General features: G+C 51.4%; 3 protein-coding genes and 1 pseudogene across 8 annotated transcripts in view; 2 read left to right on the top strand and 2 right to left on the bottom strand.

Moving 5' to 3' along the window:
- Positions 1-900: 900 nt before the first annotated feature.
- Positions 901-3,138, bottom strand: ISLR2 (immunoglobulin superfamily containing leucine rich repeat 2; the record flags this gene model as incomplete). Its single annotated transcript, XM_080693134.1, has 1 exon — positions 901-3,138. The coding sequence occupies one exon, from the start codon at positions 3,136-3,138 to the stop codon at positions 901-903; it is 2,238 nt and encodes a 745-aa protein (XP_080549260.1).
- A 19,525-nt stretch (positions 3,139-22,663) lies between these two features.
- PML (PML nuclear body scaffold) lies at positions 22,664-66,850 on the bottom strand (the record flags this gene model as incomplete). The annotated part of the gene is made up of 9 exons (XM_080691656.1): positions 22,664-23,448; positions 24,356-24,506; positions 33,166-33,218; positions 35,347-35,605; positions 36,024-36,161; positions 44,435-44,514; positions 46,449-47,029; positions 63,917-64,383; positions 66,716-66,850. The coding sequence occupies 9 exons, from the start codon at positions 66,848-66,850 to the stop codon at positions 22,664-22,666; spliced, it is 2,649 nt and encodes an 882-aa protein (XP_080547782.1).
- Positions 36,421-36,743, top strand: LOC308260766 (mitochondrial import inner membrane translocase subunit TIM14-like; annotated as a pseudogene). The gene has a single exon. The product of its transcript is annotated as a mitochondrial import inner membrane translocase subunit TIM14-like (transcript).
- A 2,573-nt stretch (positions 66,851-69,423) lies between the features above and the next one.
- The window catches only part of STOML1 (stomatin like 1), a gene marked incomplete at both ends in the record, with an annotated part of 6,620 nt that continues 5,524 nt past the window's right edge, over positions 69,424-70,519 (top strand). For all 5 annotated transcript variants that reach the window (XM_080690849.1, XM_080690848.1, XM_080690850.1 and 2 more), the window contains one exon: positions 69,424-69,556. In XM_080690849.1, coding sequence (XP_080546975.1) covers positions 69,424-69,556 — 133 coding nt within the window. The remainder of the gene's footprint in view (positions 69,557-70,519) is intronic.

Genomic DNA, 70,519 nt, shown 5'->3' with positions numbered 1-70,519 from the left:
GGCGCGCGGATCTCGGGAAACCGCGACACATTGACAACGAAATTGGCCCCGGACCGAGCCGGCCCCCTGGGCGGAGAAGGGGCGCTCGGTTCCCCGGGGCGCTTTAAGTTCGGAGAGAGGTGGGAGGACACGGATTCCGCCCCTCAACCCCTGACACACGCACACCCAGAGGTTGGAAAGGGGGTGTTAGCACCAGACCCAGAATGTCGCTGTCTCTGAAAACAACGAAAATGTGGAAATCAGCGCCTGGAGCTGCAGGGCGCCCCAGGCACCCGGTCGGCTCTGCCTGGGTAGAAGTGGGGTGGGGTGAGGGTGGGGGTAGAAGGCTTTGGCTCCCCGTCGGGCTTTGAAACTAAAACCTAGCGGGGCCCCCAAATGTGCGCAGTAGGGGTCGCGGTGAGACCCCCAGCGCTCGGCTCTGGGGACGGTACCGGAGGCCCCCGACAGACCCAGAACCGCAGCCATACCGCACACGTTTCCCGGGTCTGCGCGCACACGTTTCCCTGGGCTCCGGGGCCTACGGGGCGGGCGGGCGGCGGAGCCCAGCTCTCCTGCAATCGCGATGGGAATGGAGAGGGGTGCCTTTCCACTCGAAGTCGGCGGGTGTTGTCTTATATGGGGAGTAAGAAAGAACTCGACTCCGTATTTGTGGAGAAGGGGGACTCAGCTCGCCAGGAGAATGGCAGCCGTGGGTGGGGAGGGGCTGATGATTTCGGCCCACTTCTACCAGAAGTCCCTAGTAGTCCACGGGTTAGGAGGCCAGGGGGCGGAGTAAGTGAAGGCGTGTGTGTGTGTGTGTGTGTGTGTGTGTGTGTCTGCGCGCGCGTCCTGCCAGCCCTAGGTTTGTGCTCCCAGGCACCCGAGGCGGGGTGGGCGTGGGCGGCCACGAGGGCTGGGGTCTCAGCCCGCTGTCTGCCTGTAGTTACCATTGATCTCGTGGGCGATGTCGACCGCCTCGGCGCCCAGCGGCAGCCGGTCGCTGTACTCAGAGCCCGCCTCGAACTCCTCCTGGTTGGCCTTGGACTGGGACTCGGCCAGGGAGCAGGCCGCCAGGCTCTCCTCCCTCTGCAGGTCCCCTCCCGGGTCCCCCTGCTCCGCTTCTTCGTCCAGGCCCTCCCCCGGGGCCTCCTCGGGCTCTTCGCCCCCCGCATCGCCGCCGGCCTGGTAGCTTTTCTCCGACTCCAGGTAGGAGGCGCGCGGGTCGAAGTCCGCGGCGATGCGCTTCTCCATGGGGTCGGGCGCCTGAGGCCGCAGGATCAGCCGGTAGGGCTTGCCCGGGTGTTTGGCCAGCAGATGGCAGCAGGCGGCGCCCAGCAGGGGCACGGTGGCCAGCACCAGGAGGAAAACGCTCACCGCCACAATGACCAGCAGCGAAGGCAGCTCTTTCTTGGTGGCGAACACCACCTGCACGTGGCAGGACTCGCCCGCCAGTGCCAGGCACACGGAGTAGTTGGTGCCGGGCCTCAGGCCGCGAAACCAGTACGCATTGACGCCCTCCTCCACGCGGGACCACTGCACTGCCGCGCCGCCCCCGGCTGGACACAGATAGAGGAGGCGCAGGGGCCGCCCCCCAGGCCTCCCGGCCCCCGCAGCCCCGCCGGCCCCCGCGCCCCGACGCCCCGCCAGCGGCGTCAGCTGCACCCGCGCCTCGCGCTCAGACACGTCCAGCGCGATGACGCCCAGCTCGAAGACGTGAGGCTTGAGGTCCGAGCTCTGGTTGAAGGCGTGGTTAGACACGTACCGAGAGGGGTCCCCGTGGCCACAGCGCTGCTCCTCCGCGGGGTTCTCAGGGAACTGGTCTTCTGACTCTTCTCCCTCACCTGCCTCCTCCTCCAGCTCCGCCTCGTTCTCCCCGAGGATCCTGACCCGGGCCAGACCTTGGCCTTTAGATTTGCCCTCGGGCTTGGCGGGTAGGACGCTGTTGCCCCGGCCTTTGGCTGTGGACTTGCGCTCAGAGGTCGGGACCTGTCCCTTGGGTTCGCCTCCAGCGCCAGGCGCATGCTTTGGAGGCCCGGCTGCAGCTACTGACACTCGTACCGACGTGGAATTGGCGCCCAGTTCATTGTGGGCACGGCATGTGTAGACGCCTGCCTCCTTGGCACTCAGTACAGGCACCAACAGGGAGCCGTTTGCGAGGGCCAAGAAGCGCGGGGTGGCTGGGGGCGCTGGCCAAGCCGGTGCGGGAGTCGGTGCTGGGGCCTCGGTCAGGGTCTCCACGTCTCCATCTCCCTCCTCCTCCCCATCCTCCGCCCCGGCCCGGTCATCCTCCCTGCTCAGAATCGGCGGCTCTAAGACTACGGTGCCACCGGGGATCTGGAGTTGCCACTGCAGGCGGGGCGTGGGGTAGCCCTCAGCGACACAGTGTAACTGGAACACCACGCCGGCGCGCAGAGGGGTGCCGGGCGTCTCCGGCTGGGGCTCTGCACTCAGATGCACGCTGGGGGCTGCGCAGGGCAGGGCGGGCAGGCGATTCACGGGCACCCCCTGCAGCGCCGGAGGCGAGGCGCAGGCGATGGAGTCCGGCTCCGGCAAGGAGACCCGGGTGCTCGCGGCCCAGGCCTGCAGCCACAGGAGGCCGCAGCCGCAGTGGAAGGGGTTGTGGTAGAGTTGCAGGTGCGACAGCGCGCTGAGCGCGTCGAAGGTGCCGGGCTCCAGCGTGCGCAGCCGGTTGTTGTTGATGCGCAGCGAGCGCAGGTCGGGCAGCGCGCCGAGGGCTTCGCGGGGGAGGGAGCCCAGGCGGTTGTGGTTCATTTTGAGCAGCTGTAGCGCGCTCAGATTACGCAGGTCGCTCCACGGGAAGCTGGATATGAGGTTGTGGCTGAGGTCGAGGTTCTTGAGCTGGCTCAGCACCGCCAGGGCCCCTGGCTCCACTGTACGCACCTCATTGTGCGCCAGCCACAAAGACGTGACCTGCGTCACGTTGGCGAAGGCCCCACGCCTTAGCACCGTGATCTTGTTGGCGGACAGACTAAGGGTGGTGACATTGGCTGGCAGTCCTTCGGGCACCTCGCGCAGCTCCTTGTAGGCACAGTCAGCAAACTGGTGAGCGTACTTGTCCACACAGGCACAAGGCTCCGGGCACGCTCCAGCCACTCTTAGCAGCGCCCAGACCAACCACAGCGCTCGAAGGGGCGCCATGGTGGCTCCTGCAAAAGGAAGCCCGGGGAAGAGGTGAAGGTGACTTATGGAGCCCCAGCTTCCCTCCCCTAGCACGCTCTGCCTCGGCAAACCCACCTAAGGTAGGCTGCAACTCCAGTAACCTCCGCCATGCCCAGGAACTTCTCTTGGGCAAGAGTGGAGCTCAAAAAAAAAAAAAGTCTCTGGATTCAATGGATGCTCCCCCTCAGGGCATGGACCAGCTCTTTCCCCTCCTCTATCCCCCCACCCTGGAGCTGGCCCCTCTATAGGATCCCCTGCTGGTCATCATGTAAGTGAGCTCAGCACCGACACCTCTGTGTGTTTCTAAGTCTTTATTTAACCCAGTGAAATGGATGCACCGAAAGGGTGTGTTGTCCGCGACTGGCTGTCCTCACTGGAACCCTTTGTCCCACACACAGGACTCGCACACACGCCTGCACACGCGCGGAACAAAACAAACAGAAGCTGCGCCATCTCCATCCCGCCAACAGCTAGAGGACCTGTGAGCTCTTGTCAGGAGGCTCACAAAGCATTGCAAAGACACAAACACATAGGCACCCAGATGCCTGCGCTGCCGTACACCTTGGAGACCTCATTGTTCTCTCAGTGGAACCCAGCGTTTGCACAGTGCTTCCCACCACAGTGCAGAGCACTCTCCTGTGCATTGTGAGACGTGACAGACACAAAGACACAAGTCCTCATTCAAACCCACCCTTGGGGATGCAGGCCAGTACTTGAGTGTCCACACACCCCTCCCCTGAGACCGAAACACAAGCAGAGGAGAAAATGGAGAACTTGCTGTGGGTGGCTTGAGGCATGGGATTTGGAAAAGACTACACCAACATTCCCTTCTCCAGCCTGAAAGAAGTCGACCTGCCAGGGATGCAGTCCCTCTTCCCCCAAGAGAGCCAGAGCTGCTTGGTCAACAGTACATCTGGGAAGGGAAACCCTCCTCCATGCTTGGACCAAGCGCTTTGTGGGGGTAGTCACTAAAGATTCCCTCTCCCGTCTCAGGCAGCTCCCAGGCCCTGGGAGGGCCCCCGCCCACAGGTGGGGGGGGGCAGCCACTAGCAAATGAAGCTGGAGAAGGTTCATGGCTGCCCCTTTCCCCGGAGCTCCAAGATGCCTGAGGGTTCCCCAAAACCTCATCCTCAGTCACACAAACACATTTACTCCCCACCCCCACTTGGGGCGCCCGTCGGGTTGGCAGAGCCCCTCCCACTCAGTCTCAGGAATCCCATGTCTCCTCCACCTTTACTCCGGGGAGGGCCCCTCCCTTTCCAGTTCCTCCCAGACTGCGCTGCAGGACCAGTGCTCTAGGCTGGACCTCCCGCTACCTGGGTTGAGGTGATGGGGCGTCCCCACTGCTTACCGACTGCTCGCTGACTCCCGGTGCGCAGCCTTCCGGCTGCGACCCCTCCTCGGAACAAGGTGTGGCGGAGCTGGGATGCTAGCCCAAGGGAACCTCGAGCATCTGTTGCTGCGTCTTATGGGCAAAACGGGAGAGGGACAGAGAAAGGGACAGGTGAGTTTGCAAGTTCCCCTGTCCCCGAAGTCCCACTTCAGTTTTTCTTTTGGAGTCTGTGTGCCCCCACTTCTCTCTGACTGCAGGTTGGAGCGTCCTCGCGCGCCCCCGGCTTGGTGGGGACGCGCATAGCCTCTCCCACCTCCGGCTTCAAAGCCACAGAGACCCTCCCCCGGAGACCGTCGATGACAGAAGCGCCACATGCTCACCTTCCTGGGCTCGGCTTTCCCAGCCCATCGCACCCGCATAGCCCACGCATCCCGACATTTACACGCTCGCGGACATTGCACTGTCCCCCATCACACCGCCCCTCCACTCAAATACATTTGCACAACACACTCTTCATACGCTCGACCCTCACGCCTTAGAATTACCCCTCAACGCGCAGTCTTTGCCAACGTGTTGAGCTCTGGCGACGTTCGCACACATTTTCACAAGCACACCTTCACCCGGGACAACTCGCTATTCTCCTTCTTCCGCACATACACACGTTCACGCGCACTCACCCTCACTCGCCCATCCCGCCAGCGCCCGCGAGCTTCGCTGCAAATTGAACGCGAGCCGATTTTTACGCCCCACAACACGTGAGACAAACCATCTTTGAGGAATTTGGGGGAAGGAAAGGCACCCGACTGAAGGAGGGGCGTGTCTTTGCCCTTAAACACTTTTTGCAAATGCAGGCAGTGGTGCAGAAAGACCTCCAGCGGGACTGACTGAGCTGCGCGCAGCCGGGCTGCGGACCCTTCTCTCCCGCACCGCCCCCCCCCCCCCCGCCCCAGCGCCTCCTCCCCGAAGCCACGTTCAACACGATGCATAATTGATAGTGTTAGCAGAGCGCCTCACCCTCCCTGCCATTTTTGCTTGGATCTGGGAAGATTCAAGCCTTGGTTTCTCCCCCCCCCCAGTCTAATCTGACAGATGAGATGGCGGAGCCGTGCAGGGTGCTTGGGGAAGAGACGCCCACCTCCCCAGCCCCTGGCCCCGGCTGCCTGGCCCCTAATGCCGGGGCTCTTGACACCTGCGTTTTAGTGGCAAAACCAGCACTCTTGCCCACCGCCCGGGGCGCTAGCCTGTGCTCACCAGGGTGGTGGGGTGCCGGCCGCTCCCCAGAGCCGGAGCCCAGCTCAGGCGCACCCCAGCGCCTCCAGGTCTGGCCAGCTCTAGGCGAATGGGGCACCGAGGCTGCAGGGACAGGGATGATTACGAAACGTCCGCTCCTCTCGAGCACTGTGGGTTGGGGACTTCAGACACGAGCACTTCCCACCTCCTCCCCACCAGCGTCTTCACAGCCTCTCACGCAAACACACCGCCGTCAACTCCCCCAACACACACACACACACTATCCCCCAAAGCCGGTGGCTCTGGCTCGCCACCGCCCCGCTGTCTCACACCCTCACACAGCAGCTGGCCTCAGCAGACTCGCGGACTCGCTGTTCCCGACTCTCCCTGTCTCCGTCGAAACCCCGACATTTCTTTTAGCGACAAGGAGGCGGAGGCGCAGGGATGTCGAGGCATCTGGCAAGGATCCGTTTCCGCACCCCCCCCCCCCCCCGTGCTGGCTGCCGCCGGCCCGACTCGGAAAAAGGGTGCAGGCTGGGGTAGATGCGCGGAACCCAGCCCCCATCCTTTCTGCAGACACTGGGCTCTTTGGGGCGCACGTGGCCCCCACCCCACACCCCGACAGCGGTCTCTCTTGGCGGGTCGATGGCGCGTGTTTGGGGCCTCTGCGGAGATCAATACCCGGATTTGAGTGTTAAGCATTTTAATGAGCCGAGGAGGGGGCGGGGGAAGGAGGCCGAGAGCGCTGCATCTAAAGAGACCACCCGGCCGGGGTTCTGAGGCTTCTTTGTAAATTAAATATGAACAGACTGGTGCTTGCTCACTCGGAGTCCCTCCCTCCTCCCTCCCTCCTACTCCTGCCATAGCTACAGGCGGCCTAGAGAGCTGAGACCCGCGCAAAGCGTTCAACTGGGTCCGGAACCCAGATCTTCAGGACACCTGCTGAGGACCCCACTGTCGCCCCAAGGGGGGGGGGCGCTGAACAGCCTTCGAGGGCAGATGTCTTGAAGAAGGGCCAAGGGGTGAGAGCACTGTGACCTGTCCCCAGCGGAGACCCTGCCCGAGTCAGCCAGGAGCAATCCCTCACCCAGGAGCGCGCCTCTGAGGTTTGGGCCTGGTTGTGCCCCTGAGTGGACAGAGCTGCTGGCCAGGCACCAACTTCTTTGTCTGCAGCGCAAGGAAGGCGGCCTGGGTGTGTTGTCAGCCTGTTGGGAACCTGGGGGAGGCGGTCCTGGGAAGATAGCTGGGAGAAGAGGGACCAGAGGGGGCGGGGCAGGAGCAGGACTGAGAGGGTCTTGGATGGTGGATCCTGGGGACTTTACGACTGGGTGAGGGACAGAAGCCGGAGGCACAGAGGATCCTGCATAGAGAGACCCACCGCAAGTAACCCTCCCCCCATTTTTCTCATATATATATAATTTGCTTTCGGTAAGGAAGGGAGCAGGCCAAAGAACAACTTGGAAGAAGCCAGACACAGGAAGCCTGTCTGGGGAGAGGATGAGCGAGCTCCCTCGGTGTCCCAGAATCGCTGGGACCCGCTCTGCCAGCATCGGGGAACCTCTCTGGGCCCGCGGGCTAAGAAGGACACCCCCCCCCAAGCCGGGGGACTCAGAGGGGAGGCAGCGCTTCAGGGAGCCGTGGCCCCTAAGGGCGGGTGCTAATTCCCGAAGCCCCCGCCGCTCCCATCAACTCTCCCACGAGCGCTTTTGTTCCTGGGTCCTGCCCCGGGAGAAAAACGACCCTTATCCCCACCTGTGATCTGGAGAGCCCTGTGCCTGGCCTGGAAAGGCTGGACCCCGAGTCGCTCCTGGCAGAGTCCACCAGAGCCCGGAGTCGGAGTCACAACTCCGGATCCAACCTTCTGGCTCCGCTAGAAGCCAGCGCGTGTCTCTCCAGGCGCCGCCCAGTGCGCAGGAGCCGGTTTACTTATAATGTTAATAATGATACTGTTACTGAAGGGCCGGAATCCGGAGCGAAGATACCACCCCCCCCCCCGCCGCCGCCACCGCCTACGTCTTTGATCGTTAAAGAAACAAGCACCTAATTAGGTGCGTGGAGGAACTGGGGGGGATGGGGGGACGGAGTAATACAAAGTTCAAGGCGCAAAAGCAGAGGGACCCAGATTCAGAATCTGTCAATCCAGGCCTAAGCTTTTTACCAGGCTAGGGTCCCAGACATACCCAGGGGCCGAAACCTGGAGCCCCATGCCACTTTTGCTGACTGACCTCTAACTTCAACCTTGCGAACTGGGAACCTCGGGATGCTGGGGAGAGCTGAAATCCGCAGCATCCCGGGACCTGCTGCCTGGGTCCAGCCCTAGTCCGCGCGCGCCCCCTGCTGGACACAGCCTGCCGGGCGCAGAGGCAGAGCAATGGCGGGCTGGGAAGGTGGGGGACTGGGCGTGGAGGGCTGCGATTTAGAGCCTGGTACCAAACCTGGCGCAGCCCTGGGCTCTGCCGTCGCGCTACGTAATGGGGTTCACTTAACCAAAGCCCTGAAGCTCTTCCTTCGTGCTCAGCTAGCCTACATCCCAGGATTCTGCATCCTCTCCACCCTCCCTAACACGTGGTGTAGTTTCAGCCCCCATAGTATTCCCAGAGCCCAGGGCACAGAAGAAGCCCGCTGAATTCTCCCCGAGCTACTAGACCCTGGCAGGAGCCAGCTAATGAGTTTAGTTCTGCTGGAAAGAACGCTTCTTTATGCCGCCTTCACCATCCCCCGTGTGGTCGGAGCACCTTCTCTGGCAATCCTGTCCCCAAGACGTATGACCTTCTCTGGAGGCCTCTAAAATGTCCAAGAGCTAACAAAGAAAATATGTCAGCTATAAGGGAAGGAAAAGAACACTGTAAAAGTGAAAGTAATTGCCGAGAGTGGTGGTGCACGCTTGTAATCCCCGCGCTTGGGAGGCAGAGACAGGAGGATCGCGCAGGTTCGAAGCCAGCCGCTTGCTCTGGCTTAAGAGATCCTGTTTCCAAATAAAAATATATATAAAATAGGTCTGGGAGTGTAGCTCGGAAGTAGAAGTGCTTCCAGGAACCCCAGTACCACCCCCCAATAAAGTGGAAGTAGCTGATGTTTAATTAAATGTTTAGGGCAGGTAACAGTGTGCAAACAATTTGGATGCAACTGGGCTGGGTTGTACATGCTCTTGTGTCTAAATGTGGCACATGGGTGATTTAATGGGCTTGCTTGGGGATGCAGGAAGGGACTTGGAATAAGAAAGCTGTGGCCCAGATGGGCATCAAACACCCAAGTGCAGTAGCCTGCTCTAGAGACCTTCCCCCTGACTGTCCAAAATCTCTGCCACCTCCTGCCTTCCAGCTTCTAAAGATGAAAACACACAGAATACACAGCAGAGCCCGGCAAGGTGGCCCACGCTTGTAATCCCAGCCTTTGGGAGGTTGAGACAGGAGGATCACGGCTCGAAGACAGCCTCAGCTCCTACTTAGTGAGGCCCTTTGCAACTCAGTGAGACCCTGTTTCCAAATAAAGAATAAAAATAGGGCTGGGGGTGTAGCTCAGAGGTAGAATGCCCCTGGGTTCCATCCCATCCCCAGTTCTGCACACACACACACACACACACACACACACACACACACACACACACACGTCTCAGCACCCTCAAGCTGCTTTCCTTTCTTTCTTTCCCTTAGAAACGTCCACTCCTCATGGAGGCCAGGCCCTGTTTCTGCTCCCTCTTCCAGCCCGGCTTCTTTACATATACATTCTATGTCACAGTCAGGAGGACAGAGTCCAGCACCAAAGTCCATCAGGCACTAACTGTGCAATGCTGGTCAAGTCACTTGGCCTCTCTTTCCTTTAAGAAGAAAAAAATAAGAGTAAATAAGAATGCCTATGTCTGGGGGTCCTTGTGTGTATTCGTGGAGTCAAGGCACGTAAAGTACTTATATCTGTCGCTCAGTGCTCAGTAAAAGAGCTGCTATTTTTTCAGCCATCGCTGAATAGCAGCCATTGTGACTGCGGTGCAGAGTTGGGGAGAGGTACAAGGAGTCGGCGCCTCCACACACTCTCCTGCATGCTTGGATCCTGCCTCCGCCACAGAGAGAGGACCTCTGCCCCCCCCATCTCTCTTCACCACCACCACCACCCCCACTACACACATGCCATCAGTAATGGTGGCCATCAGGATGACTATGATTATTTGCAAAGGCTTCTAGTTCCAGATACTAAAACACAGATACTGATGCTTGGAGCCATTACCAGCAAGCCTGCTTGAGAAGAGAGACCTGGAGCTGCAGTCTTGGCGGAAGGTTTTTAATTAAAACCACATTCTGTTTAAGTATTTATTGGGCTCTGTGACTTTAATTATTTTCTGGGGAAAAACAAAAACATCCTCATTGGCCTATGGGAAGTCCGTTGATTTCGGAGGAAAGCGGCAACCTGTGGCAGTTTGCTGGAGGCGACTGGGAGAAATTTCTTGAATGGTTGAAATGAAGCTCGACATTATTAATAATCCAGGATCCAGCCCATGACCTTCCTCCCAGTGCTTTCATGAAATTAGCTTAACACGCTGGCAAGGCCATTTATTGCCATCAAAATTAACGACAGTCCTTCCCGCGGCAGCTCATATAATTATGTGGGTTTGTGCCTGTCTCGCTGAAGCTGAGGAACTCCAGCCTGGGAGAGGCGACATTTCTGCATGTGAGGGCAATCTGATTAGATGTCACTCCTGAGCCCAGGCAGGACTGGTTCCTTGGGAGGAGAGGTCCTGAGGCTGCCAGTCTTCTTGTGGTAAAGAGCTGGGACACAGTGAGACAGGGTGTGTGTGTGGGGGGGGGGTTGGGGGGGTCATGCATGATGCTTCCATCTGCAAATAAAATTCCCACTTCCAAGTGGAGACAAGTATATCAGTCCACCAAGCCAGAAGGAAGCAAGGCCGGCCAGGGCTGGTGGATTCCGGGCTTGGTGACATCGGCGGTCCCAGACTCATTCTTTTTCTTCTCCCACCTTAACAAGACTCCAACCTGAGGCTTCTGTCATTGATACCGTAGGAGAACTTGGGCTGCCGCTGGGGTAACGTCCTCATCAGTAGCAGGCTAGCAGGATGGAAAGATGGGATTCTTTTTTTCTGAAGCCATAGCCTCTTCTTAGGTCTTATTGATACACGTTGACTTAGAACCCCCCTTCCCCATCTCTGAACCAATCACTGGCTTACAGTAATCATTTAGTCCTGAAGTAAAGGTAATGAATCAGTCCCAAGAGTCCCTACAAGCAGGGTCCCCTTTAAGTAGCAGGGTTAGTGTTGCACGTTTATAGTAGACTAATACTCTGTGAAATGAAATAGGAGTGACCATCATTATAATGAGCCTGATTACATCTGATTCCTTATCTGGAAATGAAGCCGTTCTACATCCACCCTCCGTAGCCAGGGTCAGGGCTCGGGTTGGGGTCAGGGTCAGGGCAGCGTGTGCAGCCAGATTCCAGGAACTCTTTCTGCTGGGTGTACAAACCCGAGGATCCTCTGCTTTCACAGAATTCTTGAAAGGATAAAAATCTGTTCTTGGAAATGCCTGTGCTGAGATCTGCAGCTATTTTGGGAGCTGCGGAAGTTTCAGTCGTTAGCCGGATATTTATGAACAGGATGTGTTTATGAACTCAGAGAGGTTCCTGCATGGCTCCCCACCACTCCTGTCACCAGTCCCATGGTTAGAGAAGAGAGGCGCTGCACCGTCCAGTGGAAGACAGGAGGGAGAAGGCTTTGGTCTCCCTCTGCCCCTCCTGGCCCAGGTCTCTGCACTGTCTGTTTCCTCCCATCCAGCCACGCTACATCTGCCTTGTCCCCTGAGGTCAACTTCATCTCACACTTGGGCCTCAGAAGCTGATCTCTTCCCCCAAAATCGCTGCACACTGTGGGCAGGGAGGGTCCTCCTGCTCCCAAGTACGTCCAGAAGTCAGGCCTCCAAGGCAGTGGGGTACCATACCTAGAGATTGCGTCTGATCACTGAAGAGTTTTAGCATCTGGGGCATCGACCAAGGAAGGAAGACCAAAGCTGCCACTCCTCTCTGCTCTGCAGCCACTCTGCTGCCTGGGCGCCAGGGGACATGGAGATTTCTGCACCCAGCAAACACCCCGAAGGCCACTCTGGGCCTTCTCCTTGTCTGTCCCCATCGAAGCCCAGAACAACACAAGGTAGGCATATGCAGGGGTGGAGTAAAACTGAATTTTCAACTGGTGTGGTGGCACACACTTGTAATCCCAATACTTGAGAGGCTGAGACAAGAAGATCACAGGTTTGAGGCCAGCTTCAGCAACTTAGTGAGATCCTCGGCAACTTAGCAAGACCTGGTTTCAAAATAACAATAAAAAAAATTAAGAGGGCTGGGGGGGTGTCAGACGTGGTGGCACATGTTTGTAATTCCAACACAGTGAAACCCGGTTTCAAAATAAAGAATAAAAAATAGGGCTAGGGTGTAGCTTAGAAGTAGAATGCCTCTGAGTTCAATCCCCAGTACATACATACATACATACATACATACATACATACATACAGCAAACTGGGGACATAGTTCCAGGAGAGATGGAACTCTCCTGGGTCCAATACCCAGAATAAAAAATAAAATAACATAGCAGCTGTGTGTGGTGGCGCATGCTTCTAATCCCAGCATTTGGGAGGCCGAGACAGGAGGATCGTGGTTTGCGGACAGCCTCAGCTACTTAGTGAGGCCCTCTGCAACGTAGTGAGACCTTGTTTCAAAATAAAGAATAAAAAAATAGGGCAGGAGATGTAGCTTGGAGGTCAAATGCCCCTGGGTTTCATCCCCAGACCTGCAAAAAATAACATAACATAACATAACATAACATAACTATAATAAAAAAGACATGCTGTATACTTATAACCCCAGTATTTGGGAAGCTGAGACAGGAGGATTACAGATTTTAGGTCAGCCTCAGCAACAGAGACCTTGTTTTAAAATAAATAAATATAGGCAGGTGTGGTAGTGCACGCTTGTAATCCTAGGACTTGGAAGGTTTAGACAGGAGGATCCAGGTTCACAGCCAGCCTCAGCTACTTAGTGAGGCCTTCTGCAACTTAGTGAGATCCTGTTTCAAAATAAAGAATACAAAAATGGGCTGGGGCTGTAATTTAGAGGCAGAATGCTCCTGGGTTCAATCTCCAGTACCATGCATACAAAGAAAGATAAATAAATAGATAAAAAAAATTAGAGCTGCCGTAGCTCAGGGGTAGAATGTAGCTCACAGATAGAATGCCCCTGGTTTCAATCCCCAGTATAAATAAATAAATAAATAAATAAATAAATAAATGACTGAGAGTATCAGAGAGAGAGAGAGAGAGAGAGAGAGAGAGAGAGAGAGGGAGAGAGAGAGAGAGAGAGAGAGAGAGAGAGAGAGAGAGAGAGAGAGATGGAATACTCCTGGGTTCTATACCTAGTATAACAACAAAATAGCACTAGCACTGGATTTCTTTTTGGGTATCTTTGGTCTCTGACTATTAATGAACTGTGTGTGTGTGTGTGTGTGTGTGTGTGTGTGTGTGTGTGTGTATGTGTGTGTGTTACTGGGGGTGGAACCCAGGGGCTTTTCTACCTCTGGGCTACACTCCCAGACCTTTTTATATTTTATTTGGAAACAGGGTCTCACTAAGTTGCCGAGAGCCTCACTAAGTAGCTGAGGCTGGCTTCGAACCCGCGCGATCCTCCTGTCTCAGCCTCCCAAGCACGGGGATTACAAGCGTGTCCACCGCGCCCGGCTCAATGAACTTTTTGTTTGGGGAAACCGTCTCCCGGAATCAGAGATGAAGCCAGACTTTGCAGGCGAGTGCTCAGCTGAGGAAATGCCGGGTGGAAACCAGGAAGGCAGAATCCAGCAGACAGGGATCCGGAGCAGGAGGCCAGGTTAGGAAGGAGAACCTACTTTTCTACCGACTCCCTTCTGGGCCTCATTGTCCCTCCTGTACCATTGGGCTAAATGTCTGCCTCATCTGTGGCTCCAGGTGGGTCCCATTCTCATTCTTTGGGTGTTTCAAATCCACATTGAGGAGGGTCCCTTGGTGCAGTGCGGGGCCTCCTGTGGACAACACACGGTCCTCTCTGACGCCCTCTGTGAAGTGTCCCAAAGCGGTCGCGGGCTTCCCGGCGAAAGGCAATGGATACAAGGGGCTACTGGTCTCTGAACGCCTCGGCCTCATCTCTGGGAATTCTTATCTCCAGACCCAGCTGGAAAGTTGATGTATTTATTGGCTCCTCCCAGAGCCTGCAGGATTCAACCCGCAAGTCTACCGGCGCCAGTGCTGGGGGAAAGTGACCTTCATGCAGAGGCCTGTGTGGCAGCCAGGTGGGCGCGAGGAGGAGGGGGCTGCCATAAATCCCTCCAGCCTGCCACCGAGGGGCGGCCCTGTCAGGGTAGAGGACACAGTCCAGGACGCTTGGAGACACGGAGACAGAGGTACCAGCAGCAGTGGTTGGAGGCAGAGTCACCTAGATCCTAAATGGACCGGAATAGGAGGAGAGAAGAAATCAGGGAGGAGGAGGAGAGGAGAGAAAGGAAAAGAAGAGGAAGGGCAAGAGGGGAGGCCGTAGACAGTGTGTGCTGGCTTGTTCTGGGCTTCAGCACAGACCCTTCTCTATGGTGTCAGTGTCTAGTTACTTTTATTGTGTCACTATATCCTGTATGTTACCTCATTTAATACTCACAATTGTGTACTTTATAGTGGCACCCCCAATTTGCACATAAGATCAGAGAAGCTTGGCATTTTATCCAAGGTCACACAGCAGAGCAGGGATTTGAACTCAGGTACCTCCGAAGCCAAGTTCTAACTACCACACACACCACTCATTCCCTGCTCCTGAGTGAATTCTACGAGGGCGGGCACAGGGTCACCGCTGGGGCCCAGCCTCAGCCCCCCTGCCTCCTCTTGGCTGATCTGGTTTCTCATAGACTTGGTCCAGCTTGGGCTGAGCACCAGCTTTGGAGCCACAGCAGGCCCGCCGCCCTCAGCCCATGGGATGAAGGTGGTGTCGGGCAATCAGACGAGCTCTGGGTTTTGCAGCTTTCTCCTATCACATTCGTCTGACTGGCTGGCTTCGTGGAAAATTTCTGTGGTTAGCTAGCTAACTTTTGTACTCTGCTTAGCTATCAAGTGGGGCTATTTATAACACTTATAAACTGACGTTAGCCTAGGCCACGCAGTTGGTCTTTTGGAGAATTCCTTTGGGCTGCGTGTAAGGAAGTTCCCTGAGCCAAGAGCGGAGGGATCTTTCCCTCACTGGACAGCAAAAACATTTTGTAAGGGTAGAGACTTCCAGACTTCCTGTTGTCTCATTTACTTGTTTATTTTAGGGGGGAGTGCGTGGAAATTCTCTAGACCCTTCTCTCAACAATCTTCTCTGGTTTTTTGGGTCCAGTGGGGTTGGAGTTCACACCTGGGTTCAGAGACAAAAATCAGTCGGTGGTGCTGCCTCCATCCCTCTCCCAGACTGGGTCTGTTTAGGGCCAGGACCAGGGACACCCAGGGGAGCAGGTCCTCATGGACCGTTTTCATCTCCCTCCAAATGTCCACCCACAGGGAGGGGTTAGTAACCCCGTGACTACATTTTCCTTGCATTATAACTGAAAGATGGGGCCTTGCAGGAACTCAAGGTCTTCAATGAGTGCGGTATCATCCCACAAGGCATAGAAATTTATCCTGGGCGGGCAGCTAATGACCATGGGTTTCACGATGGTTTCTGACCCTCCAAATAACCAGAGTTCATAAGTATGTCTGGTATAAAAGGAAATTGTTTGTGTTTTTAGATGCTGTGATTTGGGGGCGGGCTGGGATTGAACTCAGCTTCATGCATGCCAGGCATGTGCTCGACCTCTGAGCTCCACCCCCCACCCAGTGTTCAGTGGTAGGATCTCGTATCTAGAAAATCCTAAGAGATCTATGGTGTTTGGCATTACAATTTCATTGGGAGGAAAATGAAATTTGGAAAAAATCATCTAAAAGAGCTTTTTACAGGGGGCAAAATGGGGGAAAAAGGTTGAGAAACGCTGTTTCCAAAAAATGACAGAATTAGGGTAAGTTCAAGCAGGAAGACCAGATGTTGAGAGGTAGTTTTGGGAGACCTGCTTTTCTTATGACCTATGATTGCAGACCAAGAGGGCACAGAAAAGAGAGACCAGGAAACCTAAGCCCTCAGGTCAGGCCCACGGTAGTATGACCCTAGCTCTCTACTGGACACAGGCCCCCGTGGGCAAAGTATTGGCCTTTTTTTCCCCTTAGTTCTAGAGATTGAACCCAGGGGCATTTTACCTCCTAGCTACATCTTCCCCTCCTCTCTTCATTTGAAACAGGGTCTCGCTAAGTTGTTGAGGCTGTTCTCGAACACAATCCTCCTGTCTCAGCTTCCCATGTACTGGGATTACAGGCACGTGCCGCCTCTGGGCCCGGCTTCCAGCTATTGGCCTTGATCAAAACATTGGCCTCTGCTGCCCGTGGTGCTCAGGGGCAGGGTAAGAACAAGGATGTAATCTTGTAGGGGGGCTGGGAGGATTAAATGAGATCACCTGTGCTAAATGGCTAATTAGCATCTGGCACCCGATTGCCTTCCCTAGCTGGAAGCTTTATTCACTGGGTTGTCCTGGGAGCTGCCACTCCTGGCCAGATTTGCCCCTCTTGGTCCCTCTGGTCTGACTGGTGCGCCTGCGCCTCTCTGGGTTCCCTGAGCTGTGGCAGAGGTCCTGTCAGTGCTTCTAGAAGAGGGTGATGGGGAGGGAGGCAGAGCAGTGGGGGCCACATGAGCGGTCCTCTGCAGAAGCTCTGGCTCACGGGTCCATGACTTCATGGACTTTTCAATTGCTAAAGTCACATAGACTTGTAGTGGCCTCTGCTCCTAACTAACTCCTAACCTTAATCACCAAGTGTGACCCCATGTCTGATCTAACCCTACGTGCTACCCTTGAGCCTTCACCTGGACTTTACCTCGAGCCCTGCCCCCCACCCCATCCTTCCCTGATCCAGCTTGGGCCCCACCCTGAGTGCTAACTCTCTTCCAGAGTTCTCTCACCTGAATCCCACTAGTAACCCAGTTTATTGCAAACCTAGGTCACTCATTTCCACAGTCACAAACTTTACTGAGCCTGTGTCCTTGCGAGCTTCTGGTCATTTAATATTTGCCCTAAATGAATCCCAGCAGCTAGGCACAGTGGCACACATTTGTAATCTCAGTACTTGGGAGGGTAAGACAGGATGGCAAGTGTGTACATTAGAGGTGTACATTGGATGGCAAGTATGTACATTGGATGGCAAGTGTGTACATTGGATGGCAAGTGTGTACATTGCTCAGCAGTTTAGTGAGACCCTGTTTAAAAAAAAGAGCCGGGCGTGGTGGCGCACGCTTGTAATCCCCGCACTTGGGAGGTAGAGACAGGAGGATCGCGCAGCTTCGAAGCCAGCCGCGCTGGCTTAAGAGACCCTGTTTCCAAAAATTAAAAAGTATAAGATAGGTCTGGGAGTATAGCCTGGAAGTAGAAGGGCTTCCAGGAACCCCAGTACCACTAAAAAAAACACACAATAATAATAATAATAATAATAATAATAATAATAATAATAAATAAATAAAGGTTGGGGATGTAGCTCAGAGGTAGAATCCGTCTGGGTTTAATCTCCAGTGGCAAATTAAAAAAAAAAAAAAGAATACCACATTAGTGCCATTCTGAGCAACTGTATCTCATAAATCAAGGTTTTTTTTTTTTGTTGTTGTTGTTTTTTGTTTGTTTGTTTTGTTTTGGTGGTACTGGGGATGGAACCCAGGGGCCTTCTACATCCGGGCTACACTCCCAGACCTATTTTATATTTTATTTGGAAACAGAGTCTCTTAAGCCATCTGAGGCTGGCTTTTTTTTGGTGGCACTGGGGTTTCTGGAAGCCCTTCTATCTTCGGGTTACACTCCCAGACCTATTTTTAAAATATTTTTGAAACAGTCTCTTACGACAGCGCGGCTGGCTTCGAACCTGCGCGATCCTCCTGTCTCCGCCTTCCAAGCGCAGGGATTACAAGCGTGCGCACCACGCCCGGCTAGATCAAGGTTTTGGATGAAATGGTTGACTGTTTCTAACAAATGTTAAAATAAATATAAAATGTTTAATATTTTGACACTGTTCTTCATACACCAGCCATTTGAAGTTATTCCCAGGAATATTACATGAATATTTCCCAGGAAGTATTCATGGAATTTTAGAAAGGCTGAGTTACTGTGGGTGAGCTGCAGGTACGGTTGCACATGCCTGTAATCCCAGTACTTGGGAGGCTGACACAGGAGAACTGTGGGCTCAATTGAGGCCAGCCTCAGCAATTCGGTGAGACCCTGAACAATTTAGCAAGACCCTGTTTCGAATTAAAAAATGAGAGGGTTGGAGGTGTAACTCGAAGACAGAAGACCTCAGAGGGCAATCTCCAGTACCTGCCTCTTCCTCTCCCAAAAAAGGAAGGTTGAACTACCTATTTGAAGGCCGGTGGCAGTGTTGCCCAACCCAGTGGGCTGTGGCGCCCTCTGCTGGCCGAGTCTGGGCACAGCCCTCCCTGGGCTCCCCTTCTGCTGAGTAGGCCCAGTGTCCTCCTCTCTCTGAAGTGACCGGTTGTGCACCACAGCCTGGTTCCCACGCCCACTAGCTATGGAGTTCCCTTAATTGTGAGAAAAGGCACACACATGGGGCATGGGGCCAGAGGAGAAGCTAGGAGCCAGGAGCTAATGGCTTGTTGGTGGGGGTCCAAGGTCAGACTTTGCGGTGTGGAGAGTGGTCAGGACTGGGGCTGGGAATGAAGCTAGAGTGGGAACAGGTGGAAGCAGGGCTGGGATGAGGCGGTTGCTGGGTGCGGAGAATGGTGGCCAGGCACCAGGTAGGTGTTGTACAGGTAGAAGAACAAGGATTAACTGGGGCTAAAGCAGAAATTGTTGTGTGTGTGTGTGTGTGTGTGTGTGTGTGTGTGTGTGTGTGTTATTGGGAATTGAACCTACCTCTGAACTACACCCCCATCCCTATTTTAATTAATTTTTTGGTGGTGCTGGGGATGGAACCCTTCTACCTCCAGGCTACAGTCTTTTGTATTTTTATTTGGAAACAGGGGCCCTTAAAGCCAGTGAGGCTGGCTTCAAACCTGCATGAACCTCCTGTCCCTGCCTCCCAAGCATGGGGATTACAAGAGTGTGCCACCATGCCCAGCTTATTATTTATTTATTTATTGGCGGTACTGGGGTTCCTGGAAACCCTTCTACCTCTGGGCTACACTCCCAGACCCATTTTTTATATTTTTTATGTGGAAACAGGGTCTCTTAAGCCAGCGCGGCTGGCTTCGAACCTGCGCGATCCTCCTGTCTCCGCCTCCCAAGCACGGGGATTACAAGTGTGTGCCACCATGCCTGGCTCTTATTTTTTATTTTAAAACAGGGTCTCACTAAGTTGCAGAGGCCTTCTGGGAACCTGCAATCCTCCTGACTCAGCCTCCTAAGTACTAGGACGACAGGTGTGCACCACCCGGCTGGGAGCAGATTTTTCAGTAGCAGATTTTTCAGTGGGTTTCTCTGCAGCGTGAGGGAGACCTTGGTCCCTAGAGGAGGCGCTGTGGCAGGGAGGGCTGAGCCTCAGGCCACTGGGAGGCTGGCCTCTCTCCATGTCTGTCTCCCACCTGGTGTGTCCCGAGCACAGAGCCCCCCAAGATGGGCCCCTCAGACCCCACACTTGTTGGCTCTTCTGTCTCAGATAAGCTCATGCTTTTGTTTTGGGTGGGCCGCCTCACTATGTTGCGTCAAAATCCTCCTGTCTCAGCCACCTAACCATGTACATTTTTTTTTTTTTTTGGTGGTACTGGGGGTGGAACCCAGAGGCTTTCTACCTCCGGGCTATACTCCCAGACCTTTTTTTTTTTTTAAATATATTTTATTTGGAAACAGGGTCTCACTAAGTTGCTGAGAGCCTCACTAAGCAGCTGAGGCTGGCTTTGAACCCGTGCGATCCTCCTGTCTCAGCCTCCCAAGCGTGGGGATTACAAGCATGTGCCACCACGCCCAACTTATCTTTATGTTCCTGGAACCCATAGAGCAATAACACTGGCATCTTGGATGTCTGTGAAACAAGATCTTACACGTGCGTGGGCCTGTGCCTATTACAAAACTATTTTCACCAACACTGTGTTGGTCACACAAAGATCCCGTGAAGTAAAAATGTGTCCCTTCTCAGCTGGTGGTTGCTTCTATGCAAGATACTCAAGGGTCTCCAGAGAATCTCCAATTCAGGCCATTCTGCACAAACACATATCAGAAATCATGGTTTCCATAGGTTAGTTATATTGTTTATATTTTACAGAGGAGCCTGGAGATCAAGGATTGAGATTATGTCAGACCCAGGGCCACAGGCTACAAAGTGAGGGCTGAAACTCAGAGTCGTGGCTTCTAGCCCAGAAAGGCCACAGTTGGTTGACAGGTAAACCCCTGAGATATGCGGGGTGTGGTGGCGCACTTTTGCAATTCCAGTAATTGGGAGGCTGATGCAGGAGGATCTCAGGTGCCAGGCCAGCTTCTGCAATTTAGTGATACCCTGTTTCAAATTTATTTATTTATTTATATTTTTGCAGGTTTGGGGATGGACCCCAGGGGTATTTGACCTCTGAACTACACCCCCTGCCCTATTTTTTATTCTTTTTTTTCTTCTGCGGGTCTGGGGATGGAACCCAGGGGCATTCGACCTCCAAGCTACACCCCTGCCCTATTTTTTATTCTTTATTTTGAAACAGGGTCTCACTGAGTTGCAGAGGGCCTCACTAAGTAGCTCCAGTCTCAGCCTCCCAAAATGCTGGGATTGCAAGTGTGCCCCACCACGCCCGGCTTTATTCTTTATTTTGAAACAGGGTCTCACTAAGTTGCAGAGGGCCTCACTAAGTAGCTGAGGCTGTCCATGAACCACGATCCTCCGGTCTCAACCTCCCGAATGCTGGGATTACAAGCGTGTGCCACCACGCCCGGCTCTGTTTCAAATTTTAAAAGGGCTGGGGAACCCAAGCATGGTGGCACGTGCTTGTAATCCCAGTACTTGGGAGTCTGAGACAGGAGGATCACAGGCTCAAGGTCAGTGTCAACAAGTAGTGAGACTTTCATCAACCTAATGAGACCTTGTTACAAAATAAGAATAAAATGGGCCGGGAGTGTTAGCTCGGAGGTAGGATGCCTTTTAGTTCAATCCTCAGAAATACACACACAAACACACACACTGGCTAGGAGTATTAGCTCAGAGGTGGAATGCCCCTGGGTTCAAACCCTAGTACAAAAAAAAAAAAAAAAAAAAGATTCACATCTTTATTGAAGGCTGCAACAGGAGCCACAAGGCAGGCCACCCCTTTTTGGTAAAAGCCAGGATCAAGCACATCTGAAGACAGGATCACGTGGGGCTGGGACTCAGTGGGCACTGCTCAGTCCAGGGCCAGACAGAACAGGGTGTAGTCGGCAGCCCCTGCACCGCTTGCCAGCTGTCAAGAGAGTGAGCACAACCAGGCTGGGGTCTCGGCCTCTTCCTCCTCTCCCCTGTTCAGAGCTTTAACAGGCTGGTATCATAATCTTATTTTAATTGCCTCTGATCCCACTGTTAAGAGCCAGCACTCCTGGGGTGGGCAAGGTCCTACAAATGCCTTAGTGGGTCTTCAGGACACCCACTGGATGGGGCTGAGGCAACACAGATTCACCAGTGTGGAAGCTGAGGCCATTGGCCATGGAGGCTGGGGACAGCCTGGGCTGTCTGGGAAGCGCCCCAGGAGAGGGAGCCAGGGAGCGGGGAGGGAAGGACACAAGTTCTGCTCTCTGAGGGCCTGGCCCCAGCCTCTGTGCTCTGCTGCGGACCTTTGATGTGGCCACAAAGTTGGGCACTGAACTTGGACTGGAGCTGGGGTCCAGGGGGAGCACATGTTACCCACTGTCCCAGAGGCGGGGGGTCCATGCCTAAAAAGCTAGAAGGCAGAGCTGGATGGGAGCTGGGAGGCCACGCAGGCCAAGCAGCCCAATCCGTAGAAGTGGCCTTCACCAAGCACGTTGATGCAGTGATCAGGGATGGGGATGGGACTTTGTCACTCCCCTCGGAAGGGCGGCCTGTTACAGCAGTAGCTCTCAGACTTGAGCGTGCACCAGCAGCACCGGGAGGAGCTATTGGAACACATCGCTGGCCACGCCAGAGCTCCCCATTCCAGAGCCCAAGGACCCACGTTCTAAGAAGTGCTCGGGGAGGCTGGTGCCGCAGTAGCACTGGACTTCCCTTGGGACTTCCCCTGGGTGGGCTGCTGTGGGGGCAGCGCAGGGGGGGGGTGAAGGGCCATGCTGAGGGGTCTGGTGGCCTGAAGACCAGAGAGCAGAAGAGTGATGAAGGAAAGACATCTTCATGATTGGAAGAAAGGGAGCAAGCTTTGAAGGGTCAGACGGTGGCCGCGGGGACTTGGATGCCCGGGTGGTGGAGCAACACCTTCTGGGCCCCTCTGCGGATGAGACCCCGCTGGGTGAACAGAAAGGAAGTGAACAGAGCTGCGGGGACCCAAACTCATGAGGGGTGGTTTGGTTCAAAAGGCACTTGGGGTACCAGTGGGGTTGCTGCTGCCAGTCACCCAGATGTTCTCTGCAGGAGCATCAGCAGGTCGGTCTCCTGGGGCAGTGGCTGGGATCAGGAGGGCGGGTGGCTGAGGGTACCAGGCCCCTTACTTAGGCCAGAGCTGGACCTTCTTCCCTCAGGGTCTCCCTAGGCCCCTGGAGGGAGGGTCAGTGCTTTGCCTCCTTAGTCAGGTTTTTAGAGCAGGAAAATTTGGTCCCAGAGGAAGGGAACTGATTCTGGACCAAATGATAACTGAGTATTGGGGACCCAGGACTCAGGAATGCTATGATGGGGGGGCCTGGCTCAAAGACACCCCCCCACCCCCAGCCAGGGACCCGAAGCCGGTCATGCCTTCCTCTCAGCTCTGCTGGGAGGCCTTCTCTGCCAAGGTGTGGTTGGCGAGAGGGGCCGAGATGGCTTCTGCCTGGGCCGAGGCTGGCCTCTCCAACAGGCCTTCCAAGTAGGTGCTCAGAGCCTGCAGGTGGGGCGCAGGCTGGGCGGGGGGCGAGGAGCCGCGCTGCAGGCTCAGGTAGCAGACGTACTTCTTCAAGCCGCTTCGTGGGTCGCAGCGGTGGGCGGCCAGCAGTTCCAGGAAGCTCACGTTGTGGAGGGCCAGGAGGCGGGCCTCGGCCCGGGTCAGGACTGCCGCCCGGACCAGGGGCTGCAAAGAGGCGAAGCACTGCAGGCTTCCGAAGGAGTAGATGTGCTGGGCCAGCTGCGGGCCTGGGCAGACCTCGAGGAGGTGGCACAGGTCCCGCATGGCCAGCACGGCGGCCAGGGCGCTGCGCTCACTCATGTTTCTGGCCAGGTAGGTCTTGGCCAGGCTCTTGAGTTTGAAGCTGCTGGCACTGGGGATGTGTTCCCGGATGAGGGGCAGCGCAGACAGGAAGCCTGATACGGCCTCTTGGAATTCCCACAGCTTGTTAATGTCTTCCAGGGCCTGGAAGAAGCTGGGGAGGCAGGGCCCCCACAGCTTATAGCAGGCCAGGATGGGGCGACGCATGGAGCTCAGGAAGCCGAGGAAGTGCTGCAGCCCCACCTCCAGGGAGACAGCCTTGGAGTAGACGCTGAAGGCCTCGGGCTGAATGAGCACACGGAACTTGCTTTCCCGGTTCACAGCCGCCAGCTGGCTAATCTTCTGGGCTGGGCAGGAGAAAAGATCAGGTTGAGGCCCCAGGGGTGCAGGGGGACTGGCGCGGGGTTGGGGGGCTCCAGGGTTTCCAATGGGTCACCTAGGAATTCCACCTTGGGGCCTGCTGGCAAGAATTAAGCACCACCCTGCAGAGGCAGCTCTGATCCAGCTCTGAGGGGCCAGGGGCTGCCCCCAGCACCTGCTGGGGACCTTAATCTCCCCACACTACTCACCTCAGTTTGCCAACCCCTTAGGGCCCAGGTCCCTCCTGTCTTCTGTCAGCCTCCATGTGCAGGAGACCCAGACTGTTTCTTCCTATCCTTACTGCACACTCCCAGGCTGGTCAGAGCCCTGGGACGCAGGGGCTGGTAGGCTCCGGCCTCCCTGTGTCTAGCTGGCTGGGCTAGCCCAGGCTCAAGTCCTGGGAGCAGGGCAGGACTCCTGGCTCTGGGAGGGGCAGGACAGAGCCAAGCAGGCACAAAGGGGAGGGAGCCGGGGCTTCCAGGAGAGGGGGCCAGATCTCCCTGTGCACCCACCCGAGGGACAGTTCCCACTCTCAGAATTGCGCAAAGGCCTCGCACATCTCTGAACGCCTTGCTTGGATTACTGGTCTCCCCAGGGAGCCCATACATCGTGTCTGTTTAGAAGTATATCCCCAGGCTCTGTGTGTAAGAGGTCTGGCGAGAGGTGAGCTGGCGGAGACACTTGCTTTCCCTCACCCCCATCCAGGTGCTGTTGGAGGCAAACATCTTTGTTAGAACCACTGGAGGATGCACCTGGGCGAACAGGGAGCTGAGCCCTCTTCCCACTCTGCCTGCCAGGGCCGGCCTGGGCCTCACCGGGAGCTCTGCCTACGCCTCTTTTGGGGACTCAGAGACTAAGCTAGGAAGGGGTGCAGGATGCCCCCAGGAGACCCACTTTCATTGTCAATCTTGAGGTCAAAGAAAACCAGGGGCCTTTCTTCTGCTTGGGGCTCGGTGAGGCTCTCGTCCAAGACCCCATGGGAGCTGGGGCTCTCCAGCTGGAGGTCACTGGACTCACTGCCGCTGTCGTCCAGCTCTCGCGAGGACTGCAATACAGAAAAACCAACAGGTCAGGGCTTCGGATGCCCGAGGGAGTGGCCTGGCAAGGTGAGCGGGTGTCCAGGAGCAGGTGTGTACACATGCAAGAGTGTGGGACACCAGCAAGCTGGTAGGTGAATCATCAGAAACGTACATGCAGGAGGACGCGTGACAGGCGAGAACTGCCTTGTCGTGTGGGGGTCATGCGTGTGAGCTAGGTCACACGCCTTAGGCCGTGAGATCACGCAGAGAAGTGAGAGTCCACATGACACATGAACCCGAGTGTCAGGCATGAGTGGTGTACCAGGGGATGTGAATCTGTGGGCCTGTGTTGACACAAGAGTGTGAGACGCGAAGACTGGAACGAGCATGTGCGTGTAGGGGGCAAGTTGTGCTGCTTGTAGGGGTTCAGGGTGAGTCAAATGGTGGGCAGGGCCTGCGATATCTGCTCCTAATTTTGTTACTCTGAGCAGATTGAGAAGAAACATCTCAAATGAGACGGGAAGAAGCCTCATATGGAACCTCAGAGGATGTTTTGGCAGGAAGGGGCCAGGAGCCTGGTTTTCCTTGTCCTTGAACCTAGCTGGGGTCCCAGTATCCTGCACACGGGGGAGGGAAAGACGGCTCAGCCTCCTGATCTCCAAATCTAGGGGCACACACGGGCCCCCGGCAGTGGAGAGAGATGCGCAGAGCCTGAGAGTGTGGGGTTCCCCAGGCTGGACACCCGGGCTCTGCTCTCCAGTGCCAACATGGGTCCTGGCTAGAATGCTGTTGGAAAGGCCTCAGGGTGGGAAGCCCAAAGAGGCAACGAAGAGCTCTAGATCTTTTCCCTAAAGAGCTGGGGCTGCAGCCTCTGATGATAATATATAAAGTTAATTGCAAATCACATGCACAGCTGCCAAGGCCAGATATTTAGTCTTCGGTGAACACGCTAGAACGCCACCTGTGGATGTTCTGAGACCAAGAGAGGTGACTTGGCCAGTGTTTCAGAGACACCTGGGGGCCCTGCTGGGCCAGAGCCCGGAGCACGTCTCAGGTCTTCCTCTTACAGACCACCGCCGGCTTCTCAGTGGCGTTGGTGTCACTGTTGGGCTGAAGTCTCTTCTCTCTGGCCCCTAGCTGATGTTCCTGGTCCGAGACACAGTTAGCATGCTCCTCTAGACCCCCTGCTCTCCAGGAGAAACATGTTCTCCACAAAATGCAAGTCAAAAGAAAAGTCATTCCTGCTGCAAGCAAGTTAAAATGGGGTGCATTTTCCCAAGAGGGGCTGGCTGGTGCTCTATTTGCCATTCAGGCTTCGTGCCAGGCTCACCAACGTCCTCCCAGTCACTGATGGAAACAGGCGACAGGCATCCAGATGGATCCACAGAGAGCTGGGTGTGCCTCCTTATACCTAAAGATCCAACGGGAATTCGCCAAATGCTTTGTATCTCTGGCCCCTTGCTTCAGCCATGCTGTCAAAGGCTCATTTCCCGTCTCGCTCTGAGTGAACCACACTGCTGCCTCTCCCTTCTGTGGCGGTTTCCTTGTTGCTAGCTGGGGGATCACAGAAACAAGTTGTCTTCTGTCCCCCGGCTACCAGCGGCCATCCCGTTCTGCTCCGTGGGGTGGCGCCCTCATACTTGGGCTGGTGGGGGCTGCGCCTCGGCTCCCTCTGCCAGCAGCTGAAGAGCAGGTTCTTCGGCCAAGTGCTCACATCCATTCTTCTTGTAACTCCAAAGATCACTGAGAAAGCCCCTCTGTGGCCCGAGTGCTTGCACCTGGCGCACTCCATCCCCGGTGTCCCTGCAGGCCTCGCCGCCAGCCTCATCTTCAGAGCTGCCCCCTGGAGAGCCACAGCCCTGCACTGTTGTCCGCCTCCCGCATCTTTCCAGCAGGCCATTTATGGTGACCTCATTTTTAGAGCTCCCCACTGTCCTGGGACTGAGCCAGGAGATGCACTTTGTCCTGAAGGCACCTTCTCTAAGGGAACCCGCTGGCTCCCTGACAGCATCCTCTGAGCTTGTCAGTAGAGGCAAGGCCGGACCTTTCAGCCTGACACCTCTTCCTCTTGCCATTGGGGACTGGTCATAGAGTATGGCTATCCCAGGGGGCTGGCCTCACTTAGAGTGCTGGCCATTTAATCCATCCAACCATCAACTCACAATTTCCCCTCCTCCCCTTAAATCCCAGCAGCACAGTTGGGAATTCTGGAACATTTAATGAGAATTTCCTTAAAGGCCCAGATCTACCAGAAGGCAATGAGCACATGGAAAGCCTGGCCCCAAACCTCTTTTTGTCCTTTGTCCCACCTTGCACAGTCCCCACTCCTCAAAATTATTCACAAATCAGGATGGCTGGGGGCAGAGGAAGGGGCAGGAGTGCCTACAGAGGAACAGTCTTTGGAAAAGGCTGAGAGATTTGCTTGGAGAGGAAACAGAAAGGGAGGAAGAAGGGAGTGGGGGGCAGAGAGAGAGAGAGAGAGAGAGAGAGAGAGAGAGAGAGAGAGAGAGAGAGAGAGGTGGTGAAGACCAGAAAGGGAGGGAGAGCTTGGACAGAAAGGGAAACTTAAGAAGTGCTGATCGATGGGGTATAAGCTGGATTCTCTTTAGTATTCTTTTGAAAGAGGCGAATAAATACCAGAATGTATTTCTTTATTATACTTGGCTAATGGACTTTTTCTTTGAAAGCAAAACTGTGCTCAGATGGAGCCACATGGGATCCAGGTTTTTTTCCAGGATACACAAGCAACTGGGACACACGAGCAATCTGTTCACCAGCTATGTCTACCTCACTCCTCTTTATCACAGATCGCAAGGCTGGAGCCGGTCAGCTGTACTCCACCCGGGAGGCCTGTACCGACAGTGCCTACAGGAAGAGCTGGTGTGACATCTGCATCAGCTTCCAAAAGTCAAGGTTTACCTGGGAAGACACACTTCTCCACTCCCCTGCTGTATGATGCCCCTCTGTAAATGTTACCTCCACCCAGGGCTCATACACAAGTTCCTCTGACATAGATGTGCAATTGGATCTTCCAGTCTAGTGGTCCTTGACTTTGCTAAGGCATTAGTGGCACTAAAAAATTCTGGGGCCGGGCGTGGTGGGGCACGCTTGTAATCCCCGCGCTTGGGAGGCAGAGACAGGAGGATCGCGCAGGTTCGAAGCCAGCCGCGCTGGCTTAGGAGACCCTGTTTTCAAAAATAAAATAGGTCTGGGAGTGTAGCCCGGAGGTAGAAGGGCTTCCAGGAACCCCAGTACCACCAATAAATAAATAAATAAATAAATAAATAAATAAATAAATAAATAAATAAATAAATAAAATAATAAACAAAATTTTAAAAAAATTCTGGAAGCCCAGGCTGAGACCCAGATAGATGGAACAAGAACATCTATGGGTGGGACTCAGGAATCTGTAGTTGCTAAAACGCTCCAAGGCTCAGCCAGGCTGGAAACCACTATCCTGTCTCAGATTCATGCCACATCTGGTCATCAGCCAAACAGATACCAGCCAAACTCCTTGACGGTTGGCATCCAGCCTCCCGAGGATATCTAGTGTTTGACACTGATGCTTAGCAACAGTCCCCGAGCTCCTGAGGAACTTTCTAAGCACCCAGGTTCCGACTACAGCTGGGATCAGTTGGGCAAGACACGCACATTTGCAGATACACGCACATTCTTTTGGTTTTGCAGATACAACCTCCAGCTGTTGCCATGTGGAAGGTCCAGACCATCCCAACCGCTAGCCTGTGGCCTCTGCAGCTCTTCTGCCAACTGCTCTCGCCCTTCAGCAAACGTAGCTCCCACCTTCTCAGCCAAACACCCAGGGCCCTTTTTCCGATATGCGTGCTCACTCGTGCCAAGGCCTCCCTGGCCCCTGGCCCCGCTGCTTCCCACAGGTCTCCCTCCCGCCACTGCCATATCTGCCCGGCTGCCCCCTCCTGCCTCCACACAGTCCTGCTGCTGCGAGAGCCTGGAGCTGGGCGTCTGTCACGGAAGTGGGTGAGCACAACTATTTTCTGCAGCTTTGGATCCTAAAACCGGAGATCCTGATCGAGATGTCGCTGACCCACCCTTGCGGTTTTCAAACATGGTCCTCATCTGGGGGACTCCACAGGTTTGGGACTCACCCTCCACCTAACTGTGGCCCAACCACCACTTTGGGTGTGGGTGAGCTCTCTCTCAGAACATGCCAAGGTCTTTCAACTGAGCCCCAGAAGGGCCCAGGCCCAACACACACAGGGAAGCCCACGTGGAGGCTCCTCCTCACTCCGGAAAACTTGGAGAAGGTGCTATTTAAGCAGGCCAGGATTCTACAACTCTCACTGTAAGTCTGGATAAAGACTGAATTTGGGGAGGATGAAGGGATGGGGCTGCCTGGAGCACTCTGCCCACTGGCTCCCTGCAAGCTGGGGACTGGGAATTTATAGTGGAGATCTGGAAGGGGCCATGAAAATGAGCAAGAAATGTCCGAGGGGGAATCTACTTGTGTGTGTGTGGTACTGAGGGTTAAACTCAGGGGTGTTTTACCTCTGACCTACATTCCTCCCTTTTTCTTTAGTTATTTAGAAACAGGGTCTCATTTAGTTGCAGAGGGCCTTGCCAAGTTGCTAAGGCTAACCTTAAATCTCTGATCCTCCTGTCTCAGCCTCCTAAGTACAAGGATTACAGGCATGCACCAGCTTTTTTTTTTTAAATGTATTTTTAAAAGTTAAGAATCTTATGATGTTTAATTTTTACATGCACTCACCCATCTGTAATCCTAGTACTTGGGAGGCTGAGACAGGAGGATGGCAGGTTTGTGGCCAGCCTGAGCTACTTCCTGAGGCCCCCTGCAACCTAGTGAGACCCTTTTTCAAAATAAAAAATAAAAGAGAACTGGGAATATACCTCAGAGTAGAATGTCCCTTAGTTCAGTCCCCAGCAACCCCCACCCCACAGACACACACTACACAAAAGAAAACCAATGGGTGCTGGGCTCTGTCCTCTGAGTAAACAGGCTTCTAAACTTTCACTTTTGCATAACCTAAAATGTTCGAATCCCTCCTTCCTTGATTAGCCTGCCTTGATGAACCGCGGCTGGAAGGACCCCCCTCCCCATGGCTGGTTCTGGCCCCTCAGCTCTGCCCTCCACCATGTGTGGAGGTGCGGTGAGAACTGGCATCCTCGCCCCTTTCTCCACCTTTCCTCCAGGCTCCTGTCTGCACCCAGGAGCAGGGCAGCTGTTACTTTATCAAGATCACAGGATAGAGCAGGACATAGTGGTGCACACTTGTAATCCCAGCGCTTGGGACGTTGAACAGAAGGCTCACAGACTCAAGGACAGCCTCAGCTACTTAGTGAGGCCCTCCACAACTTAGTGAGAACCTGTTTCAAAATAAAAAATAGGGCTATGGGTGTAGCTTGGAGGTAGAATGTTCCCGGGTTCCATCCCCAGTACCAAAATTAAAAAAATAAATAATCATAGGATGGGAAGCAGTATCCAGCTATAGGCCATGGAAAGACAAGACTTGAAAAGTAGCTGGAATGAGAAAAAAAAAATGGAGGTGTTCTGGGATCTTAGCTATCCCTAGAGAGAAGGGAAGAGAGGATGAGTGACGCCCAGTGGGACTGCCAGAGGCCACTGGTCACAAGCACGGGCCTCAGCTACCCCTGGGCTACGACTAGTCAGGGTGTGGCTAGATCATCCTGAGAACATGCAGACTAAAGAGAGAAGAGCCCCACAACTGCAGCTGGAGAACAGCAACATCTACAAGAACAGAGCCCGCGAGTGGAGTGTCCAGAGCTACAGGGAAAGCATCTCTCCCATGCTGGTCAAGGGCACGAGGCACGGAAAGGACCACTGTGCTCAGAGGCACGGGGGATTCCTTGGTGCCCATGGGTGGGTTCACTGTGGGGAGGCGCAAGGAAGTGGGGTGAGGAGGGAGCAGCGTGAAGCGTAAGGAAGGGGAGGAGGGCCAGGGGGGATGGGCCAGGCATCTCTCAGCGTAAGTAGAAGCGCTAGAAGATGCAGAAGAGATGAGAATGAGATGGAGTGATGCTCCCGGGGACCAGGCCAGGACACAGGTGCTTTCCCCTCTACCCCAAATAAAAAGCAACCGGCAAAGGGATGTGGCAAGGACAGATAAATCTGTAATTAGGTAGCAGGATGTCTACTGTTCTCGTGCCATCAGAGAGTCCTGTCTTCTCTCAGGAGCAGAAGCCCAGAGTGGCGGTGGAGCTGCTGAGCAGAGGAGTGGGTGTGGCTTGGCAGGCTCGAGGGGCCTCAGGCTCCAGGCCGCCTTTGCAGTTCTGGGCCTGGGGCGGCTTGTCTCTGAAACACCTCTCTTCCAGGGGGCAGCACAGAGGCAACAAGCGTCTGAATCCTTCCAGGGTTGCTTTCTGCTGGGGAGGTCCTAATGGGAAGGCTGGCTGGCAGGCCACCCCGATCCTAATGAAGAATGCTGAGAGGCATAGTGCTGGTGGGAGGGAGGTGATGTCCGATGGGACCGAGGGCTCGAGGAATAGGACGCTGTACAGGTCCAAGCAGGCCAGAGACGAAGAGTTCTCAGCGGCAGCAAGGTGCGGGTGTGGCCATGGGATTGGAAGCTGATGTGGAATGGGGTAAAGACCCTTGAGAGGTCAAGGTGGGGATGTTGAATGCACTCAGGAAGAAGGCAGGACCTGAGTGGAAGGAAGAAATCTAGGCAACAGATGCTCATCTCTTCCTCTGGGGGGAAGGGGCAGCTATGATAGGTGGGGAGAGTGGGGTACACCCCAAGAGCTGTACTTCAGTGGCACTGGAGTCTTACCACATGGTGGGGCTGGGACAGTCCCAGAGGTGCTGAGGGCCAGGGTATCCCTGGGGAGAACCAACTTTAGGTGCAGGGAGGAGACAAAACCACCTATAGCCAAGAGCTCGTGCCACCAGCATCTAACGGTCGTGGAATAAGGGTTCGCAAGGGTGATCATTCAGCAAGTATTTATTAAGTGGCCACATCTGCCAGGTGTTGGGAAAGACATAGTCTTTGCCCACACTGGCTTAGATCCTGGCGGACACTCGGGGGGAGGGGGAGGAGATGGGGAGCAGTGGGGAGTGAGAGGAGCTTCCTTATTAGGCAGAGGCCTGTAAATCCTGGTCATGCCCTCTTGGCCACAGCGCCCTTCCTCCCCACCCAGAGCTCCCCGGCCATCCATTCCTTGGTTCACCCTCCACCAGGGGTTACTGAACGCCTCCTCCGGGCGGGCTGTGGACACGTGGGCTGGAGAAGCGGCTCAGGGGCGGGCAGGGGTGTCTGGCTGCCAGGCTCGAGGCTCAAGTGGTGGGGTGACCAGCGGCTGGCTACAGAGGAGGCCGGCGCTTGGTGCATTTAGAGGTCTGCCTAAGGGTGGCCATGGCTGGTGGGCGGCCTCTGGGGAGGGCAGGGTGGGGGAAATGCAACTGGAGAAACTCCCAGTGAGACCTGGGCTGGGGGATTCTCCATGGGAGATCTGTCAGCACCCCTGTGGGGAACTCCTGTCCCAAGAGTCTGGGGTGCTTGGCCTCGTGGTATCGGGCTCATGGGAGAGCACTGGTGATCCATGCAGGACAAAGGGAGGGCAAAAACATTTTTGAGCCACTGGGCTAAATGGGAGGAGCCCCTAAAGAAGCGGCCTCGGGACTGCGGGACCCTGCGCACGGGGCGGGGCGGGCTGAGGACCCTCTGCAGGGGGGCAGGACGCTGCAGGACACTGGCAGGACGGCTGGGAGGCCCTGTGGCAGCAGGGGCCATAGCTGGAGACCAAGTCCGCATGGGGGGATGAAGGGCCTGGAAGGGCAGGTGGAGGGTGTGCGGAAGGCGGGTAGCTCTTTGCGCCCTGCACAAGCGAACGCTGATCCCTCGGCGCACGGCAGTGTGCTCCCGGTGCTCGATGGGCTGGCCGGGAGCCTCAGCGTCAGGAGCAGCGGCTTGCTCAGCGGGCGTGTAGGGAGGCCAAGCTGGGGGGCAGCTTGTGCCACTGGGCGGGCTGAAGGCCGGGCTGGGGTGGGCGGCTTCTCGGGCTCTCAGCAGCGTGTGGGCTGGCGAAGAGTGTGGCTCAGCGATCTCCAGTGGCTCCGTGCACTTTCCAACACAGAACCTCAGACTGAGGGCTGGAAAGGGCCTCGGGGCCACCCAGTCCAACCTGACGCTCTATTCAGACCCATATTTCCCTGGACAGGTGACAGCCCAGCTCTAATAACACACTGTCAGGGACAGCGGGGTCACTGGTTTCACTTTAGGAGGCTTTAAAGAAGTTCTTTCTTACATGGGGTCAACGCTTGTGTGTCCAGCCCCTGTGCAGGGCTGCCCCTTCCCTTTCCTGGCCCCTATTGGCTGCGATTAACCAGGGGACGGCTTCTTATCCAGCCCTGCTGACAGAGGACTTAAGAGGACAGAAAATACACGAGAAAGCTCCAGACAAAGGCCCTGGCCATTTAAGAAGAGAGCCAGGGCGCCGGAAGGAAGAGTTCTAGCAAGAATCCTATGAGTGGCTAGTGGAGGCTCCCGCCAGTGTGGGGAGGGCCAGGGTGGTTCAGGCATACAGCTGGCACACGGAGACTGTCCTTGGGACGGCTTAGGGCTTACTGCCCAGGCGCAAGGCAAGTCTGAGAGTTACCTGCCGCGATTGTGGTCCCTGGGACCTGGAATAAGGGTAGGCAGAGGCCTGGGGCCAAACTTCCGGGCCACTCACCGAGTTCTCTGCATCTGAGTCTTCTGAGCTGCTGATCACCACGATGTGGTCATCTGGAACGGAGAAGGAGACGACGTCAGGTCCTGTCTGGGGTGCGCGCTGGCTGGGGTGAGGTTCACCCGAGTGGGGCGGGGTCCTTGCAGGCCAGTGGGCTGGTGGGTAACAGATGTCCCATATGGGGCGGGGTCTGTGACGTGGACATTCACTGTGTGTGCCAGCATGGATCTGCCTTCTGTTCGGGTCTGGGTTAGTCACCAATGGATTTCTTTCATTTCTTCTATGGATATTTACTGCAGCTATGGGCCCTAAATTCAGAATCTGTATAGGAAATTTGACAAACACCATCTAGTTTGGTACCTTTTGTAACCCCTTCTCCCCTTTCTTCCCCAGAAATGAGGTCTATGTTGCCCAGGCTAGCCCTGAGCTCCTGGGCTTCACTAATCCTCCTGCCTCTGTCTCCTGAGCAGCTGGGACTACAGGCCTGCACTACAATAGCTGGTATACTTTTCACAATCCTGAAGAAGTATATTAATTTGTGCCAATCTCAGCCCTGTGACCTGAGATGTCTAGAGTTAAAAAATGCTTCATCTAGTTAATCAAAGCCCTTTGATGAGCAGGGGGTGGTGGCAAACCTATAATCCCAGTACTTTGACAGCCGAGACAGGAGGATGGCAAGCTTGAGGTCAGTCTTAGCAACTTAGCAAGATCCTCAGTAACTTAGACCCTGCTTCAAAATAAAAAAAGAAAGCCAGGCCGGGCGTGGTGGTGCACGCTTGTAATCCCCGCGCTTGGGAGGCGGAGACAGGAGGATCACGCTCGTTCGAAACCAGCTTTGCTGGCTTAAGAGACCCTATTTCCACATAAAAATGTTAAAAAAATAGGTCTGGGAGTGTAGCCCGTGGGAGTGTATCCCGGAGGTGGAGGTAGAAGGGCTTCCAGGAACCCCCCACCCCCAAAAAAAAAGAAAAAGAAAAAGAAAAAGAAAGCCAGGTGTGGTGGCGCACACTTGTAATTCCAGCATTTGAGAGGCTGAGGCAGGAGGATTGCGGTTCGAGGACAGCCTCAGCAACTTAGTGAGGCCCTCTGCAACTTAGTGAGACCCTGTTTCAAAATAAAGAATAAAGTAGCCGGGCATGGTGGTGAATGCTTGTAATCCCAGCACTAGGGAGGCTGAGACAGGAGGATTGTACAGGTTTGAGCCAGCCTCAGCTACTGAGTGAGGCTCTCAGCAACTTAGTGAGACCCTGTTTCCAAATAAAATACAAAATAGGTCTGAGAGTATAGCCTGGAGGTAGAAAAGACCCTGGGTTCCACCCCCAGTACCACAAAAAAATAAAAATAAAAATAAAGAATAAAAAATAGAGCTGGGTGTGTCACTCGGAGGTAGAATGCCTCTAGGTTCCATCCCAGTGTGGCAAAAAAAGTAATAATAATAATAAAATAAAAAAAATGGGCTGGATATGTAGCTCAGAGGTCCCCCCACCCTGGGTTCAATCCCCACTAACACACACACACACACACACACACACACACACACACACACACGCAGATGTGCACATATCCTTGAATGGCTAATAGATTTGTGGGTAAGGAGTAGCACCTGGGGCTCAGTATATGACCAGGGTTAGGTCTCAGTCTGGGACTTATATGTAGAACAAAGCTGGACTCAGGGTCAGGTCCAGAAAAAAAATTCCCATGTTCCAAAAATCTTTGGACTGACCTCAATTTCTGCCTGAAGACTCAATTTCCCTGTCTGGCAGGGATCATAAACAATATCTCATGAGGATAAATGAGATTCTTAGGTTGAGGGGTGGACTTTGCATAAAACTTTAGGGAAACGGCGGGTGTGGACATTACCCACGTCCTCTCTGGGGGTGTGCCAGGCACTCACCACCAACAAACATTTCTTGGAGCTACTTATTTTGTGCACAGGCACGGTGCTGGGCACTGGAAGTGTTTTGGGGAACAGACTCAGGATCGTGTGGTAGCCTTCAAACCCCCCACAATCGCACCACAACAGAGCACAGGATGAACTAGATGGACTCTCTCCCCGGGGCGAATCGTGCACGGCCAATGAGCAGGGCAGCGTAGGGCAGGACGTCAGAACGCACACAGGGACCCGCCCAGACCCTGGGGACAGTGTGCAGGCCTCCACCACCGCTGTCTAACCCACCTCCCTACCTGCCTCCCCAGCGTCGTCAGTCACGTGGTTGCTGTCAGGTAGGGAGATCTCTTTTCCTATGAGGGGGCTCTTGGGGCTGGGGGGCCCATCCAGGTGGGGAGGCGAGACGGCCTTGGAGGTGCTGGGCCTGGGCTGCTCGGGGGAGCTCGAGGCCGACCTCGCCTCCTTCTCCTCCTCGGACTCCATCTTGATGATCTTGCCGGGGGACTGGGTCTGGCAGGCCTTCCTCTTCCGGAGGGGTATGGAGTTGGAGACCTCCTGCGCCATGGGGAGTCACAGGGCCAGGTCAGGTGCCGCCGGGGCTGGAGACGGAGGTCCTGACCCGGGTGCTGGCGGGAGACCTGCGGCCACGGTCTCGCTCCTGCTGTTCCCTCTCCACCTTTACCACGGGGACCATGACTCTCTTCAGGCGGGAAGCCCGCCTGACTGCCATGCCCGTCCCATGCTAGCTGCTGACCTCTAGCCTCTGCTGCTGACAGCCCTGGGAAATAGCCGGGCTGGGAGAAGCTGGTGCTTTGAGGGAGCTTCCTGATGGCGCAGCCAAGAACAAGTAGAAGGTAGGAATCAAGCAAATACTTCCTCAGGAATTGCCGCAGAAGGCCCAGATGCTTGCCCTGAGTCCACCTCCCTGCCTTGGTGGGGTGCAGGAGGGAGCAGGTGCTGGGGAGAGACCTACCTGTCTATAGGTGGGGCTTTTGATGGAGAAGGCCATGACGGGTACAGGGTGTGCTCCGGGCACTGACTGTACCACAGCCATAGATTGGGTCTCAGCCAGCTCCAGGGCCTGCACCTGCACCTTCTGTGCCTCGTCTGGCTACAAAGTCAGGAAAAAAAAAAAAAAAGTCAGAAAACAAAACAGAAGTGATCAGGCAAGTGTGGCGGCATACGCTTGTAATCCTTGGTACTTGGGAGGCTGAGATAGGAGAATATGGGTTTGCGGCCAGCCTCAGGTACTTAATGAGACCCTCTGCAACTTAGTGAGACCCTGTTTTAAAATAAAGAATAAGGTCGCCGCTGCTCCCGCGGTGCTGGGAAATGATCCGCGCTCCTGCTGGAGGCAGGGCAGCCGAGCCATGGCCAGTACAGTGGTAGCAGTTGGACTGACCATTGCTGCTGCAGGATTTGCAGGCCGTTATGTTTTACAAGTAAAACAAGTTTTTCAAAGTCTACCCAAATCTCCCTTCAGTGGTAGCTATTACAGAGGTGGGTTTGAACCGCAAATGACAAAGTGGGAAGCAGCATTAATACTAGGTGTAAGCCCTGCTGCCAATAAAGGAATAATAAGAGATGCTCATTGACGAATTATGCTCTTAAATCACCCAGAGGAGGATCTCCTTATATAGCAGCCAAAATCAATGAAGCTAAAGATTTACTAGAAGGTCAAGCTAAAAAATGAAGTAAATGCATGACAAATTTCAAGTTCAAATTAGTTTATGTATATGAGTACCAACTTTTTATAATAAAATTACCTTGGAGCTAGTTTTTAAAAAATTATGTAGCATAAGTTAAATCAAAGCCTTGGTATAATTTTGTTTACAATCGAGGACTTTAAAATCAGAGTATAGAATTTGGAGGTTAATGTTTGCATGCACACCACTTGAATAGCAACATTGTTCATTACTCATTTGGCACCTCTGTGTGCTCTTCCAGTGATTGCTCTGAAGGAGCCACCATTCTAATGGAAGACAGATTAGTAACTAAAATGTTAAATATTATAGTGGAATTAGCATAACTTTTAAAATAGGAAGTTTTAATTTATGGGAAGGGAAGCTGCTTAAGATCCAAATGACCTAGCTACTTTGAACCTTGTATGTAAGTGGATTTAGCCACAACTTTGACCTAAGAAATTACCTATGTATACATATGTATCCCTAACAACTCATTTCATAGACTATAAAAATCAAGGGTACTTATATTGTATTCAGCCAATCCCTTAAGGATGCTGTTTTTATCAATTGTTTTTATGTAATCTAGCTTTTACATTTATGATCAAGCTGAAACACGATTAACAAAATTGAAATTCCCTAATATTCAACTTGGACTAGAAATTAATATACTAAGTTTCAATGACATTTCAAGGCAGATGACTATCTTTCTAACATGTAAGGATCTTAATCAGATCACCTGAATAAAATATGATATAGCCAGTTATCCCCAATAGATTATGTATCGCTCTAAGATGGTAAGTTATACCACTTAGCGCCTAAACCTCAAGTCATTGCAAAGTTCTTAATTATCAATGTGGAACACAAGGGCTTTCAAGGTAAAAACAGTGGCGGTAACCATCTTTAGTGTTGGAATGTGTTAGGGACATTTTAAAGGAAGGATATATTCGCTCTATTTAAGGGGAAGAGATGAAGACCTACTTAGTGTGTTCTCTATAGTTATTGTGAGCATTGAAATACCAAACAGATCATTTGTTTTAGGGGAAACACTGGTTCCTGTGAGCCTCTGGTTATATTGTTGACAGCTCAATACATGACCTTGTTTTATATGTGTTTAAAGAGACAGCCCTATTTAATATATTGTTGCTTCATTAATACTGGATTCAGTTAGTAGCATTTTTATTTACCCTTGGCATATCATAGCCCTCTTTTAGGAACACTTGACAATACCATTATGGTTGGGAGCCCTCTTAAACAATTAACACCAACAAAGAGCACAAACATGAAGCCTGGCCCTAAACAGATGACATAAAGAATACTTGTTTATAATATCAAAGATGAAACAAGAAAGCAGAGCATTGCCTTGTTTGAGCACATGATGTAATTCTAATATTTTGCAACTCGCTCTCCAAATGTTCAGAATGACCAGGAAAGCATGTGAAATAATGATTAGGGGGTTATTTTAATGAGCAGGTAATTTACAAATAAATCTACTAATAAAGATTTTATTTTGGTTAAAAAAAAAAAAGAATAAAAAATTGGGCTGAGGACATAGCTTGGAGGTAGAATGCCCCTGGGTTCAATTCCCAGCACCAAAAAAAAAAAAAAAAAGAAAAAGAAAAGAAAAGAAAAGAAAAGAAAAGAAAAAAATAAAAAAGGAATAATCAGATCTGAGAGCTAAATATGCTGTGTGTCTAGGCTCATCTAAATGTTTCATAAGCGCTTATTAAGTTAAAGGTATAGACATGCAAGCTATACATACATGCCAACTAACCAATAAGTGATGTCTTTATGCAATGTGCACTGTATTTATACCTTAATCATATAAAATGGCTAATAAAGTTACTAAAACTTCTGCCATCTAAAAAATAAATGACCAGACCTGCTGCTGGCCTCAGGAGCAGACTTCCCAGTCTGAAGCTCAGAGCTCAACTGGGGGCAAAGAGTCCTCCCTCCCCAAAGCTTCTGTGATTTCACCTCCTTCTGACCCTGAGCTGCTGAGTCCACTTCAATACTTGAGTAGGCTAACAGGGCTGAAAGATACCTCAGGGGCCGCACTGCCCAACTCCTCCTCAAGACATGCTCAAAAGCCAGCCCCGCGTATCGCCTGGAGGAGAAGCGTGCTGCTGAGGGAGCCACCAGCTCCATGGCTCCAGCAGGGAGCACATCCTCCATCTGAGCTGAACCCGGCCTCCTTCGAGCTTAACTCTCCCCAGGGTCCTTAACTCTTTCTACCTGGTCGGCCTCTGTACAGGTGACACACTTAAAACTCACTGGGTCTCAGTCCCCTTCTGTGAAATTAGAAAGATAACACCCTCCTTGTATGGCAATGTAGATGAACTACATTAAATACAAGCAAAATGTTTAGAAGAGCACCCAGCACTTAGAGTCACTAATAATGATACAAATGAGGGGGAGGCGGTTCCCCAAAAAGTGAAACAAGGGATTATCGTAGGACCCAGAATTCTACTACTAGGAACAGAGCCCAAAGAGCCGAACATAGTCGAAAAGCTTGTACATAGAGCGGGCTGTGGCGGCACACACCACTGATCCCAGCACTGACGAGGCAGAGGCAGGAGGATCACGGCTCTGAGGCCAGTCTCAGCAACTTAGTGAGCCCTGTTTCAAAATACAAAGGGCCAGGGGTGCAGCTCAGAGATAGAATGTCCCTGTTTTCAATCCCCAGTACCAAAAAACAAAGCAAAATGAAACCGACTTGTACACAGGGCATGGGCTAGTGCTGGGGGTGCAGTTCAGTGGTAGAGTGCTTGCCTAACATACAGAAGGCCCTGGGTTCAATCCCTAGGCAAGAAAGAAAGGAGGGAAAGAGGGAAAAGAGAGGAGAGGAAGGTTGGTTCTGCTCTGTTGTTCCCGGTCTGGCTGTAGGAACTGCTTGTTTATAAGACCCTCTGGCCGCTTAGGCTGAGAACTCCCTGCAGGCAGGGCTGGGTGCCTTCCTACATCTGACCCCTTCCTTTACCACTCCCCACCAATGCTAAGAAGCAGGGGACTTGCAGGGGAACTCGTTAAGAAAAAAGTATATAGCCGGACATGGTGGTTCACGTTTGTTATCTGAGCACTTGGGAGGCTGAGACAGGAGGATCTAGGTTTGCAGACAGTCTCAGCTACTTAAAGAGGCCCTTTGCAAATCAGTAAGACCCTGTTTCAAAATAAAGAATAAAAAAATAGGGCTGGGGGTATAGCTCCGAGGTCGAATGCCCCTGGGTTCCACCCCCACAATTGCAAAAAGAAAAAAGAAAAAAAAAGAAAGAAAAAGAAAAAAAGTATGATAACTGATTTATAGTCGTCTTGGAGCTTTTAAAAAAATAACACTTTTTCCATTAAAATATTGCAACATCATTAACAACAACAAAAAGCCTAGAAGAAATAGAGGAGGGATAGCCCAGCCATGCCCGCCCAAACATACTGGGTGAACGAAGCCTGTTAGTATTTCCTTTTTTATCTCTACTAGGCACCTAACTGCAAGGAAAGTAAACAAGCCAGCAGTTTGGAGTGGGATGAATACTAGAGCTAGAAGCCCAGTTCCCACCTCCTAAGGCTGCAACATGGGTCCCAGAGCTGCCCGCCTGCAGGTGCGGCCTTACCTGACCTTTGCACCCACACGCTTCTTTCTCTGGGCTCCACCCCCACCCTTAGCAATAACCAAAATGAAAGCAGGAGGCTTTGCAAAATGGAGACGTGCTCCCAATCCAAACTGCTTCACAACTGATAGTGAGGCCTCCCCTGCTTTATCCAGACAGGACTGAGGTCAGATACTGGGACGACTCCTGCAGAGTTCTTATTGCTGAGAATTGCTTTGGCTATTCTGGGTCTTTTGTTTTCTCGTATACATTTTTACTATTGATTTCTCTAAACCTGTGAAGAATGACCATGGTATCTTAATAGATGGCTTTTAATAGGATGGGCATTTTGAATATATTTATTCTGCATATCCAAGAGCATGTTTCTATCTCCTAAGATCTTCAATTTCTTTAGTGTTTTGTAGTTTTCACTGTAGAGGTTTTTTACCTCTTTAAATGTGTCCCTAACTATTTTATCCTTGTTGAGGTTATTGTGTTTTTGTTTTATTTTGTGTTTTTTTTGTTTTGTTTTGTTTTTGGTACTGAGGATTGAACCCAGGGACATTCTACTTTTGAACTGCACTCCCAGCCCTAGTTGTTTTTTGGTTTTGTTTTGCGGGTCTGGGGATGGAACCCAGGGGCATTCTACCTCTGAGCTACACTCACTGCCCTATTTTTATTCTGAAACAGAGTCTCACTAAGTTGTAGAGGGCTTCACTAAGTAGCTGAGGCTGTCCGCCAACCGTGATCCTCCTGTTTCAGCCTCCCAATGCTGGGATTACAAGCATGTGCCACAATGCCTGGCTCCCAGCTCTAGTTTTTATTTAAGGTCTCACTAAGTTGCGGAGGACCTCATAAGTTTCTGAGGCTGGCTGCAAACCTGCAACCCTCCTGTCTCAGCCTCCCAGGTACGGGGATCCAAGTGTGTCACCACGGCCAGCTAGGTTACTGTGAATGGAATTGCTTTCTGGATTTCTTTTTCAGTAGATTCAATTCACAATAGCTAAATTATGGAACCAGCCTCAATGTCCATCAACAAATGAATGTAGTATATGCACACAAGGAGATTTTACTCAGCCGTAAAGAAGAACAAAATCATGTCATTTTCAGGAAAATGGATGGAACTTAAGAATATTATGCTAAGCAAGATCAGCTAAGCAAGATCAGTCTCAAAAAACAAACAGTTGTATATTTTCTCTTATATGTGGAAGTTAGATAGAAATTCAGAAACAACCCAGTTAACATTAGGTAGAAGAGCCGAGATGCCAATGGAGTGATCGAGGGGGCTTAGGGGAGGGGGTGACAGAGACCTAAGGAGTGTAACAGTCGAAATAATGCTGTGTATGTGTATACAATGATCAATTCCATTCTCAAAGAAGTGTACGGGGCGAGGGACACAGGGGGTGTAACCAAAACAGAAGTGCTCCAAGAGCTGTATGCGAATGTGTCTATCATTCTAAACCCCAATAAAATGTATAATTACAATGCACCAAATAAAAGTGTGTGTGTATTAAAAAGACAGAGATAAAGTTGGCATGGTGGCCCACGCTTGTAATCCCAGAATTCAGGAGGCTAAGACAGGAGGATCACAGTTCACGGATGGCCTCAGCTACTTAGTGAGGCCCTCTGCAACTCAGTGAGACCCTGTTTCAAAAGAAAGAATAAAATACAGGGCTGGGGGTGTAGCTCGGAGGTCGAATGTCCCTGGGTTCCATCCCCAGTAGTAAAAATAAATAAATAAGACAGAGATAAGGCAAAATGCCTCAACCTTTACACAAGACGGCAGGGCTCTCTTGCTGAGCCTGAGGGCCCAGGGCACTCTCCCATTATTATTTCATGTTATTTCTTTGCAGATATTACCCATGATAGCATTGTTTGTGCCAGGAAATGGCAAACCAAAGCACACTCCATCCACTCCGAGGGCCATTATACAGCCACAGAAAGATACCAGGAAGGGCTCTGCAAGCTCACTCCCATGACGGGTAGGGATTCTGGGACACACCATTGGTGGCAAAGCCCAGAGCACAAGATAAAGTAAACATGGTGTGGCACCACCTTTGTGCAAAAACAAGAGCAGAAAGGGCAAATATCTGTCACATTTGCTTGCAGTTCCATAAACTCTGAAAGGAGGTGATGAACAAAGACAGCTATCTGGGCATTCGAACTGGACAACGGGGATGCAGTGGGAGTGAGACACGCTATTTATCGCTGTTTTTATTTCCAACCATGTGAGTATATGACCTATCAAAAACTAAACCAAAACATCTTTTTTTTTTTTAACCTTTGAAACGGAGTATATCGAGATGCCATATCCAAGGCAGCTAAGAGTTGGTTTTAGCCAGGCACGGCAGCAGACACCTGTAATCCCAGTACTCAGGAGGCTGAGATAGGAGGATTGCAGGTTCAAGGTCAGCCTCAGCAAGTAGTGAGACTCTTATTAAACTAGTGAGACTCTGTTTCCAAATAAGAAATAAAATCAGGCTGGGGGTGGAGCTCAAAGGTAGAATGCCTCTGGATTTGATCCCCAGTACCACCAAAAAAAAAAAAAAAAAAAAAAAAAAAGTTGGTTCTAATCCTTGCTCTGCATGGCCTCGGGTAAGCCACAGCCCCTCTCTGGGCATGAGCTTTCTCCTCTGTAAAAGAGGAGCTTAGACTCCATGCTTTCTCCCAGCTCGCAAACTCTCAGGCTCCAAGTCCTGCCTCCTCCAGGAAGCCTCTCCTGATTTCCTCAGCCCACGGCAGCCTCTCTCTTAGGATCACCTCATGCAAGGCTTACTGTCCCTGTCCCTCCCCAGAAGACCTGCTCTCCGGGGATGACTGCTCAGTGTGGGGGGCCCAGGCCCTTAACAGGTGTGCACACAGGAAGCAGAGGCCAGGCTAGGGAGGAGACCAGAGCCAGCAGGGAATGGAGAAGGCCTGTCCCACTGGAGGGGGCCATGTCTGCAAGAGCTGGAGGGGTCGGGCTGGAGGTACCACTGCCTTTCCAGGCGGGGAGGCGCTCTGGACCTGGAGCAGACTGGAGGTGGGAGTGGCTGCCTTAAGACGAAGAGCGCACCAGAGGTGTGTGCACAGAAGCCGGACACCCACAGGTCAGGGCGCCGCAGAGGGAATGCCGGCACGAGAGGAGAGTGGAGCCTCCAACCCTGAGGAACGGGTTCTCAGGCATATGACGGCCCTGGAATCCCACAGCCGGATAGAGACCTGGGCTGCTAGGATGGGGATCCAGCTCCTGGCCCCATTCTCTATTCCAATCCCAGAACCGTGTGTGTGTGAACATCTACCTGTTTGCCCCAGGAAACAGCTCGCCCATTTGAGGGGGACACAAGAGGGAGCTCATCGGCCATGTTCAAGAGGGCTGCTGCCAGCGACCACTTGGCCACGTCAGGGCCTAACTCCTCCTGAACCTGGCTCATGGCCCATCAAGAGCGACTTGGCATTAGGAGCCCAGAGCCAGCTAGCTGCCCCCACCCATCTCTCCCTTGGACCCCTCCCAACCCAAAGCTCCAGTCCAACCCTGCTATTCCTCTCTCAGGCACTTTCCCAGAAGACCAGTGTTGGGAGCCACTGAGGCCTTCCCCTAGATTGGTGTCTCTGACTCGGCTGACTGTCCTTCACCCAGAGTCTACAAGGTTTGGGGTCATGGAAAGTTCAAAGAGGTCTGAGAGAGGATCAGGTGGTGATGACACGAGGGTACTGATAGGCCTGTCTGTGATGTGTGTGTTTTGTATTGGTCTTTATTGTATTCTGGTGGTGGTAGCATGAGAATGTTGATCGACCTGTAGCTGTGTAAGTACCTCTGGAAAAACAAGCCCGTTGTCGGCACAATAAAGATGAGATTGACCCAGAAGTTGCGTTGGCCAGGAGCGTCCGCGCAATAGAGAATACTGACCCAGGCATAGTCGTCGACCCGTAGGAAATATTGACCCATGAACAGGGGTCGACCAGTAGAGATAGTAAGCTGGCGGCTCCCCCATGTTAGAATTTAAAAATTTCCATCCTCACACCTCACTCCAGAACCCGTACTCTTGCCGGCTGGCTCCGGCAGACCAGGGGCACCAGGACTCCCAACATGCCTGTCCTGCTGCCCCAACCACCTGCCCTTCAAACCCAACCCCTCTTACCAGGCCAGCTTCAACAGGGTCCCTGGGCGCGCTAGGAGCACGGGCAGTCTCCGGGCTGGCTCTCTTGGACACAACTCCATCTGGAGAACACAGAGAAGAGGTCTTTGTTGCTTATCCCTGGATACCCAAGCCCCAAGGAATCTCCACGGAAGGGCTGGCAGTTGGAAGGAAAGCCCTGGATTGCAATGAGTGTGAACCCAGCCATAGGGGGGAAGGGGCAGCAATAAAGACAACTGCCTTTGGCTCCAAACCCCAAACGCACCTCTCTGGCTCAGAGCCACCGGCAAGGCAAAAGGTGCACAGGCCTAACGCCATTACTACTCACTGACTGTGTGTGTGTGTGTGTGTGGTGGGGATTGAACACCAGGGGCATTCTACCTCTGAGCCACAACCCCAGCCCTACTTTATTTTTTAGTTTGAAACAGGGCCTAAGTTGCAGAGGGCCTCATGAAATTGTCGAGGCTGGCCATGAACCTGAGCTCCTCCTGTCTGTCTCCCAAGTACTGGGATTACAAGTGTGTGGCACCATGCCCGGCTACACTGATTCTTAGAGTCAGAGCTCCATGTTACTCTTCCTGACCTAAAGCCTGGTTTTTATTTCAATCTAATGTAAATACCTCAAGCTTTTGGAATAAACCATCACTTCTCTCTGCCACTGCCCGGTGACAACAGCCAAGGCAAGCCGTTTAAACTCTGTGGGTTCAATTCCCAGCTATGGAGAAACATTCACTGTTACGTGGAGAAGGCACAAACCCAGGGTCACTACAGGATCGTACCTTTACAAGCCCCATTCATCAGCCCCAGGACTGAACGAGCCCTCGCCACTGGCACCCGCCCAGGTACCTACACAATTTGTGGCCTCTCTTCCTTTTCCCAGTAAGGGCGCCTGACATCAGCTGCCCAGAGCTCAGATTCCAGCTTAGGGATTTAAAAAATATATATATATGCTTTTAGCCGGGCGTGGTGGCGCACACTTGTAATCCCCACACTTGGGAGGCAGAGACAGGATGATAGCGCTCATTCGGAGCCAGCCTCGCTGGCCTAAGAGACCCTGTTTCAAAAAACAACAACAACTATATATATATGTATGTATGTATGTATGTATGTATGTATGTATGTATGTATGTATAGTAGGTCTGGGAGTGTAGCCTGGAGGTAGAAGGGCTTCCAGGAACCCCAGTACAACCACCAAAAAAAAAAAAAAAGCTTTTATCGGTACATTATAGCCTGACATCATAATGGAAATCACGTCGACAGTGACATACATGCACAAAGCACTTAGCTTAGACAAGGCCTGCTTGTGCACTCCTGCCACCCCCCGCCACTTATTTTGAATGCCTTCTAGCATCTCCAGCTCAGACAGAGATGCCACAACTCCTGGATTTTGAGGCAGAGCCAAGCACTGTCTCATTTTGTGGCTGTGTGATATGGCCCTGGTTCCTCTCCTAGCTGAACTGGACAACTTCTGAAATCAGGAACTGCTCTGCTGTCTCTCTGCCTCCCATGTGTACCAATCCTTGGCAGGGCTCCCAGAGACAGGCAGCTGGTCCAGACTGGCAGGCCGGGGATCTCCCCCGCTCTGTGGTTTTGAGCAAGCACCCAACCACTCCCAGGTTTTCTTGACCCCCTTTGGCCTCAACCCCACATTCCAGGTGACTTCTCTGTTCCTGGGCTCCAGAGAGCTTCCTGGAGTGGGCTAAAACCGGGTTGGCTCCTGCCCTCAGCTCTGCAGTTTCTCAACTTCCACGTGTTCCCCTGGGGTCACAAAGTCACTGCCATTTCACAGGGTCTTACAGATTAGCAAAAGGTGCTCCTCTGGGCACCTGCAACCCGTGGTCAGGACCTCCTCTCCCCCTTATTCTGCACCCAGACCAAAGCCAGGGCACTTCATTCATACCTAGTTCCCTTTTGTCAGACGGAGAGCATCCTGTCTGCCCTGACTTCCCCAAGAGGCAGCAGGGAGGCACAGGCCCCTAAGCCGCAAGCAGGCTGCCCATGAGGGTCTGGGGCTTACCTGTCCCCTGAGTAATGCGCGAGATGAGGTCCTGCAGGCGCACCTTGAACTCCTCAAAGCCCTGGGTGCGCAGGGTGGCTTGCAGGCTCGCGGGCTCCTCCTGGCGCAGGCGGCCGAGCGCCCGGCGCAGGAAGTCGTGCATGTCCAGCACCTCCTGGTCGGAGGCGTAGTGCTTCATCCGCTGCACCAGGATGCCACCCGTGCGGATGCGCTGCAGCACGGCGTCCAGGCGGCCCAGGCGGCCGGCCATCTTCTCGTAGTCTCGCTGGTACCTCGCGTTCACCGCCTCCAGCAGGTCGTGCTCCTGCGCCAGCACGTGCGCTACCACCTGGCGCACGCCCTCGCCGATGAGCTCTGCGATTTCGGCGCGCTCGCGGCCCAGCTGGCCGATGGCCGAGCGCATCTGTGAGTGCGCCGCGCTGAAGGCCTCATCCTGCTCCTGCAGCGCCCGCGTCATGGAGTCCAGCTCCTCCTGCCGCTGCACGATCTCGGCGCCGATGTCGCACTTGAGGTCGCTGTGGCCGCTGTCCAGAAGCGCGCACGAGCAGCACAGCGGCTTGGCACAGCCTCGGCAGTAAATGCTGGGGACACGGGAGGCGGCCCGGGTTAGGGCGCTGCGGCGCTTCCCCCCTTTAATGTTTCGTTATTAGTTTTTGTGTGTGGTACTGGGGGTGAAACCCAGGGATATTCTACCTCTGAGATACACGCCCAGCCCTATTTTTTATTTTGAAACAGGGCCACACTAGGTTGCTGAGGCTGGCAGGGAACCTGCGGTCCTCCTATCTCAGCCTCCCAAATCCTGGGATTACAAGCATGCACCACCGAGCCGCCATTAAATTCCTCTTTTAAAGTCACCAAACTTCCCCCAATTCAGTGTTTATGGCTATGGTGAGAGTACCTAAACTACCAACTAATAAAACATTAGAGTATAAAAAGTCATTACAGTAACAATTTCATTCATACAAAAATATTCAAAAGGAAACTAATAATCTTTCTACCACTTTTTTTTTTTTTAAGGTACTGGGGATGGAACCCAGTGACATTCTACTTCCAAACTACACTCCCAGCTCTATTTTTTATTCTTTATTTGGGAACAGGGTCTCACTGAGTTGCAAAGGGCCTCACTAAGTAGCTGGGATTACTAAATAGCCAGTAGGTGGTGCACACTTGCTGGGATTACAAGTGTGCACCACCTACTGGCTCTTTCCACCACTTCTGATCTTCCCCACCTCCCCGGCACCCGGTGAGCCTGGTGGGGTGGACCCTTTCCACCTCTATCAGGCAAAGCCACCTTATGCAAATGCCCAGACTGTACCACAAGTTCAAAGCCAGCCTCAGCTACTTAGTGAGGGCCTCTGCAACTTAGTGAGACCCTGTTTCAAAATAAAGAATGTAAAATGACGCTTGTAATTCCAGCATTCCGGATTGAGGTTCATGGACAGCCTCAGCTACTTAGTGAGACCCTGTTTCAAAAAATATAAAGACTAAAAAAAATAGGACTGGGGGTGTAGCTCAGAGGTATAAAGTCTCTGGGTTCCATCCCCAGTACTGCAAAAAAAAAAAAAAAAAAAAAAGAGATTATCTTGCTGGGCCCAGTGGCGCACTCCTATAGTCCTAGTACTATAAGAGTAGACAGGAAGATTGCTGGTTCGAGGCCAGCCAAAACAATTTAACAAGACCCCGTTTCAAAATAAAAATGAACAGCCGGGCGTGGCGACGCACACTTGTAATCCCAGCATTTGGGAGGCTGAGACAGGATTGTGTAGGTTCAAAGCCAGCCTCAGCTACGTAGTGAGGCTCTCAGCAACCAAGTGAGACCCTGTTTCAAAATAAAGAATAAAAAATAGGGCTGGGGATGTCGCTCGGAGGTAGAATGCCCCTGGGTTCCATCCCCAGTACCGTAAATAAATAAATTAATAAAATAATAAAATAGGGCTGGAGGTGTAACTCAGAGGCAGAATTGTCCCCCTCGGTTTGTTTCCCAGTACCAAAAAGAGATCTCAGATTACCTGGGTGGGTCCAATATAATCCCAAGAGTTGTTATAAAGGAAAGGAGGGGCAGGAAAGAGAGATGTGATGGGAACAGAGGTCAGAGTGAATCTGTGTTGCTGGCTTTGAAAATGAAAGGGGGCCACACACCAAGAAATGTGGGCAGCCTATAGAATCTGGGAAAGGCAAGGGAATGGATTCTCCCCAAGAGCCTCCAAAGGAGGCTGATGAACTCAACTTTCTCTCAGACCCACTTCACACTTCTGGCATCTGAAGTGACAAGAAAATATATTCATAGTGTTTTAAGCCTCTATGCTTGTGGCAAAATTAATTTCGTTATAGCAGTCATATGAAATTTACTAAAAAAAATAGAAGTCCATGGTGTGTGTGTGTGTGTGTGTGTGTGTGTGTGTGTGTGTGTGTGTGTGTTTTATTGGGGATTGAACCCAGGGGTATTTTGCCCTTAAAATTTATTATCATCATTATTATTTGGTAGTAGGTATTAAACTCAAGGGCATCATACAAGAAGTAAAAACTCCAGCTCTGTTGATTTTTTTACTTTGAAACAGAGTCTCACTAAGTTGCTGAACCAAGCCTCAAACCTGTGATCCTCCTGTCTTAGCCTATAAGTACTAGGATTACAAGTGTGTGCCACCATGCCGGGCTTATTTTTTCTAAATATTACCAGGAAAAATACTGTTAGTTACAGCAAGAGAAATATTGTTGTAATTTATACTTATCAGCAATGATGAGAAAAAGTCAGCCCCCCTGAGACGAAGAGAAAAGGTCTTAGCTTGGGTCACTGTGGCCTAAGCTACTAAGACACACATGTCCTGTAATTACCCTCAGCCTCACCAGGGCCGCCCTCGGTGGGCAGGCCTCAGGGCAGGATCCTCCTGATCAAACACAAGAGACCAACTCTGAGCCAGTGGAGGTTTCTGGAGAGCTCAGCGTGTGGGGAGAGAGGACCGGGCACTGCCAGTACGTCCCAAGCCTTCACCTTCCTCAGGCTGGGGGAATAAGCCACAGAGGCCTGTCACCCAGAGACAGAGCCTGTGACGGAGGTGAGCAGTACCTGGAACAGAAACGGGGCTGGGCAAGCCGGGCCCGATATTGACTCCATGCCCTTGGCCAAGCACCTTGTCCCCAAGCCCTCTCTGAAGACTGAGGGGCATAGCTGGAACTAAGGTGACCCGCCAGGGAGCTGCCACCCAGGCCCAGCAGCGACATTCTTAGCCACTCGAGGGACAGTTGTATAGCCAACACTGTGCTTGGCACCAGAGTTAGTTAACTTGGCACACAACGGGGTGAGGCAGGTGGCCACAGAGCGCTCCGTGGCAAGAACCCAGACTTAACACAGACATCTGGAGACACATTTCTGGAAAGAAAACGTAGTTATTTGCTTCTGGAATACTCAAAAGAATGAATAGAAACTGCGGGGTGTGGAGGCGCATACTTGTAATCCCAGCATTTGGGAGGCTGAGACAGAAGGATCGCAGTTTGAGGACAGCCTCAGCTACTTAGTGAGGCCCTTGGCAACTCAGTGAGACCCTGTTTACAAATAAAAAATTTAAAAAATAGGGCTGAGGGTGTGGCTCGGAGATGGAATGACCCCGGGTTGCATCCCCAGTACCACAAAAAAAAAAAAAAAAGAAAGAAAGAAAGAAAAAGAAAAAAAAGAATGAATTAGAAACACCATTATAAATTTATCAGAATCACTAGGCAGCCAGATGTGGGCAGGTGCCTCTAATCCCAGTACTCGGGAAGCAGAGGCTGGAGGATCCCAGGTTCAAGGACAGCCTCAGAAATTTAGAAAAACCCTCAACTGAGCAGGGCGTGGTGGCACACGCTTATAATCCCAGCACTTTGTAGGCTGAGACAGGAGGATGGCACAGGTTCAAAGCCAGCCTCAGCTACTTAGTGAGGCTCTCAGCAACTTAGTGAGACCCTGTTTCTAAATAAAGTATTAAATAGGTCTGAAAGTATAGCCCAGAAGTGGAAAAACCCCTGGGTTCCACCCCCAGTACCACACACACACACACACACACACACACACACACACACACACACACCCCTCAAGGCCTTACTGAGACTTTGTTTAAAAAAAAAGGGGGGGGGGTGAGGGTGTAAAACAGTGACAAAATATCCCTGAGTTCAATCCCCAGTACCAAACAACAGAACAATAAAAAAATATATACATCATACGTATATACATATATGTGCATGCATGCATGCATGTATGTATGTATGAGTGTGCTCACTGGACCCACTTGCAGGCCCAGCTACTTGGGAGGCTTAGGCAGGAGGATAACTTGAGCCCAGGAGTTTGAGGCAAGCCTGGGCACCACAGGGAGACATCCATCTCGAAAATAAATAAATGAACAACAAAAACAAAAACAAAAAACAACGAAAAGCAGCATGGTTCTTGTGTAAGAGTCAACAGATAAGATCAGTTAAACCTGAAATCGCTCCTGGCATCTATGGAAATGCAAATATTTAATATAGCAAAGAAAGCATCACCAACTAGTAGACAGTAAAAGGGTTCTCAAAAACTGGAAGCAGGGAAATTGGCTCCTTCCCCTGCAGACACATTTCCAACAGATCTCAGGGTTCAATGACAAAAATAATACCATGAAGGAGAAAACTGTAGTTTGCTCTCTCTTTTTTTAAATTTAATTTAATTTTTTCAAGTACTGAGGATTGAACACGGGGCACTCTACCTCTGAGCTATATCCCCGGTCCTTTTGATTTTGACACGGGGCCTTGCTGAACTGCCCAGGCTGGCCTCTAGTTTGTGATCCTCTTGCCTTGGCCTCCTGAATAGCTGGGATTTCAGGCACTGGACACAATACGTCACTGTATGTATTTAACCAGAATGGTTTTACGCTATCTCTTAGGCTCCACAATTGAAGAAAAAAGATCTCTAAAGCCAAAGTAGAAGATGGGTAACTTTAGAAACTGGGTTATTTTAAGAGAGTGAGTGCACTGTTTCTATTAACCTCCCTTCCAGCTACTCACTGGTTTTGAGAAGATGGTGGTAGAGACAGGAGAGCCTGAGGTCTCGCAGACAAAGATACCAGAAATTAGAGAAATAGCAGGGGAAGAAGTAAAAGACGGTGCAGTGGTGCACGCCTACAATCCCAGTACTTGGAAAGCTGAGACAGGAGAATTGCCAGTTGGAGGCCGGCCTGAGCAACTTAGTGAGACCCTGAGCAACTTAGCAGGACCCTGTTTCAAAAGAAAAAGGGTAAGAATGTAGCTCAGAGGTAGAACGCCCTTAGGTTCAATTTCCAGTATTAAAAAAAAAAAAATGAAGTGTGGCATGGTGATGCACACTTGTAATCCATTACTTGGGAGGCTGAGACAGGAGGATCACAGGTTCATGGCCAGGCTCAGCTACTTGGTGAGGCCCTCCACAACCTAGTAAGACCCTGTTTCAAAATAAAAATTAGGGCCGGGCGTGGTGGCGCACGCTTGTAATCCCCGCGCTTGGTAGGCGGAGACAGGAGGATCGCGCAGGTTCGAAGCCAGCCGCGCTGACTTCAGAGACCCTGTTTCCAAAAAGTATAAGAATAGGTCTGAGAGCGTAGCCTGGATTTTTTTTTTTTTTTTTTTTTTTTTTTAGTGGTAACTGGGGATGGAACATAGGGGCCTTCTACCTCCGGGCTATACTCCCAGACCTATTTTATATTTTTATTTGGAAACAGGGTCCATACACACACACACACACACACACACACACAGTGAGAAGTGTCCATTTCACACTACTATCTTGTGCTAGCTCACACCCAAGAATGAGGAAGAGAAAGTTGGTGTTTTCCTTCCTCCCTCCTCATTACACAGGTGCCTGCTCCAGATACGTAGGGCGGGCGTGTCATGGTAACGGTGCTCTGCTGGACCACATGGCTCACTCCGTAGGTCGCTGGTCCACTGAGGTGGGTCCCCGGCTCCCTGTTCCCATCAACAGAGCAGGGAATGGCACCACCACCGGCCAGTCATTCAAGCTGCCAACCACGGCGCCATCCCAGATGCCTCCTTCTCCTCCACTGTTTCAACAATAATTCATCATTAATTCTTCTTGAATAAATGTACCTACATTTCCCTTAAAAGATTCTATATATGACTGTGGATGTAGCTCAGCTGTAGAGGCCCTGAGTTCAGCCAACCTCAGCACCACCAGACCAAAAAAACTATGAGTACTAACTCTGTGTCGGCACGGGGGCAGGATGCAGACAGAAGGCGGGATTCTGGCTCCTCAACCTGCTGACCTTGTTCTTGCCTTGATTACTGCTCATCTCCTGGGTACGATCCCCTGTTAGGCCTCGGTGCCCTAGTCTATCCGACTCCAGCATTTGGGAGGCTGAGACAGGAAGATCGCAGTTCACGGACAGCTTCAGCTACTTAGTGAGGCCCTTGCAACTCAGTGAGACCCTGTTTCAAAATAAAAGAATAAAAAATAAGCTGGGCGTGGTGGCGCATGCTTGTAATCCCATTTAGCAAGCTGAGACAGGAGGATCACAGGTTCTCAGACGGCCTCAGCTACTTAGTGAGCCCCTTTGCAACATGGTGAGACTCTGTTTCAAAATACAAAATAAACCGGGCCTGGTGGCACACGCTTGTAATCCCCGCGCTTGGGAGGCAGAGACAGGAGGATCACACTGGTTCAGAGCCAGCCGCGCTGGTTTAAGAGACCCTGTTTCCAAATTTAAAAAATATAAAATAGGTCTCGGAGCGTAGCCCAGTAGTATGGCCCTGGGTTCCATCCCCAATACCGCAAATAAATAAATAAATAAATAAATAAATAAATAAATAGGGCTGGTGGGGTATAGCTGGGAGGTATAATGCCCCTGGATTCCATCCCAGTACCATACAAAAAATTAAATAAATAAAATACTAAAGATCCAGGGCTGGATGTGGTGGCGCACGCTTGTAATCCCAGGACTTGGGAGGCTGAGACAGGAGGATCACAGGTTCACGGCCAGACTCAGCAACCTAGTGAGACCCTGTTTCAAAATAAAGAATGAAAAATAGAGCCGGGGAGTGTCTCGGAGGTAGATTGCCTTGGGTTCCATCCCCAGTATCGGGGAGAAAAATGGAGATCCAAATTTTGGGATCAAAGTTAGACCACTTGGGATAATGGATAATGAATGACTTTTCATAATAATATGCCACAATTCTATAGCACTGAATACTGGTAAACATTAGATAAACATTAAGACAATTTGGATTTACACGCCAGTAAATGTTGCAAGAAATAAGACAAAGAGATACACTCAGCAACTTGGCGAGACCCTGTTTCGAAATAAAAAATAAAGAGGGCTTGGGGTGAAGCTTGAAGGTAGAATGCCCCTGGCTTCAATCCCTAGTGTCAAAAGTAAGAAAATACAGTTTGATTTTTGAGCAATTTTTTTTCATTTATCTATCTTCAGTTGATGACATGGCAAAAGAAATGGGAAGTTTAAAATAATTATTTAATTAAGGCCACGAATAAAAGATTCTTGATGATTAAAGTATCAATAACATAACACTATGTTATAGTAAATATCATTTAGTGGAAACAGGCAGCTCTTCTATTTAGTTGTGGCATTCTTTTTTTTGGGTGGGGTACTGGGGATTGAACCCAGAGGCATTCTACCTCTGGGGTTATAACCCCCAGCTTTTTAAATTTTATTTTGAGACAGGGTCTTGTTAAATTGCTGAGGTTGGCCTCGAACCTGTGATCCTCCTGTCTTAGCTTCACAAGTACCAGAATTACAGGTGTACACCACCATGCCCAGCTTTTAATTCCAATATTCTTTCTTTTTTTTTTTTTTTCCAGTACTCAGGATGGAACCCAGGGGCATTCTACCTCTGAGCTATACCCCCAACCCTATTTTATTTTATTTTATTTTATTTTGCGGGTGTTGGGATGAAACCCAGGGGCATTTGACCTCTGAGCTACACCCCCTGTCCTATTTTTTATTCTTTAGTTTGAAACAAGGTCTCACTAAGTTGCAGAGGACCTCACTGAGTAGCAGAGGCTGTCCACAGAACCACCATCCTCTGGTCTCAGCCTTCCAAATACTGGGATTACAAGCAAGCCCAGGCTTCCTATTTTTTATTCTTTATTTTGAAACAAGGTGTCACTAAGTTGCCATGGGCCTCACTAAGTAGCTGAGGCTATCTGGGAACTGAGATCCTCCTGTCTCCACCTCCCGAATGCTGGGATTATAAATGTGGGCCACAATGTCTGGCTAGTTGTGTTGTGCCATTCCTTTTTTTTTTTTTTTTTGCGGGTTTGGGGATGGAACCCAGGGGCATTCGACCTCTGAGCTACTCCCCCTGCCCTGTTTATTTTGAAACAGGGTCTCATTAAGTTGCAGGAAGCCTCAACTTAATGAGACCAGATCCTCAATAAGTAGCTGAGGCTGTCCCCAAACCACGATCCTCCAGTCTCAGCCTCAGGAATGCTGGATTACAAGTGTGAGCCACCATGCCCAGCTTAAGTGTGCTATTCTTGAAATACCTCACAAACTCTAACAAATTGGCAGGATATATCCAAATTATAAAATCTGCGACAGTATAAATTTGTTCTAAAACCATTATAAAATTTGTTATAAAATTTGTTATAAAATCATTAAAAGTTAATAGTATCTTGTAACAGAAAATAGGCAGTAATTGCTTACGTGACACAAATAATTCTGGTGTGCTCAAGTACTTTTATAAAAATGCGTATAAAATTATTTTTACATAGCTTTGAGTGTATATGGTGGTTCTGATCTTGGTTACTCATTCAACAGTTACTAAATAAATAAGTTCCCCTCAAAATATAGTAATATTTCTAGAATACTAATCTGAAAACCCTTAAAATTAATAAATAAAAAATGTAATACTAGCAGTAATAAATCAAGAAAAAGAAAATGAGAAGGGAGAAAGGGAAGTAGGAGGAGGAAGAGTTACTAAAAAATTTCATTGAAAAATCCACAACTTTTAGATTGAAGAAGTATGCCGGGCTTCAGAATAATTCAATGCCAAATACTCAATATCAACTTGATTAAATAATAAATTTCAGCCGGGCATGGTGGCGCACGCTTGTAATCCCCGCGCTTGGGAGGCAGAGACAGGAGGATCGCACAGGTTCGAAGCCAGCCGCGCACGTTGGCTTAGGAGACCCTGTTTCCAAATATAAAAATGTAAAAATAGGTCTGGGAGTGTAGCCCGGAGGTAGAAGGGCTTCCAGGAACCCCAGTACCACCAAAAAAAATAAATAAATAAAATAAATAAATAAATAAATTTCAAGAAAGAAAAATATCTGCAGGCATCATGGTGGAAAACGTAAATCAATTTGGTCTCAGTCCTCTGCTTATGAAGGCTAAATGGAGGAAGACAACTGTAGCAATGTCTATAGAGGTTTTTTTTTTTTTTTTTAAAACCATGTCTCACCGAGTTGCAGAGGGCCTCGCTAAGTAGCTGAGGCTGTCCGCGAACCATGATCCTCCTGTCTCAGCCTCCCAAATGCTGGGATTACAAGTGTGCACAACCATGCCCAGTTTCTATGAAGTTTTGAAGGAAACATTGTGACTGGTGGGTATTATACCCAGCTAAGATGTCACTCACTTATCAGAGCAGCAAGCCAGGCCCCAAGGAAAAACAGAAGTCCCTCTTGGTAATACAACCTGACTGTCCAATCAGGTTGGTCAAGGCCAGCCCACCCTTATTTGCTTCATGAGCCACCCATCTGTTTGTCTGTTTTCTTGCTTAAGACACTAACTAAGCATCTCTCAGTAACTTATACAATTCATTTTCATTAAAACTCAGAGAACTAGGAAACCCCTGCATGGTAGTGCTCAAAGGCTAACTCTTTTACCAAAGCTTTCTTCACCTTCCTCCTAAATACATACACATTCTCCCTCCTTAAAACTGCCACAGCACTTGATCTGGACACGTCCTCAAAAAGGAGCACAGTGCTGGGTACACACAACAGATTCACAGACTAAATAGCTCTGCCAATCAGAGTCCAAAGACACCGATTCTCATTCTCCTGGCAACAGCTGCCCCACTGCCAGGCATATAATATATGTTCTACATGACTGAGGAATGGAGGGATGGGCAGATGGACCGATGTGTTTCCAGTTAGTTTAATTTTATCAGTTAGAAATCAAGCAGAAACGCCTACTGCTTTCAAGTCCTTCTGTTAAAAAATTTTCTGTGCTGGGCATGGTGGTGTGTGCTTGTAATCCTAGTACTTGGGAGGCTGAGACAGGAGGATTGTAGGTTCGAAGAGAGCTTCAGCAACTTAGTGAGGCTCTCAGCAAGTTAGTGAGACCTTGTTTCCAAATAAGAAATAAAAAACATAGGTTTGGGGCAGAGCCAGGAGGTATACCTGGGTCCCATCTCCAGGACCACACACACACAAAAAAAGTGTTTTTTTGTTTTTTTTTTTTTCTGTACTGTCCAAGGCCTCTACCTCAGCAGCAAAGCCCACTCCTGGAGTTGCAAAAGGAAAGGAAATTGGCCTTGGGGACAATTAGTCAGGGCCACTAGCCCTACCCCTGAGCTTGGCTTGGTTAAATTCCTATTTCTTTCCCCCAAATATCAAAGGGGATAGGAAGGTCCCCTTCTGGCCACATATTAGTCTACCTAATTGACCTAAGTCCCTCCATTGAAAGGAAAGCAAATGCTCCTGGCTCTGAAACCAAGCCCCCTGAGTACGTTTGTAGAAAAACTTAGAAAAGGGTCATGTACTGTCCTTCTATCATGCTGCCCAAGTTCTGGCAGCAGCCTCTCATCCACCAGGAAGCAATCCTACTATCACCAATCGCCAGGAAGATGCAATCTACTGAAAATTACATGTGGGGCACAGGGCAGGGCTGGGACTGGGGGCAACGCAGGTGCTCAGGGAGCAAGCTTTAATGAGAAGCTCCTGTGGGCTCCTAAAGTCAAGGCAGGCGAAGGCCTCCTTAAAGTTTGCACCCTTAACAGCTGGCTCCCTCCACCCAGCACTAAGAGGGCCCATGGCTTCTGTCTTTTCTGATTCCTCTCCAGCCAGCAGTCAGGCCTTCCCCCCCTGGTCACCACCTTCACTGGCCTCTGCCTGAGCCCTGCCCAGGGCTGTCTGGCTGCCTCTCAGTCACCTGTTGCCAACCAATCATTCTAGCTTCCGGTCTCAGGACTGTCTCCTCAGTTTATGATCTGATCACATTTCCGTAAACTTGATTAGGTCTTATGTTTTTTTCCATTCAACTATAATCCAAGTTCTGCTTGGCTGTTATCTTTGATGGTCCTGGATTAGAAACCACCCCACCCCTAACCAACCAAGCTTTAGGATCTGCTACCCAGAAACAAAGGGACCTCAGCTCCACCTGCAGTCCCAGACCCCAATCACTCTTGGGGGAAAGGCTCCCCGGGCTCCCCCAGGTTCTGTAGGCCTTGGCAATGCAGGACTCCAACCTGCTCCCCCGTTCCATCTCTGCCTTCTTAGGGGCCCCACCCCTACCTGGACCGTGGCCTCAGTCTCCTATTAAGGCTCCCCTTTCCCTGGTCTGGACTCTTTGCTTTGGTTTCTGAACTATCCAAGCATATGCTCCATCAAAATCATCAAATGAGAGATAAATAAATATGCAGCCAAATAAATAAACACGGATTTCCCTGTTCCCAAAGTTGTCCTCTTGAGTCAAAGTAGCAGCGTGCTGGCTGTAATCACCCCTCCCTCCTTAACCCAGTGGGTGTCCAACAGCACCCTTGGGTCCCCTGCACATTGCATTCCCAGGTAACTCATGAGAAGACAAAAATGTGCACACGGGAAAGGGCAAGCTAAGCACACCGGATGTTCTGGAAATTGCAGGCTAGAGTCCTAACTCCATCTAAGCCCTGGGTCTGACCCCAGCCCACCCTTCCTGCTGCTGTCTTCTTGTAAAACCTACACTGTACATCCTTAGACACTCAGAGTGGCCCTTGCTTCTCTCTTACACCTGCAGCCCTTCCTGTCTGTGGCCTTTCTCTTTCTTTCCTTCTACAACAGGAAAGTCTAAATAAGTAACACACCCTGGGAAGCCGCCACCCTCTGAGAGCCCAGGCTGGCTCCAGGCCTGAGATCACTGACCTTTGACCCCACCTTCCTACTTCTGCCCTACAGCGTTTGCATGAGAACACATTGGATGCCAGCCTAGTGCTACCCAACAGGGCAGACAGTGTGACGGGCAACTAAGAAAACACAGGCCCAGTGACACAGGCTTTCTCCCAGTGCTCCGCAGTCCCCACTGTCCAGTGCTGGTTTGCTTCTTCCACCACACCGTGCCTTCACAGGGCACCGGGGCTGCACACCCTGGCACCTAGCAGAAAACACACCACTCGGAAGGTGTAATGGGAACATGGGCTAAAAGAAAGGCCCCATGGGCAAGCTGACCCAACGCCAGCGGCCTGCGGCAGGCGCACAGCCCTGCCAGTCCTGAGTTCAAAGTCACCTCTGAGCTGCTCCCCAGTGTGAGCTCCACGGCACATCAGTGACAAATGATTTTTTTTTTTTTTCAGTACTGGGGATGGAACCCAGGGGCATTCTACCTCTGAGCTATACCCCAGCTCTATTTTTATTCTTTATTTCGAAGCAGGGTCTCACTGAGTTGCAAAGGGCCTCACTAAGTAGCTGAGACTGTCCACGAACCGCGATCTTCCGGTCTCAGCCTCCCAAATCCTGGGATTACAAGTGTGCACCACCACGCCTGGCTAAAGGATAGGGTTTATTACTGACTTGTGACTAGAAGGCAAGTGTGTTGATTTTGCACTGGGGTTTTGCAAAGAAAGATAAATGAGTTTTTCCAGTAACTACTGGTAAATGATCAAACAACGTGAGCTCTTTTGTTATTTCCTTTTATAGTACTGGGAACTGAACCCAGGAGTGCTCTACAACTAAGCTACATCCTCAACCCTTTTTATTTATTTGGAGATAGTGTCTTGTTAGTTTCCCAGGCCAGCCTTGAACCTGTGATCCTCTTGTGGCACTGGGATTACGTGTGTGTGCCACCGTGCCCAGCTTTCATGATATGATTTGTAAGCAACATGATCAAGTTTTTAAAAGCCATCCATCATGCTTAAACGACAAGAATCCTGCCTTCTTGCTGGCTGGGCCAGCTTTGCCTAGTACGGTGGGTGAAATATGTCATTTCAAAATATGCTACTTTCACATCCGTTATCCTGAGATGGAAGCAAATCAGAATCAATAGATGCAGAAGGCAGCCTTCCTGGAGCTTCCTTTATCTGACAAAAAGCAGAAACTTCTAAGAATGAGGACCACCATAAATCCCCTCTCCCAGTAAAGGTTTATGGCTATAAAACCAGAAAACCAGTGCCAAGAGAGGCTACACAGACAACCTATACTTTAACTTCCTGCATACTTACCTTCCCGCGGTTTACTGCCTTGGAACCCCACGTCCCTCTCCCCTCGTCTTGTCTCTTCTCTAAAAAAAAATTATTCTTTTTAAGATGCTATATAAGCCGGGCACGGTGGCACAAACCTATCATCCCAGTATTTGGGAGGCTGGTACAGAGGATTGCATGTTCAAGGCCAGCCTGAGTAGGGCTGTGGGTATAGTTCAGAAGTAGAATGTCCCTGGGTTCAATCCCCATTCCTGGGGCGGGGGTGGGAGGGAGGAAGAAAAGATATGTTAGATGTTATATAGGATGAAATTCTAACCAGCCCTCTTGAGTTACTCATCCCTAGATACTCCCCTATACAAGCCCAAGGCACATGCTGATAAAGGTTTTTTTCCTCCTAATTATCGGTATTCTGTTAGTCTAATTTACAAGGCTCCAGCGGGAGAACCTAAATTTGATAGAGATAATGCTTTTTTCTTCCCTATCTTGGGAAGAAATCCACCTCATACCTTCACACAGTAGGGATGGGACTGCTTATTAGCTGTGGCCACCTGGGGGTCTGGGGAAGGCCCTACAGTGGTATGGGGGAGGATAAACTGTGTTTTTCCATTGCTGCCAGCCAACATCAGCTGCCAACACTGAACAATGAAAGCTCAATCCTTCCATCTGCACAGGACGCAGAACCTAAGGAGCTGTGCAGAGAACCAGCATCCAAGATGGAAGACCCAGCGAACAAGGGGTAACGCAGGCAACGCTAAACTTCTGTATATGCCAATTTGTTTTAATGGGAGATTTAAGAACATCTTACCTCGGGCAAACAAAAACAGGCTGACTAGGAAAAGTATCCTGAGAATATTAAGCCCTTTCGGCCATAAACAAATAGCAAGCACTGGGGAATGAAAACTCAGCCTGGGAAAGAACTGGAAGAAATCTGCAAAAAAGTCATACAAGGAACTCTCAGAGAATATGGAATTGAAAAAGCAAAGCAGCCGGGCATGGTGGCGCACGCTTGTAATCCCTGCACTTGGGAGGCTGAGACAGGAGGATCGCGCAGGTTCGAAGCCAGCCTCAGCTACTTAGTGAGGCTCTCAGCAACTTAGTGAGACCCTGTTTCCAAATAAAATATAAAATAGGTCTGGGAGTATAGCCGGAGGTAGAAAGCCCCTGGGTTCCATCCCCAGTACCACACACACACACACACACAAAAAAAAAAAAGATTAAACTGGGCATGGTGATGCATGCTTGTAATCCCAGTACTTGGGAGGCTAAGACAGGACAGGAGGATTGAAAGTTTTTGGCCAGCCTCAACAACTTAGTAAGACCTTGCTTCCAAATAAAAAACACTCAGAAGGAACCCGGCGTTGTGGCACACACTAGTAATCCCAGCATTTGGGAGGCTGAGACAGGTTCAAAGAAAGCCCCTAGGTTCAATTCCCAGAACCATTCACACACACACACACACACACACACACACACACACGCCCCTATACCCAATTTTTTCTAGGAAATCAATGGTTTCCAAGAAAAAATTACATAAGGCCCCTTTACCAAACAAAAACAAATTACTCGCAGAGGAAAATAATTAGAATTACCCAGTGCACGGGATGGAACCTAGGCCCTCACTCAGGCAAGTCAAGCATTCTACCTTAAAACTACCTTCTAGCCCCAAACTATAAAATTATTGAAACAGAATATAAGAGAATATTTTTAGCATTGGCATGGGTGGGGGTGTGTTTAGAATCTTTCCTGGGGTGCACCAAAGCCAGACACCATAAAGAAAGAAACTGACAGCTTTGACTACAGAATCCTAAAGACTTATTTTAAACACTATACCACATACTACGTGAAATAATAGAGGTCAAGGCTGGGAAAAGATATCTGCAGGATAATAGACTCTTAGAAACAAAGGGGCTGATTCCTAGAAGGAGGAAAACAAACAAAGAATCCAAATAGGAGTTAACAAAAAAGAACCCATGATAACCAATAAACAAAAAATCCACCCAATCTTACCAATAAGCAAAGAAATGTAAATTATAACAATATCTTAGCCAGCGTGGTGGCGCACCCTTGTAATCCCAGCACCTGGGAGGCTGAGACCAGGGGATCACGGCCAGCCTCAGCTACTTAGTGAGGCCCTCTACAACTTAGTAAGACCTTGTTTCAAAATAAAGAATAAAAAGTACGCTGGGGGTATAGTTCAAAAGTAGAATGCCTCTGGGTTCCATTACAGTACCATTAAATAAATAAATATCTTAAGTCATTGAAGTATGGGGCTAGAGTCTGTTCTGCAGTAGGAAACGAGAATCGTTGAGTTGAGCAGGTATGTAGGTAGCAAGAAAATACTTTTCTGGGGGTCTGGAATGAAGGAAGAATAATGTCCTGTAGTACTGGGATCCCTAAGAACAGTACAGAATGTACTAGGATGAACTTTATACAATCTACTTCTGAATCATAAAAAATTCTTTTATGCTAGCTAGGCATGGTGTATAGACATATGCCTATAACTCCAGTACTTGGGAGGCAAAAGGCCAGAGGATTGTGGGTTTGAGGCCAGCCTCAGTAGCTTAGCAAGATCCTGTTTCAAAAAAAATTTTTTTAAAGGGCTGGGGGGGGGGTATGACTCAAAGAAAGTAGAATGCCCTGGTTTCAATCCCCATTGAAAAAAATTTTTCTTTTTTAATCCTCTTATGCTACTTTATTGGCTAAAAGCAGAGAAAACATCTTCTAAAGCTATCCTAGCTGCCTATGTATTTGCAAAGAAACATTCAAAACTAGTAACAGTGGCTACCTGTGAGTGGAGGGAGAGGAGGAATTAGGCAGATGAGAACAGATTGGAGACTCTACTCTCTCTTTGGATAAATACTGTTTATGAGCCATATAAATATATTACCTATTTAAAAATGGAATGAAAACCCTGCTGTTTAGCCAGGTGTGGTGGCGCAAGCTTGTAATCCCAGCGCTTGGGAGGCCAAGACAGGAGGATCGCACAGGTTCAAAGCCAGCCTCAGCTACTTAGTGAGGCTCTCAGCAACTTAGTGAGACCCTGTTTCCAAATAAACTAGCCCAGAGATAGAAAAGCCCCTGGGTTCCACCCCCAGTACCACACACACACACACAAACACAAATTCTGCTGTTTAATAAAAATAAGTGGAGCTAGCGGGGCGTGGTGGCGCACACTTGTAATCCCAGCATTTGGGAGGATGAGACTGGAGGTTCACAGACAGGTTCAGCTACTTAGTAAGGCCCTCCGCAACTTACTGAGACCCTGTTTAAAATTAAAAAGAATAAAAAACAGGACAGGGGGTGCAGCTTGGAGGTCGAATGTCCCTGGGTTCCATCACCAGCCCCACGGGTGGGAAAAAAAAAAAAAAACTGGAGCTGATATTTTGGTTTTCTTTTCATTTAGACATTCCTAGAAAAGGCTGCTGGGTGCTACAATTTCACTTTTCAAATAGAAACTACCTGTATCTGATTCTAGAATTCCTGTGTGTGTTGGCACTTATGGAAAATTCCATTATCAAGATTTGTGTGTGTTTGTGTGGTACTGGGGATTGAACCCAGGAACATTCTACCTCTAAGTCCCACTCCCAGCCCTATTTTATTTTTTTCATTTTGAGATGGGATGTCATTAAGTTGCTGAGGGCTTCGCTAAGTTGCTGAGGCTGGCCTCGAACAATTCTCCTGTCTCAGCCTCCCAAATACTGGGATGATTCCACGCATGTGCCACCACACCTGGCTCACTATGACTTTGTAAAGCATGCTTTAGTATGAAGTATCAAAATACCTTCACCCAGAAATGGTACTTCTAAAAATTTATCCTAAAAGAAATTACTGGACTCACCGTCATGTATAATTACAATGTACCAATAAAAGTACAAAAAAAGAAAAGGAATTACTGGCTAAGGAGACAAGGATGTTTTTGCAGTATCATGCATTATGAGAGAAATCGGAAACTACTTCTTTCCACCTATGTGGGGATTGGTAACATAAACTAGGGTCCCTGTCACAGACGCTGCAGGTCTGTGGACCACTTTCTGAGCTGCCTGGCTACAGGAGCGCCTTGCATTTTTGCCGCCCTCTACCTGGCTCCTGGCTGCACCACCACGCCCCCACCTTGGGCCTCCCATCACCTGGTCAGCATAGGAGTGCGGTGGTTGGTGTTGGAGCAGAAGATGTTGTTGGACTTGCGCGTGCTGTCCAGGAACTCACGCGCTGACTGGCTGCGCAACTCTGTCAGGGGCCGGGCCTCATGCTTGAGGAACCACTGGTGTGCCTCGAAGCACTTGGCACAGAGGAGCTGCTCACACTCAAAGCACCAGAAGTCGGCCGGCTCCTTGCAGCGAGTGCAAGCCGCCTGCGCACCCACGATCTGCTGGTAGGTCGACAGGCGCCGCTGCAGGCTCTCGAAGAACACGTTATCCAAGGCTGGTGTGTCAGCGCTCTGCAGCTGAGGCGCCTGGCAGATGGGGCACTGCAGGCCCTGCGCCTCCAGGCATCCGGAACACAGCGTGTGCAAACAAGGCAGCAACTTGGGGCACTTGGGTTGGGCCTGGCAGCCCTGGCAGTGCAGGAACTGAAACTCCTCCTCCACGGACTGCTGGGGGGACCAAGGGAGGGAGGTGAGGCCCCGCTGAGTCCCTGGAGTCCCCACCCACGGCCACCTGCCCCTCACATTCCATTCCAATCAGTCATCAGGTGAGGCAAAACCCTGGCTCATCAGCACACCAAGTTCCCCACTTACTCAGGCATACCAGCCCTCACTGCACACCTACTTATCTAACATCTACTTTCAGACACAATACCAGGCCTCGAGAGACAGGAATGTGTAAGAGACATCCCTGCCTTCACTGAATTCAGTTTAGAAGGTAAGCACCAACCTCGTAATAAAGTTTTTAACAGAGTATGGGAGACCTCAAAACAGTAACCAAAGGACTACCATATGACCCAGCAATTCTACTCCTGAGTCTATACCTAAATACCTGAAAACAAAGATGCAAACATATTTATACACTAACATGCACAGTAGCACTAGACACAAATGCCTTAAGGAAACAACCTAAGTGCCCATCAGAAGATGAGTGATAAAGAAATATAATTCAGCTTAAGAAGGAATGAAATTCTGATACATGTAACAACAGAGCTGGGCCTTGAAGACATTATGCTAAGTGAAAGAAGCCCGCACCAGGCACCGGGTATCCTGTGATTCCACGCATATAAAAGATCCAGAGAGTGAAGTTCATAGAGACAGAAAGTACATTAGAAGTTATCAGGAAGCCGGGCGTGGTGGCGCATGCTTGTTATCCCAGCATTTGGGAGGCTGAGACCGGAGGATTGCGGTTCGCGGACAGCCTCAGCTACTTAGTGAGGCCCTTCGCAACTCAGTGAGACTCTGTTTCAAAATAAAGGAAAAAAAAATTGGGCAGGGGGTGTAGCTCGGAGGTTGAATGCCTCTGGGTTCCATCCCCAGACCCGCAAAAAAAAAAAAAAAAAAAAAAAATAGTTATCAGGAAATGAGTTACCACTTAAAGAGGACAGACTTATGGGGTGATGAGAAAATTCTGGAAATAGATGTAGTGATGGTTATGCAACAGCACGATTGTACTTAAAGCCACTGAATTGTACACTTAGAAATGGTTAATGTGAGCTGGGCACAGTGGCACATGCTTGTAATCCCAGTACTTGTGAGGCTGAGACAGGAAGATTGCAGGTTCAAGGCCAGCCTCAGCAACTTAGTAAGACCCTGTTTTAAAAGAAAAAAAATAAAATAGGGTTGGGGTGTGGGTCAATGATAGAATGCTCCTGAGTTCAATCCCCAGTGCCACAGAGGGGAAAATGGTTAATATGGTAACTCTTCTATGTGTTTCACAATAAAATGTCCCCCTAAGAGTGCACAATATGGTATCTAGTACACGAGAAGAATTCAATATGTTAACGCGTATTCTTCAGTAATATTATTCTTAGCTAAAGCTAAAAGTTCAGTGACATGGTGTTACTTGTGCTTTGATATCGGGAACTAAAGGCCGGGGGAGCGGGTGTGGTGGCACACACTTGTAATCCCAGCATTTGAGAGGCTGAGACCAGAGGATGGGTTCGAGAACAGCCTCAGCTACTTAGTGAGGCCCCTTGCAACTCAGTGAGACTCTGTTTCAAAATAAAGATTAAAAAAAAAAAAATAGGGCTGGGGGTGTAGCTCGGAGGTAGAATGCCCCTGAGTTCCATTCCCAGTACCGAAAAGAAAAAAAAAAGGGTCAGAGGGTGGGGCGTAGAGGGAGGGCCTAAGTAGTTCCTTTGGGGGTGTCTTAGCAGGAGATGGCTAAGAAAAAACTTCTGGGAGGAGGCCTCAGCAAACCCCCTTGAGGTGAGGGGTGGGCAGAAGGGTATTCGGGGCGGCCCGCATGGCCTGAGGCCAGGCCTTGCCAAGGTAACCTCTCCCCTCTGGGCCACAGTTTTCCCTTCTGATCCGGAAACTTGGGCTTGGCGGTTTAGCCGTGCCTGGGTCACGCCCGCAGCTGCACTCTCTCTTCCTAGCCTCTGATCCTTCATCAGCAAAGGAACTTCTGCCGCAGGTTCATCTCATGTACTAGGCACCATACGGTGCACTCTTAGGGGGACATTTTACTGTGTGGGGGTGAGAGCCGGGCCCACTGCCCCTGACCCTCAACTTTTGCCCAACTGCGCAGTGGAGAATCGCAGCCCCGCGGGCGCCCCGCTCAGCTCATCCTGGGTCCCTTTCTGCTCTATCCAGCCTATCTTACCTGACCTTCCGCTTCCCCAGCCACACCAGGACCCTGGTGCCTGGCCTTCGCTCTTTCGGTCACTCTTCCAGGTCCCTGACCACGTTCTCCATTAAAGCCCTCACTTTCCCCAACTCTCCCACCGCAGTAAAACCCACAAAGCCTGAACCCCTTCATTCCCAAACCCATTAGTACCTCTGCAGGGCTGTGGCGGGGGCTGGGCTGGTGGCCTCCGGAGGGGGCCTCCGGGGGAGACATGGTGGGCGTGGGGGGCAGGACAGGGTCCTGCTGGAGGCCCGGAGATGGGGCGTCTGCGGGCTCACGCTGCATGGAGCCAGCGCAGTTTCGATTCTGGGTTTGGACGTTGGAGGGCGAGAGGAAAAACCCAATTCGTGACGCCAGCAGGAAGGCGGTCTCCAGAGCTGTCTAAAGGGAAGGCGCCCACCGAGGGCCCGCCTCCCGGGAGGAAGTGAGGCGGGGCGGGGGCGGGGGTTTTGAAGACACGCCCAGAATCCGGAGGCGGTAGATGCTGGAGAGCCGCTGACCATTGGTAGTGGGACGGGCTGAGCTGACCTAGTTGGCTTCACCCCTATTCAAATGGCTTTGCGCCCTTCTTTCAGCGTCCCCGGGCACAGTTTTGTGACCCCCCCCCCAGCTGGTTCCCGGGACACACAGATAAAAATGCACGCCGGGCCTGCTTTCAGAGAACCCCAGCTCTAGTAGAAGGGCCACCCCCCAGACCAAGACTGGCGCGCACTACACGGGCTGGCTGGAACGCAGACCCCGCAGGCTGGGACTTGAGGGGGCGGTGCGAGCTCACCAGGGATACAGGCATTGGGGCGCGGGATGGGGGTTGAGGATGCTTTAAACGGAGACGATATCCATGCAAACGGCTTGGAGGTTTGAAACAGGACAGCCTGCTTGGAAAGTAATTTGGGCCATTTCAGATTCCAGAAGGGACTATGCGCAGAGGTGAGATGGTAGCCCAGGAAATGGACCACTTTGGGTGTAGGTGATAGCGAGCTGGTGAAGGGTTTGGAATTAGAGAACCTCACGACCCTGTGCGTGTTCGGACAGCCTCTAGGGACAGGTGGACCGGTCTACGAGGGCTGCTGTGGGATGCAGAGGACCCGAGGCAGACCCTGGGAGGACACTGGAGATGAGGGAACCGATGTCTCCTGAGAGGCAGTTGGGAAGGCTCCTGTACCCTCGGGGCTGGGGGACAGAGAGGCGACGGGAGAGCTGGCAGGTAGGAAGAAGGTGAGGAAACAGCAAGTTAGGTGTTGGCCAATGTAAAACAGGCCAGAGCCCCAGCGGGTGAGGGGAAAAGCACCCACTCCAGGCTTCCCTGGGCCAGCGCCCGCGGCTTCAAACTTCACCCCACCTGAACTACCGCGCTGTGTGTACAGTGCTGTGCTCGGTTCTAACCTGAACAGACCAGAAGGGTGGCAGCAGAGCCCTGCTCTTGTAACACTTAGAGTTGGAGGTGAATCTGTGGGACAGGGGCCGAAGGGAGGCCCAACACTGCAGGGACTGTGAGAGGCCTCTGGAGTGTGCCCTGACCTCAGGCTTCGTCAGTTTCTCCAGCCCTTTTGAACCATGTCACCAATCTGTAGGAAAAGCCAACCGCATTGGGCAGCCATCTGCAAAGCACCCTGAAAGGGGGCTGTCATGTGAGTGAGGATACTGGGAGGGGGGTGACATGATGAGGGGCCTGTGAATATTTCCACAGAACTGGGGAAACTTTACTAGTTTCTTTGCTTGCTTTGGAACAGGGCCTAACACTGTTGGAAGTTAACAATTCTGTGGGGGAGCCGTTAAGGTTTTCCCCTTTAAGAATACTTCTGACTGTCCTTTGCCCAGAGCCAATAAGGTTTGGGGTCATGGAAAGTTCAAGGTCTGAGAGCAGCTCAGGTGGAATTGATTGGTTTGATCACTAAGCACACAGGTGGTGACGGCACAGGGTTGATTGGTTTGACTGTTACGCACATAGGTGGTGACGTCACGAGGGTTGGTTGACCGGGAGCGGTATTAATAGGATGAGAGCGATAAAACCGGGATCCGTCAGTAGAGATATCGACCCGGGAGTGTACTGGCGATCCTTCCATGAAAGAACTAAGTATTTCTATGAATAAAATTCATTGAATAAAATTCTTTTCATCCTCACTCCTCTCTTCAGAACCCGGACTTTTGACAGCTGGCTCCGGCACAATTCTCCGAGTAAATGTGTTACTTGGATATGGGGTTTCTAAAGCCAGGGAGAGGCAAGTTGTGCGAGGTACCTGTGATGCTCTTCCAGGTCTGTGCCGGCCCCTCCTTCCTTATTCTGCTAATCTCTTCGAGGTCTGCACGCGGAATGTCTTTTTGTGCCCAAGTTCAGGTCTTCTCTTACGCTTTGTCCACAGCGACCCAGCTACACCATCATTCAACAAATAAGTACTCGGATCTGCTTTGTGACAGGCCTTGCTTACTGGGATGTGGGGACACAAAGAATTATTTTCTGACTGTGCCCTGGAGAAGTCCTAAGTCTAGATAAAGTCTCCAATCCGTAAATGTGGAGGAATGCTAAAAAAAAAGATAACATCATTTCTCGACTCTGGGAATGACTTGGCTCCTGAAAACCCTCTTATGAAGTCCAACTTCCCCTCCTCCTTTTCTAGGTTCGGGTGAAGCCCGGAGGATGCGATGTTGACCCCGCAGAGGTACCCCTTGCCCTGTGGCCGCACTTCAGTCCTCCGGGCGCAGGGGGCGCTGTGCACGGCGAGCGCGACCCGGCCTGCGTCCTGCTCGCCCGCCCCGCCGCCGCCCGTGGCGACGCAGGTAGAGCCGGAAGCGGCGGCCGGGGCGGGGCGCGCCGGGCTGGGCGCGCTGGACTGGCGCGGGGCGTGTCCCGGTTGACAGCCATGCTCAGCAGGTCCGGGTACCGGGCGCTGCCCTTGGGGGATTTTGACCGCTTCCAGCAGTCGAGCTTCGGCTTTCTAGGCTCGCAGAAGGGCTGCTTGTCCCCGGAGCGGGGCGGCGTGGGGCCGGGGGCCGGTGAGTGGCTGCCCAGCACGGCGGAGCCCGGGAGGGGACTGGCCGGTACCCCCGTGCCCTAACTCTGTCTCTAAGGAGCCGGCCGGCCTGGCGGCCTCCCACCCTAAGAGAAAGGACCGAGAAGGGGATGCGCTGTGCTCTGTGGAGAGGGGCTGGGCCAGGCCCCGCGAGGCTCAGCACACTTGCCTTCCCCAGGGCGCGGGGCTGTAGCCTCAGAGTCGGCAGAGCTCCCATCTTCCCCAACTTCACCCCACTGCATGTCTCCTCTGCTTTTATCAGGGCAGAGGTTTCAGGTTCCCATTTTGCATAGAAAGAAACAGATCTAGGCAGATTACCAGCACCCTAAGGGCACTTGCCCTTAGAAAATGGAAGAATATCCACCCTAAGAATAGAAGCTCAGGGCCAGGCACCTTCCTGTTTGCTGGTAAGGCTTTACAGAACAAAAGGGCAGGCCTTCAGCCATCCATTGTCTGCCCTGCCCCCGACATGTTCCAAAGCCCTCTGTGGCTCCTTTGGTCCACAGGCTGGATGCTATACCTTTCAGCTGGACTTTGGACGATTCCTTTCCTGCAGAGGCCTCAGTGAGTCAGAACCGGGTGGGAAGTGGGGCGCTGGTACCCAGGGCTTGGAAAGCCCAGCAGGCACAGGCTTGCTGAAGGATGAAAGAGGCTCCTGCCGGCTTCCTGTCCCGGACTGGAAGGAGAGCAGAAAATAAGTTCAACCCATACACCGGGCCTGTCTCTGCATGGCTCTCATGCTGGGCTCCTCTGCTCTCTGTGGTTTGGGCATGCTTCATTCCCAACTCCACCCACCCCTAGTGTCTTGAATTGAAATATGCATTTTTAAAAATGATCCTTAGGGCATTCAAATGGGGTAAGGTCTAGTAAAGAAAATCCTAGCCCCATCTCAGGCTCCTATATTTGTCTCTTTAGGATTAGGTAGACTCCTTAAAATCACACTTCT

Source organism: Muscardinus avellanarius, assembly GCF_963383645.1.
Source record: "Muscardinus avellanarius genome assembly, chromosome: 3".
Classification (NCBI taxonomy): Eukaryota; Metazoa; Chordata; class Mammalia; order Rodentia; family Gliridae; genus Muscardinus; species Muscardinus avellanarius.
The sequence above is the reverse complement of the archived record's forward strand: the minus strand, read 5'-3'. Positions and strand labels throughout refer to the sequence as shown.